Source organism: Notechis scutatus, chromosome 3 (assembly GCF_049901735.1).
Source record: "Notechis scutatus isolate UNSWTSFEM ecotype Mainland chromosome 3, rNotScu1.2, whole genome shotgun sequence".
Taxonomy (NCBI): domain Eukaryota; kingdom Metazoa; phylum Chordata; class Lepidosauria; order Squamata; family Elapidae; genus Notechis; species Notechis scutatus.
Genome location: NC_142011.1, coordinates 148,775,539 through 148,842,806, shown reverse-complemented (window position 1 = coordinate 148,842,806; position 67,268 = coordinate 148,775,539). Strand labels below are relative to the sequence as shown.

The following is a 67,268-nucleotide window of genomic DNA, read 5'->3' as shown; positions in this document are numbered from 1 at the left end:
TTACAGAGAATATCCTGCTAATGTGATGAAAAATAATGACCATAATACATGGTTGCAACTTATTTTGTTTATATGATACTGAGATAATGAGAACTCAAGAGTGTTTTAATTAAACACCTATATAATAAGAGGTTGAAGCTTCAGAGCCTAGGTACATAAAATGCTGAAAATGAATGTTAACCCTGATTCCCTTCATCATCATCATTCTGTCCACTGCTTGTCTGTCCACTACAGGATGAAGGCCTCCTCTGCACATTTCCAATACAGTACAGTCTTGAGTTTTCCTTTGCCAATTGGGCCCGCAATACTTGCTGATGTCATTGCTCCATCCTGTTACAGGTCTCTTTTGTGGATGCTTTTTATTAAGTGTATCCATTCTATGGTTGCCTTAGTCCACCTACCACCAGTTCTTCTTGCTATGCGATCAGCCCATTTCCATTTCCATTTTTTTACTCTTTTGATAGCATAGTATATTTTCATCTGGTCTTTCTATCTTGTCTTGTGATGCCGAGCGTGTATCTTTCCATGGCTCTTTGCGCCACTCATAGCTTTTGTATCAATTGTGAGGTTAGTGTCCAGATTTTGCTGGCATATGCTATTCCCTTATGTTCACTTACCTGCATGTAACCAAGTAATTCTAAACTTATGACTGGTTGATATCCAATGGAGGTTTACCAACTCCCAGTTTGTGCAGACATCTGGTAGAATTCTGCCCAACCATGACAGCAATCTGGAGAAAGAATTTGCTCTGATGTTTTGGATTTTGTTGTGGGTTTTCTTCCTATTACATAGTCATGCCTTTATATAGGCATAAAGAATAGTCCTTTTTAACAAATTAGATACCTAGTAGAAGAAAGAAAGCAGCATTTCTAGTTCCTGTTAAACCACAAGTGTTAAAATTCAGCTTGCCCTTTTTAATGTAAGCTTTCATCCTCCCTAACCCATTTAATCTTTGTGAAAAATGAAGCTCTTATTTATGTTTTCATCAGTCTGGTTTTCCTTTAAGAACAGATGTGTTTATTGATTCATTTACAGATTTTACTCCATCTTATTTTTTATAAATAACTCAAAGTGGTAAACATATAATACTTCTTCCTCCTGTTTTTGCCACAACCACCACCTTGTGATTGGGCTAGTCGCTCAGCCAGCTTTTGTTAGCAACCCATTTATTTATTGTTATTTATTTATCAAGTTTAGAGACTGCCCATCTCACTCTCAGGGCAACCCAAAGTCTTCCCCCCCCACACACACACACAGCTGTCTTGATCAAAATTGGTCTGGCTTTTTTCATTTACAGAAATGCATTTTACTGTGCCTAAAAGCCTATTCCTAGCTCAGACTATAAAGCTTTCACCTTTATCACACTCTACTCCACCCCTTCCCCTTCCTTTAACTTTACATTGGTCACTACAGGCATTTTAAGCAAAATTCCAAACTATTCCTTTTCTTTTGACACTGGTTTTAATTTTATCCACCCTTTCGACTGGCTTCCTTTATCATTTTAAAATCCAGTATTACATCATTCATGCTTATACAAACCAACTAACCTTGAATGTATTGTGTGAGTTCCATTACTCTATTTTCCATTCTAGGTGGCTAAATACAACATATGCAAATGAATTTTGTTTAATGTTGAAAGACATCTTTTATGGCCAGTACATCAATAAGGGGGGGAAAACTCCCACAACAGCTTTACTATAAAAAAACTGTCTTAAAGTTTCTGCCTTATTCTTTTAATACTTTCTCATTCATTTGTAAACATTTGTTCAGCTTTCCCCAACAGCTTGCCACACAATTTGCTAACCTTGCTAGACAACTCAATGGTGAAGAAACACCTCAGGGACCTAGCTATTTTATTTTCAATTATTGTGTCAAAGACTGTGAAGAGTAACTCTGGCACACCCACGGTTTTTGCCTCCTCATCCCTTGCCAAAATGTATATACATATACACCAGTCCTAGTAGTGCCACCTTGGCAGAATGGCTAATAAATAAGCCATTGTTGCTTTCTGCATCACTGTCATCTAATATGAAGACATGTTTAATTATACATTCCATTCCTTAGGAGTGCATTTTAATCTTTTAATGAACTCAGTGATAAATCATTTCAATCATTTTTTGCCCCAGTTAGCCAATGTATAAAGAACATTCAGTAATAATACGCTGTACTTGAAGTTAAGATTCTATCCTAGCAAAACATGATATAGTTTTATGAAGAAGTATCTGAGATTTTTTTTTATTTTTTTAAAGATCACTGCTGTGTATTACCTAGATATGACCTACAGTACCTATTACATAAAACAGATGGAATATTAAAATATTTTAAATGAAAATATTCCAATAAAGGTTATAATTGTATAAATGCTCTATAATCAAAAAAATATTTCAGTGCTCCAAAATTTTGTAATACTGGAAGGGACAATACTGAATGCTGAATATTTAAAAGAATGAAATCAAGTACTGCAGAGAATTGAAGTGAAGGAAGACAACAATTCTGGAATACCTCCCTATTATTATTGGACTACATTATCTCTGGATTTTCCAGGTTCTATGCAACTTTTCTTCTTTTAAAAATGATAGATACTGCTATGGATCCAATATCAGCCATTATGGATTCAGGAAAATTATAATGGCAGTAAAAGCGAAGGGGACAGCGTTTTGAGATCTCTCTTTCTTTAGCACTTATCAGCTTCCTCCATGCATCTTGCAAGATTCTGGAGGGGAAATCCTCAAGGAGGACTATAGATTTTATTAATATTTATTTTATCAATTGGCTTTAATGTGTATATAGTTTAAGAACTCTAGGGTGGAACATAAATATTATAAAATATAGGGTTTTAAAAATCTATAGTTAAATATTAAGAATTGAGAAATGGCTTTTGCTATAGCAGCAGCATGGTCATGAAGAAAAGTAGATGGGCAATAACAGTTTTTTATTTCATTTGGTTCTTCAGAGTTTTAAAACAAAATATTGATATGGCAATTCTTCTTTAGCTAAATACTGAATTGTTTAAAGGATTTGTTGTTTTATTGTAACATGCTTTGATAGGTTTGCACAATATCCTAGAAACGCTCTTGCAAATAAATGGAAATTGTTTAAATATACAGCAGAATTTTCCTTGAGTGTGTGGTGCACAGCAACAATAGTGATCCTGCTCAGAGGTCATATTTGAATCAGAGGTGGTATTCAGCAGGTTCTGACCAGTTCTGGAGAACCGGTTGTTAGATCTGGAGGAGTGGGCGCAAGGAACGGAGACGAGGCATCGAATAGTGACTCAACTCTTTATTAGTGACTTTATTTATTTTATTTATTTATTTGATTTGCCAATTGTTTACAAGATAATAAGTATAAGTGTATACATAGTTGTGAATACATGAAATGGGTACATATAAGAAAAATAAAAGAATAAGAGACACAATAGGACAGGGACAGTAGGCACGTTGGTGCACTTATGCACGCCCCCTACAGACCTCTTAGGAAAGGGGTGAGGTCAATAGTAGACAGTCTAAGGTTAAAGTTTTTGGGGTTTGGGGAAGAAACTACAGAGTCAGGTAGAGTATTCCAGACATTGACCACTCTATTGCTGAAGTCGTATTTCCTGCAATCAAGTTTGGTGCGGTTTACTTTGAGTTTGTATCTATTGTGTGCTCTTGTGTTGTTATGGTTGAAGCTGAAGTATTCACTGACAGGTAGGACATTGCAATGTATGATTTTATATACCATGCTTAAGTCAGACCGAAGACGGCGTAATTCAAGGTTTTCTAGTTCTAGAATTTCAAGTCTGGGGGCATAAGGTATTCTACAACGAGTAGAGGAGTGGAGAACTCTTCTTGTGAAATATTTCTGGACTTTCTCAATTGTGCTAATATCAGATACGTAATGTGGGTTCCAGACTGATGAACTGTATTCGAGTATTGGTCTAGCAAATGTTTTGTATGCTCTAGTTAGTAGTGTGATATTACCAGAGAAAAAGCTACGTAGGATTAGGTTAACAACTCTTAATGCCTTTTTGGCTATGTAGTTGCAGTGGGCTCTAGCACTTAGATCATTAGAGGTGAGTATTCCAAGGTCCTTTACAGAGCTTGGGTCATCAACAAGTTCTTGACTATTCAGCTTGTATTTTATTTTCTGATTTTTTTGCCAATATGTAAGATAGAGCATTTATTTATTTGACTTCAGAAAGAGAAAACGCTTGGGCAGCAGCAGCTCCTTTTATAGAGCTGGCTGCTGTCACAATGTCCAATGATTCAAGTTTATTTATTTATTTATTTATTTATTTATTTATTTATTTGATTTGCCAATTGTTTACAAGATAATAAGTATAAGTGTATACATAGTTGTGAATACATGAAATGGGTACATATAAGAAAAATAAAAGAATAAGAGAAACAATAGGACAGGGATGGTAGGCACGTTGGTGCGCTTTATGCACGCCCCTACAGACCTCTTAGGAAAGGGGTGAGGTCAATAGTAGACAGTCTAAGGTTAAAGTTTTTGGGGTTTGGGGAAGAAACTACAGAGTCGGGTAGAGTATTCCAGACATTGACCACTCTATTGCTGAAGTCGTATTTCCTGCAATCAAGTTTGGTGCGGTTAACTTTGAGTTTGTATCTATTGTGTGCTCTTGTGTTGTTATGGTTGAAGCTGAAGTATTCATTGACAGGTAGGACATTGCAATGTATGATTTTATATACCATGCTTAAATCAGACCGAAGCCGGCGTAATTCAAGGTTTTCTAGTTCTAGAATTTCAAGTCTGGTGGCATAAGGTATTCTACAATGAGTAGAGGAGTGAAGAACTCTTCTTGTGAAATATTTCTGGACTTTCTCAATTGTGCTAATATCAGATACGTAATGTGGGTTCCAGACTGATGAACTGTATTCGAGTATTGGTCTAGCAAATGTTTTGTATGCTCTGGTTAGTAGTGTGATATTACCAGAGAAAAAGCTACGTAGTTTGCCGCGCTGGAAGCGTCCAATCGGCGGCGACCCGCTATCAGCCAATCAGATTAGCCAGAGACGACCAATCACAATCTGCTAACTGCGGGGCAATGAGAAGTGCAGGATTACGAGCCTGCTGTGGAAGTAAAACTATTAGGATTCAAAACCAATGCGTTTGCTTAGTTCGTAACACCGGTGGCGGAAATTTTGAGTAGTTCGGAGAACTGGCAAATACCACCTCTGATTTTACAATATCCTTCCCTGCCATGCCCACCAAGCCACACCCACAGAACCAGTAGTAAAAAAAATTGAATCCCACCACTGATTTGAATAAATGTAATGGCTTTTGTGTTACATAATACAAATATGCAAAGAACACTGGTGGATCAAATCAAATATATTTTGGGTATTAAGAGACAATTTGTCAGCCATAGCTTTCTCGATATCCCTCACAAACACAATATTGAGGAATTACTGGGTTACGTAAGTGTGCAGTCTGGAGAAAGTAAATTGCTATTCAGACAAATATGCAAGGGTAACTTGATCCTACAATCTCCTCTTAAAATTGTGTCCTCAACTTACAACCACAATTGAGGCCAGAATGTATGTTGCTAAGTGAGTGTTGCCCCAATTTGTTGAGTTTTGCCCCAATTTAACACTTTTCTTGCCACATTTGCTCAGTGAATCACTGCAGTTGTTAAATTAGTAACACAGTTGTTAAATGAATCTGGTTTCCCCATTGACTTTGCTAGTCAGAAGGTTACGAAGGGGGGATGCACATGACCCTGGGACACTGCATCATAAATATGAAGCAGTTGTCAAGCATCTGAATGTAAATCACGTGTCCATGGAGATGCACAACAATCGTAAGTGCGGAAAATGGTCGTGAGTCATTTTTATCAGTGCCGTTGTAACTTCGAATGGTCACTAAACAAACAGTTGTAAGATGAGGTGTTATAATTGGTGGCCATCACACATGACAGTGCCAAGTTCCACAAATTAACAATGGGCATTTCTTCACTACTGTTGCTGTAACTATCCATCACAAGAGATCTATTGTAAAAAGTTCCAGGTTTCTCTGGATGTAATGGATGGCTCCAAGTTCTAAACCTGGAATAAGTATTATTTTTAATTACATTTTCCAAATGGTCCCTAGTAACCTCGGTTGCATTTTTATTTATTTATTTATTTATTTTATTTATTTATTTGATTTGCCAATTGTTTACAAGATAATAAGTATAAGTGTATACAAAGTTGTGAATACATGAAATGGGTACATATAAGAAAAATAAAAGAATAAGAGAAACAATAGGACAGGGACGGTAGGCACGTTGGTGCGCTTATGCCCGCCCCCTACAGACCTCTTAGGAAAGGGGTGAGGTCAATAGTAGACAGTCTAAGGTTAAAGTTTTTGGGGTTTGGGGAAGAGACTACAGAGTCGGGTAGAGTATTTTGTACCGTTCCTTTTAAAATATTAAGTCATTCCAACACTCCCTGCAAAGCTGGGCAGGTATATTTCGATTTCGGTCCCCTCCATATCAACAGTGTGGAAATGCTAGATGCTTTAGGTATCTCGGGTTTTTTTTTTTCCCCGAGAAGCATTTTGCAGAACTTTGGTAAAATGAAATTTGTTCAATTATTTCCTCTGTATGTTTTTAAACGCAGGATTTAAACCACGGTTTGAGGGGGCCGGATGTGACTGACGTCTGCAGACGAATTGTTTACTAACTTCGATAGTCAAAAAAAAACCCACTCAAAACCCATTGAGCGGCTTTTTCTTGACCGCAGCCTGGCGCGCATGCTCAAACCCGCCAGAGAAATGCCTGCTGGAACTTGTAGCTGCAGAAGAAGAAAAAAGAACTTTGCAAACATGCCTCTCATGATCCCACAATTCCGCTTGGCGAGGCGAAAAACATGAGACTCTGTTGTGCAGTCCACGCGGAGGGGCGGCCAAGTACAAGTAAGCGCGCACCTGCGTCACCGCGGAGGCCAACAAGGCATGGAAGAAGTGGGCGTGGCTCAAGCGGCTACGTCAGTGTTGGGCTCGAAACAAGAGCCTGTTCGGTGAGCTTGCTCGAAATTAGCGTCTGTCCCTTTAAGGTTGTCCGGGCGCGAGAAAAGGCTGCCTTGCGCCTGCGCATCGGAATATTGACCTCGCGCTCGTTTGGCGCTGCTCGTGACTACTTCTTGTTGTTATTTTTTTTTTTCTGAAGGTGGTAGTTGGGTGTGGGGGAGGGTAAAAGATAACGTTTTGCGTTCGATTCTTCTAATTCAACCGATAGAGGCGCCGCCGTTGCCATAGCGACCTGCCCTTCGACGGGCCCGGCCTGGGACGAAGCCCCAGTGGCCGAGGCCATGGAGGAACCCGGGGCAACCGCCTCGGTCTGTGGAGACGCTGCCGCCGCCGCCGCGGCCGTCGCCGCCGCGTCTGAAGTGACAGAAATCCTCGTTCCTGGCCCGCAGCCGCTGCGGCTGCTCGAATGGAAAGTAGCGACCGGAGCGGCAGTGAAAATCGGCTCGGTCTTGGCCGTCTGCGCGCCTATCCAGATCCCGGCGCGGCCGGGCGCGTTGTCTATCGAGCCCGGCCTGCAACGGGCGGCCGAGCGAAAGGTCAAAGCCGAGCGCCCGGGAATCGTACGAGAGCTGCGCGCCCAGCTGGGTCAAGTCATTCCGCCGGGGTAAGGAAAGGACGACGACGACGGCGAGCTGAGCGGGTGGGCCGATCCCTGAGGGCGCCGCCTCTGGTCCGCGGGGACTCGAACCCCTCAAGTTTCGGCTTTCGGGGGTGGGCGGGAGGCTTCCTGGAGAGATGGCGGCGGCTTGCGGGGCTAGAGCCGGCCCTCTCGCTCTGCTTGTCCCTCTAGCGCGGCGAAAGACGAGGTTGGGGAAAGCGCGCGAGGGGCAGGCCGTCCCTTCTCCGCCCTCTAGCGCTGCGGCGCCGGTGACAGCCGAGGCCCCGCTCCTTTTCTGCCCTCCCCGGTCGCAATCCGACGTCGCCGCCGTCGTGAGGGGAGGCTTTTGCAGGCCTGGGTTGCCGGCGGACTGACCCAGAAAAGTCTGTTTACCTGCTTCGGAGCCTACATGAGCACCTGACGCTGGGTGAAGGGCGGGGGGGGGAGAGTGCGGGATCTTGCTGGCGAGCAGCGCAAGGAAAGCCTCAGCCTGCATCTTACGAGAGGGCGCTCGATGAATCGGACTTTCTTCTTAAAACCCTCGGATTTCCCCCTCCCCTTTTAGGGGGGGAATGAGAGGAGTGACTAATTGAAATCAAAAGCCTAATGAATTCGGAAAGATGAAAGCAAAATCGAGGACCTGTTGATCAATTTTCCACGCTTTTACATTTTGGTTATGTATCCCTGAGGACTGTCAGGTTTCATTCCATTTCATTTCTGTAACTGTATTAAGGGAGATGATATAAGAAGCTTATATAGACAGACACTGGCAAATCATTTGCAGATAAGTTGAATACACATAGGTCAGAAGAGTGGATGGTTGCCATGCAACTGTGTATTTGCACTTGCTGGTGTGGTCCGGGTTTTCTTAATCCTTAATCTTTTTCATGGCAGTAGTGTGTGATCATCTCTGATGCCCTGGTAGATTTTAATAATGTTTTATGTCCATCTGATTAAATCAAAAGATGTAGAAATAATTGCACTGTCTAACTAGAGATTAGAATATGTTTCAGAGATTTTCACCTTTTAAGTGAGAAGGCATTCCTTAATGAAAAAATTATCCTCAAAAGATGCTTCCAGTGCATTTCATTAGAATATCATTAATTGTTAATATTCTTTCTTCACGAGAAATAATATTCTTCATGAGAATTGTTCATAAAACTTAGTGTATAGTTTGGAACACTGTAAAATCCAAAATGAGTATTTTTGAATTATACCTAGAAAGAAACTAGAAAATTTATAGCAAGTTTATATTTTTCTTCTTAGTATTTATCCCTCAAGTGTGGGGTCTTGTTGATCCCTTGGTTGTGACAGGAATTGACAAACCAGCTTGTCACTTAAGCCTGACATTGTGGGCTGAGAGGGAGTAATTGGTCCAAAGTCACTCAGCCAGCTTTCATACCTAACTCATTCTCATTCTCTCCTGGTTTCTAGTTTGGTGCCTTAACCACCCAGACCAAACCAGCTATCATAGTCTAGAAAGTACCGTGTTTCTCATATAATAAGACTGGGTCTTATTTTATTTTTTTGAGCCCCGAAAAAATGGCTAGGCCGTCTTTTCGGGGGTGACTTAATTCCCCCCCCCCTTGCATCTTCGGGCAGGCGGCGATGGCTTGGATGTTGACCTCGGCGTTGGTGGGGCACTTCGTATCGGGGTCAACGCAGGCAGCACCATATCCAGGAGTGCAACAAAAGTACTTCCTAATGGCAAGCCCCCCCACCATTCCCCCCCATTTCGCATGTTTTAATATAGGCCTTAATTTGGGGGGAAGGGCTTAATTTCATTTCATGCCTATAAAACATGCTGGGACTTCCTATTGGGGGAGGCCGTATTGTTGGAGAAACAGGGTAGTCCACAGGAAATATATCCCAGTAATTTTAAGGCAAGGATAAACATGTTACATATGCACTTTCCTAAGGAAGGATTAAATTATCTTGATGTTTTACATTGCATACTCATAATCAAAACTGGAATGAAAAGTATTCCTGAGTATAGACATGTCCTTAATATGGAATATAATTGCATCCAGGAGTTGCCAAATGTTATTTGATTAATTACAGCTCCTTACCTACAAACAATATAGTATAGCAACTAAAATGAATAATAATAATTTGAGTTTCTGAAATCCAAGTTGCTCCAAACAGTTGTCTCTCTCTTTTTTCTTTTTTGTACATTTAAAAGAGCAGGGAGATTACTGCAGAATGATAGCTTTCCCTATTACCTTTGCCTTCCAGAATTACATATTAAATGCTTGACTCTTGTTATTTTATGGATATGTATGGTTTCCTTCCTATTTTTAATGAAAGATATTATAGTAATTTTCTTGCTACCTATCTTACTAATAAGCTATGAAAATTATCAGGAAGCACTAGTCTTTTTACCTTTGTTTTAATTGAGAAAGGTGTTAGGTATTAACCAGAGTTAGGGATAGGTGATTATTATAAAATAGGAACAGTTACAGCAGGACTCTTGTTCAACTATGAGTTCTCCTTAAATCTTGTCTAAGTTTAATTTCATCTTATTCACCTTAATGAATTATAGTATTGGCTTTGACTGTTACACCTAGATTAAATTAAATAAAGCTGATAATTGTATTGAATGTGATTGGCATACTCTTGAATATTTACTTTCTTGCAGTTCCATTTAATGGTTTAAAGAGACTATTCAGACATTTGTTTTCAGAGTCTTAAAGTGAGGAAAGAATGGGCCTGTATTAGAAGCTCCGTCCTTTTTCCATCCTTTTTCAGCAGGAAATCTGAAGAAAAATGAAATGAAATAAAAAATGAATTCATATTGGCTTCAGTAGAAATACAACTTTCTATGCAATCCAAATTCTGAGTAAAGCAAAGTTTTAGATCATACTGACACTGTACTCATTTTTCAAACCAATACAAGTATAATTCCCTTTCACCTGAAACTATGGGAATAGGTTTTCCCCATCGTTTTCAGATTGTGTTTTTTCTATTTGTTCTAGTAAAACAATTCAAAATGTGGGCATTTTGCTTCCAGGGACATTTTTTTGTCAAAGAGTCTTTTGTATATAAATATATGAAGAGCTACATCATGAAAAAATATAAAACTGAAATATATGTTTTTACTTGGGATAATTGTGTAAACAGCTCATTAGAAGTGAAGGAAATTCAGTTTTATTCTCCCATGATATAAATGATATTGGAGCAGATGTCAGCAGTCCTTTCTACATTTGGAATTTTTCCCAGAATTTCTATAAATCATTAAAGATTTCTAATTCAACCAGTGACCACTAGATTGAGGTGATATATAAATTTGATAAATAATTAAATTCTCTCACAAGATGTAGCACAAACAATTCTCAGGATTTTGGTAGTTTAAAAAATATTTTTATTTAATGTTTGGGTGTTTTCATATTTGTAATGTAAATGTTGTATTTGCAGACCAGCCATAATTTGACATTAAAATGCTATCTATAAAGATGTCATAAAAATAAATACATTTGCCCTTAGGAGGTTGTATGCAATAAAAAATGCTGATTACAGTTTATACAAAAAGAAAACAACCCTTGAAACGTATGCTGAGGTGAGACTATGTCATTGTATAATATATCACCTATTTATTTTTCCCACTATATGGTTTGTGCCACTGTATTGTGGCAGTTTACTTAATCAGATTTATAACACTAGCTTATAAAAGAATTGTCACAGGAGGTTGTGGCAGTGTTTATTAGCGCTGTGGAATTCTCCTATATTACTTTGTTCATAGTTGTGCACAAGTAATGTTTGCTTGTTACAGGATCAGTAATGAAGTCCAGGCTGATGTATACCTTATTCCAGTATCTCTTAATCTATGTTCATGGAACATCAGTATTCAGTATTCACCAGATATTGAAGGAAATCTGTAAACTAGCCCTAAGAATCTAAGATGAGTTTTGTGGATCTTTGATCCATGTTATTTAATACCTAGTTAGCAATATCCCCTTTGAAAATACTGTAAATAAATGTTGACAGATGATTCCTTATACATCACTTTGAGCTATGGGAGGGGAAGAGATCATTAAAATAATCAAAAAGCTAGTGAAAATGTAATCAACATTTTCTTCAACATATATTTGTCACAATGGATTTTTAATAATCACTACAGCCAAGTTCAAAATAGGCTAACTAATTCTAAGACATGTTTCAAAAAAATCTTCTAAATATTGATAATCAGTAATCACATATGCAACTGCAAAATTTATAATGGACTCTATATATGGGGAAAATAAAGACTATAATAAGAATATCATTATAGAAGCTGTTCATAGCTGTTCCTCATTTACAATAGGTCATAGAGGTCCCTTATTTGAAAACTTATATTTCTTGGTGGAAAAATTAAAGAAACATTTTTTGTATAAAATAAGATGTAAACATAAATAATATACATTATGTATTTAGTGTCTTGTTTACAGAGATTATGTATAATTTACATAACCTAGTTTTGATGAAAACTGAAATTTGATAAGAATCCATTTTTTTCTTAAATCAGATTCTTTATTGCTTTTCAGAGGTGTACTGCTAAGGCTAGAAGCATGTAGCCATCCTGTTGTTATGAAAGGTTTATGTGCAGAATGTGGTCAAGATTTGACACAGTAAGTACTATTGTATACAGCTGGATTTCTCTTCACAATATAGGACTAAAATTAAGGGTTACAGATAGTTCTCGACTGATGACCACTATTGAGCCCAAAATTTCTGTTACTGAGACAATAGTTAAGCGAGTTTTGCCCCATTTTACAACCTTTCTTGCCCCGGTTGTTAAATGAATCACTGTAGTTGTTCAGTTAATAACACAATTGTTAAGTGAATCTGGTTTTCCCATTGACTTTGCTTGTCAGAAGGTTACAAAAGGATCACATGACACCAGGACATTGCAACCATCATAAATATGAATCAATTGCCAAACATATGAATTTTGATCACGTGACCATGGTGATGTGGCAACTGTCATAAATGTGAAAAATGGTCATGTCACTTTTTTCAGTGCTTTTGTAACTTTGGTCACTAAATGAACTAATAATTTGAAGATAATTTGTAGTAGAAAATTCAATGTGGATTTAAAAGTTGGTATAGTTAGTCCTCGACTTCCAACAGTTCACTTAGTTCACAAAGTTACAATGGTACTGAAAAAAGTGATTTCTGACCGTTTTTCACACTTACGACTTACAGGATCCCCATGGTTCATGTGACCAAAATTTGGATGCATGGCAACTGACTCATTTATGACAGTTGCAGTGTCCCAATGTCATGGGATCACATTTTGCAGCAATCTGACAAACAGAGTCAATGGAAAAGCCAGATTCACTTAACTTTGTTACTAATTGAACAGCTGCAGTGATTCACTTAACAACTATGGTAAGAAAGGTTGTAAAGTGGGGCAAAGTTCACTTAAGAAATATCTCAGCAACAGAAATTTTGGGCTCAATTATTGTCGTAACTTGAGAACTGCCTGTACATAAAACCATAGTATATTATGTAAAAACTAAAAATAGTCATACTATGGAATGTACATTATCATATATGAATATAACAGTATAGAACCAGATTGATCACAATACTTTTTACTGAGAGATTCTTTACCATGTCCACCCATATAAATGTAGTCATATTTCAGTATTCAATTAGTAGAAGACTGTTCTTGTCCTTCATTTTAGCACTCCCTGAAAAGTAAGCTGATCACAAAAGAATTTCATTAAAACTAAACCAGGTGTTTAGTATCCTGGTCACTTTCTCCTCAAAGAGAGGGAGAAGTATGGGCAGTTCCTCTTCCTTATTGGGGGCTAGTGAAGAGCAAATCAAATGAAATGAAGCTGGGGAAGCAGCAGTGAAATTGATGCTATTTCTCCCAGTAGCACCTCAAGTCCTCCCTGAAACCTGTGGCATATGCAGTCCAAATCTTGATCTTTAATGAGACTGTCCAAAATAGATTTTAAAAGTTGTGTGATATATAAAAAGAGCCAGAAATCCCATTTTGAAAAAGACCTTGTGTTTTTTTAACTATTGCCTACTCTTCGAATAAACCTTGAGTGCTTGAAGTAAGCTGTTTGTCAGGTTCTCAAAGTCTGATCATTTTTTTACGTTTTAAAAAAAATCTTGCCTTTATTGTTTTTATAAATAACGGAAGGTGGTGAACATTCCTAATATTCCTTCCTCCTCCTGTTTTTCCCACAACAGCCCTGTGAGGTGAATTACGCTGGGAGAGCGTGACTACCCCAAAATTACCCAACCTGATTCACAGTTTCATGTGTGTGTATTCGTTTGTGTGAGTGTGTGTGTGTGAGAGAGAGAGAGAGCGAGAGAGAGAGGATGTTACCTGGCAATTAAATAGTGTTTACTTGTGTAAACTAAGGACTACTTGACACATATATGTATGGGATGGTTGTAAAAATTCATAGCGCAGTAAGTTGGTTGGCCCTTCATCTTTTGACAGTTTATCAATTCATTTAATATTCTTTGTTCCCCTTTCCTCAATTATTAGGTTACAAAGCAAGAATGGAAAACAAAACATGCCTGTTTCCACAGCAACTGTATCAATGGTTCATAGTGTCCCAGAATTGATGGTTAGCTCTGAGGCAAGTATACTGTTCCTCCTTTGTTTTTGGGAAAAGTCCAGTGTTCAGCAATTTCATTAGAGATATATCTTCATAATGCATATGGTGTCCATCTTAGCTAGAAATCCTTTGGTGAGCTATTTAAAAAAAACAGCTTTTGATGATAGAACAGTTGCCTATTTTAAATGTCAGTATTAAATAGAAAGATGGCATAGAAATCATGTAAATTCCCAAAACAGGAAAATTGCCTTCTGCTGTATTGTCCGCTACCCATGTTTTTTTACACACACACACACACACACACACATTATTTGAAAAAATAATAATACACTAATCATATTCTGATCCTATAATTTCCAATTGTACTTGGTGGGACATAATTGTGGAACTTATCTCTGAGGTGTTACATGTATATTTTGCACATTCAGCTTAATATACTAAATTTGGAATACAGTATCCATCCCTAGCATATGTTTTCAGGAATGGGAATAAAAACACTTATGTTTAACTATATTCTGTAAAAAAAATGCATTTAAATGAAGCATTATGCATAGTATACCAGTTATTTATGCATCAATGGAATAACAAATAAGCAGAATTTAGTTGTATACTCTTTCTCACAGTACAAAACAGTTATGTAAGAAAACATTCTGTTCTACTTCTTTACATGCATCTGCTACTTATTGTGAATAAAAATAAAACCAGATTGCTAGAAAATTTCATAATTAAAATGTTAGTATAATCTATTTTGAATAAATAGGTAATTTTTAACAGGCTTGAACCTGAAACACTGCTATTCTCAGAATTCTAAGTTCCTCATTACAATTGAAAAATAAATAGAATTATGTTTATCTTCTTTTCAGCCTATGGTGTTTGCGTTTGCATTTAATATACAGTAATATATATATATATATTTATTGTAGCAAGCCGAACAGTTGGGAAGAGAAGATCAAGAAAGGCTATGCCGAAATCGGAAACTGGTGCTGATGGTAGATTTGGATCAAACATTGATTCATACCACAGAGCAACATTGTCCACAGATGTCTAACAGAGTAAAGCAACTTTATTAATTACTATTCTTTATAATAAGTATAACATCATTTTAAATAATATTTTAAAGTGAAATTGATTTGTATGGAGCAATTTTTTAAAATGACCTGGATGGATGGATGGATGTGGAGACAGACAGATAGATATGGCATATTAGTTATATATATATAGCTACAGAGAGTGTACCAAAGTTTGACCCCAAAGAAGATTTATATAAATTACATTAAATGTTCAAATAAGTTGCCATTTTCTTCTAAACACTTTCTTATTCATTTGATGCATGACTATTGAACTTAGCATAGTAGTAGAATACTATAGTTTTCTATAGTAGTGTAGTAATTTCTATTTGGTGAGGATAGCATACTGTGATTTGTCTATGGAGCCTAACTGTACCAGATCCTAATTTCTTTGGAATCTAGCCATGGTTTTCTTTTGTAGCATGCAGATTTTTCCTCATTATTCATATATGCTATCCATATATATGACATAATGTTTTAAGTTATTACCATGAATCTTTCTCTCCCTTAGGGAATATTTCATTATCAGTTAGGTCGAGGTGAACCTATGCTCCATACACGATTGCGACCTCATTGTAAAGAATTCCTAGAAAAAATTGCCAAGTTGTACGAGCTGCATGTTTTCACATTTGGGAGCCGGCTTTATGCACATACTATTGCAGGTAAGTAGTATGCTGCATATATGTATAATTGTAAGGCTATTTTCCAATGTTTCAAATCTATTAGCATCAAAACCTTTTTTATAATGCTCCTGAAACCTAAAAATATTAGTATTTCAGGTATGTACTAATTTCTAACAATCCTATACAGGTAACCCTTGCTTAATGATCCTAATTGGGACCAAAATTTCTGTCACTCAGCTATGCAGTGTTAGGCAAAACATCACATGGCTACATTACTTAGCAACAGCAATTCCAGTAGTCCAGGTTCTTATCATTAGATTAAATCCTTATACTTCTGCTCTGTTCTGCTCACCTCCACTTCAATTCCCCGCCCGTTTGAACCAGCTGTAGAACTGTTGTCTCGTGTGATTAAAATTCAGTGTTAGAATTTTAATCCTATTTTGATCCAGTATTTTTTAAATTCTCTTGACATATCTGAATTTTCTGAAAGTGTGATAAAACATAATTAAGGATGTCTATAGTTAAACAACCGGCTGTGTATTCTGTATTCCTTGTCTTTGAATTAATTCCAGCTTTATCTGAGCCTGTTCCATGATCATTCCATAAACAATAGCTAAATAGAATCCTGAATGAATAGATGAAGGTGAATATATGTTTCATTCTTTTATAGTATAATTCTTTTACACATTACTGCTCCAAAGGTATACTTATTGAGTAGATTAAGAGTGGCTACTAACAAGAATTGAGAGGAAAATATAGAATGTATCTCTAAGAATTGTGGTAATTGCTTTCATAATATACTGGTACAACTTTTCTCTTACACTGTTGTTATCCATTTATCAAGGATTGAAAGTATTTATTTCTTAGTTTGATTGAATCAGCCAATAAATTGCTTAAATAAATAAGGGTATAAAAACAAATTGTAAATTTGATGTTTTCTAGCTCAGGAATCTACAGAAGTAGGGTTATGTTGGTTTTTTTTTTCTTTTTCTTTTCCTGGTTTTCAAAGACTGATAAAATTTATCCAGCTGAAAATGCAAATATTTTTATTTGTCTGCATGTAAATATTATTGCATGGGAACATTTGTTGTATAGAACAGGTAAAACATGGAATGGGCAATTTGTGATGTTTGTCCATGTGCTGACATTTCAGCTCAGAGCTATTCTCAGATTGGGTGGAACTAAACTTTTCAGCCTATTTTTTAAATGTTTTTTAGGTTTGGGCAGGATGTGAAAGGACTGGAAACTTGCAATTTACATCTTGAAAAGCTTGAAAAATGTAAAAAAAGAATCAAGCTGATTTTTTTGTAATTGAGAATTTAATGGTATGCACCTCCAGGAACCCCATCTGAAAAAGGATTCTTATTCATACTATAAACCACTGTGATTATAGGAAAAAGGAATAGGCCATTTGTTGTTTTCTTAAACTAATATCCTGAATTAATAAGTAGAAAAAAACAATCATGTTTCTTTCTTTCCAGTCAATTTTGGTATTATTAGATATGTTTACCCTTACAAATCCCATTTAGATCAGATAAGACCTTGTGTCAAGAATTTTAAATGCTATTATTAGTTTCGGGATAATTATGTTTATGTATAAATAGTATTGACAATTGACCATAATATATTATTGTAAGCTCTGCCAATTTATTTGAAAATAATGTTTCAAAAGAAAATCAGATTATTTATATACAAATCTACCTGACCCATAATGAACAATGGGTTCACTTAACGACATGTCCTTTGTTTAATGGCCACATCATTCACTTTGTGACTGCCATATTCGCTTAATGACTGCTGCAAAAAAATAGGTTGTAAAATTGGGTCAGTCATAAGTTCTGATGCTTTACAACCATCAGAACTTATGACTGTAATTGCCAGGATCAGGTATGGTCACAAGTCGAGGACTACCTGTATGTTTTATCTGCTTATGAAGCTTTTGCCCACTTCCTTACCACTTTTTGTATCAAGCCTGTTATGTCTGTATGATTCTCTGCTAAATGTGATTGCTACTTTTTAGAATCATAATGTTATAAAGTTGAAAAAGGCGATTTGAAGTTTTGATTCATTCTCAGTGCAGAGATCCAAATTCAGCATCAGCAACAAATGGTTCCCAAACAAATCCACTGAAGAAGGAAGTCTGTTTTAATTTGGTTCCACTGTGAACTGCTGTTTTTAGTATTTTTTTTTCTAACATTCATTTGGGATCAGTAGTATAAATGCATTATTCCTAGGATGAGACATGTTTTGATTTACCTTCTGACATAGTTTCAGAAGAATGCTATTGTGCATCTCTCCAATCTTCCTTCTCTTCAGACTAATTCTATCCAGCTCATCCAGTTTTTTTAAAGGATTCAGTTATAGTTCTTCATCTTTTGTAACATTTTCCTACTTGGAATCTGTTTCAGTGAAGCCAAAACCTGGACCCAATGCTGAAGATGATTACTTTCTATGACTTGTGACCTGTGTTTATGTTGATTCATTTGCCTATTTCCTGACCTCATCACACTAATCAGTTGTTATTCTGAGATCTTTATCATAGGTTCTATTACCAAGCCAGGTATCTCCTATCCTGTTCCTGTGTATTTAATCTTTTTGCTAAGTGAAATTTTTACTTCATTAAATTTCATTCTGTTAGTTTCAACATATTTCTCTAACCTCTCAGGATTCTTTTAAATTTTATTTGCATACTATAAAAATATCTGATCTAATTTTGTGCTGTCTGCAGATTTGATAAGCATTCTTACAGCTTCTTTTACCAAAAACAAGGATTTGGGATTGAGCCCTGTCGCATCTGTCACTTTCTTCAGTTTCATGAGGAGCCATTGATGAGCACTCATTGAATCCAATTTTTGAGCCAACCAGATACCTTCTTGTCCCACCATTCAGCCCACACATAATTGCCAAAGAGAATGTCATGGGGCATTTTGTCAAATATTTTATACAAATAGTCCTCTGTTATTGATGGTAACTGGGAATTTCCATTGGTAAGTAATGTTGTCAAACTCAGTGTCACATAACTGCATCATTTAGGCATGGTAGTTACAGTATATCCAGTTAATAAATACAATGTACAAATCACATACTGTTGTTAACTGCAATTTCATGTGGTTCTCATTTGCAATTTCCTGCCAGCTTCCCTGCTGATTTTGCTTGTCAGGAGCTGTCAATAAAAGTTGCAAATGGCAATCATGTGACTGTGGAACACTGCAAAGTTGTAATCATGAGGCAACCGCCAAGCACCTGAATCACAATTTCCTGACTGGAGAGACATTGACTATAACTTCAGTCAGTAGTAAGTACCACTTGTTCAACACCATTGTAACTTTGAACAATTGTTGAACAAATGGTCACTAAGTGAGGACCACCTGGACTGAAATGAAGATACGTTGTGTCTGTATGAGATAAGGTTAATCTGACAAGACTTATCTGGCAAAGCCTTGCAGACTTTTACTAATTAATTACAGTATTTTTAAGGGGCTTAGAGATTGAGCTATTTTGGATCTGTTACGATCAGCTTTAAATCTTCCCAAGTATTTATGCCACACAGACTGGTATCCCTCACTCAACCAATCATCCTCATCCCGTTCTCATTCCTACTTCCAATTCTGGTTGTTGTTTTTTTGCTTAAAGCTTTAATTGAGGCTTTATTCTCATCAAGACAAACAAATTAGCTCTTCCACACTTACTCAAATTGTCCAGCCTCTCATAGAACTTCCTCAGTATCTGTCCTTAAGGCTGTTGATGGCAGTTAGATCAGTGTTTCAGGCCTTCAGATCTGCCGGAGTTTCCAGGAAGGATTCATGGCTATTGCTGGCACCTAGCTCCACCACTCTTATTCTCACCTGGGGCCAGCAATTTGGCCTTCTCCAAGTGAACCTTCAGTTTCCCCATTGTTCTCTCAGTCGTCAGATAAAATACAAAATATCTGGCTAATAAGATCCAACAGAACAGAATAACAGAGTTGGACTAAGTCTAAGTGGTACATAAATATTCACCAGAAGTGTTCTGAAAAAGTACAATTTCATTACTGTATGAAACTCTTCAGAAAATATGTGCTATTAGTTTTCAATAATGCTTCCTGGCTTCAGCCCTTCTCAGCTCTTGAAATTTGGGTACTCCAGGCAGCTTCTGTGAAGATTTTGGGTTGACTATTGGAAATAATTTTAAAGATATATATATATAGTGTAGTACAGCCCATTCTTTAAGTATTAGGAGGCCATCCCTAGGTCTAATGAGCCTTCCGTGCAAGTCACTTAATCAGGATGGATAATGTCTGTCAAAAAGCAATGTTGACTAAAAACATCTCTTCCAAACCATCCCTCTAACATCCATGAAATCTACAGAGTTCGTGGTTTTTGGCCAATACTACCACAGAACAAGAGTACTATCCCAGAGGTGGGCAATAAATTTTCCTAAGGGGCTACATGAGAAACTGAAACTGTTATAAAGGGCCAAATCAACGTAACCTGATTTGATATCCTCAGACTCAGTCACCTCAACTGCTCAGGTTGTTCCAGACAAAGGCTGAGTACCACACAGACACAGAAAAGTACTTTCTCTCATCAGCTGGCTGAAGGAGTGCATAGTGATTTTGCACAGAGCCAGACCTGACTTGGCGGCTTCTGCCCCCTTCAGCATGCTTATTTATATTTGATTTCTAGTTTCCGATTGACCTCACGTGAGCTGGACAGGAACAGCCAAAGGGGAGCCGGATGTGGCCAGGGGGCATAAAATGGTTGAGTCTGCTCTATCCTCTTGATTGTATGTCCCACGGAATCCTTATGGAGAAATATATACATAAGTAATATATTATTTTGGTAGACAGAAGAAAATATAGATGCCTCCCACTTTTAATAAAGGAATTAGAAAAAATTAAGAGTCATCTTCTGCAAGCTTTCTTTCTTCAGATCTTTATTCTGTTTTTTTTGTTTTGTAGCTACACTGCATTTTTCCACTGACTTCTTTTTCATTCCCTACCCCCACCCCCGGAATTGTAAAATGCAGGCATGATATTCTTCCGATTAAAATCGGGATTCCGATTTTTTGGGGAATCGCCCCCTCCTTTCCCCCCACCCCTTCTTCTCCTCCTTCCCCTCCCTCGGAGGCCCCGAGTCAGGAGTTGCTGGCGCGGCTCCGCACGGCTCCAGTCCGCGTTGCCTCAGGAAGGAAAGGCAAAAGGAAGAGCCGCGGCGGCGCTTTGCAACGGCAGCAGCGGCTCCTGGTTTTGCCTTTCCCTTCCCGAGGCAATGCGGGACTGGAGCCGCGTGGAGCTGCGCCGGCGGTAGCAACTCCTGACAGCCCCAGCCGGATACCTGAGCGTAGCCCGGGCGGTGCGAGAGGAGGCCGCTGAGCGGCAGGAAAAGGGAGCTGGGCCAGCCACAGACCAGCCTCCGTGCAACACGCCGCCGCCCGGCCCCGGCGAGGAAAGCAGCGGGCGCTCCCGGGCGCGCGGCGGGGTCTCTTTTGTCCGGCCCGATTTTTTTTCCAGAGCGGAATATCATGCCTGAAAATGTTAAATGAAAAACATGTTACGACTATGTGATGCTACAGTTATTTATTTATTTTTATTTTTATTTATGTGGCCAAGAGTATATCTCTTGGTGGCTTACAGAAAATTAAAAGTAGAGGACATTCATCCTGGGGAGAAAGAGAATACAAATAGATTACTACAAATGGCAGATTCACAGACCATCATAGCTCAGTGCTTGTGAGAAGAGTCAGGTCTTTTAGGCTCTTTAGAGAACAGGAAGGGTTAGAGTCATGTGGACTTCAGAAAAGATGCTGTTCCAAAGAGCAAGGACAGAAAATGCATACCTCCTTGATCCTATAAGGTTATGTTTTGCGATAGACAGGAGCCCAAACACAACAGTCCCATTATGTTTTATGGAATGGGCAAAAGCAGTTGGAGAAAAGCAGTTGTGCAAATATTAAAATCCTATGCCATGCTGGGCTTTAAAGTTTATTAGCATCTTAAACAGTCAACAATAACTCGCCATGGCCAACTCATAGCTAATTTGCCATGGGACAATTCACCATGACCAACTTGCCACAGGACAGCTCACCATGGGACAAGAGTTACACTAATATTGAAGAAACAGTGCAATTATAATTAATAATTAAAAGATGACAAAGGGACAAAATGAAATGTGAATGGTAAAAATTAAAATATTTTAAAAACTATTTTAAATAATTAAATTGAATTGTCCCACAGCGAGTTGTCTTGCAGCGAATTGGCTGTGTTAAGTTGTAGACCCTTTAAGATGCTAATAAACTTTAAAGCCCAGAATGGCATAGGATTTGGATATTTGCACAACTGCCTTTTTCCAACTGATTTTGCCTATTCCATAAAATATAATGGGACTGGTGTGTTCGGGCTCCTATCTATCACAAAATGTAATCTTATGTGACCTGGTATGGCTGACTTGGTAGTTGAACAGGTGCAAAAAAATCAAGTAACCTTTTACACTACAAATATCTTGGCCCAGAATCCACTGAATCTGGACAATTAATAGGTTAAAATAAACAACAACATAATAATGCATATGATACAGCTACTATGAGACATGGTGACGCAGTGGTTAGAATTCAATACTATATGCTACTTCTGCTGACTGCCAGCTGCCACCAGCTCAAAGTTGACTCAGCATTCCATCCTTCCAAGATCGCTAAAATGAGGGCTCAGATTGTTGGGGACAATACGTTTAAATACTCTTTAAACCATTTAGAGAGGGCTGTAAGGCACTTCTTTAAAGTATACAAGTAAGTGATACTGCTGTTGCTACTAAAAAGGCAAATACGATCTTGGCATGTTTTTTTTAAAAAAAAAAACACCAAATTTTATTAATTTTTAAAGACATACAAAACATAGATACACAAAAATACAAAACATAAAAGCATAAAAAATCTCTTTTCTGAAAGTTGCTTAGTCCCGGGTTATAACTCTTGGTACAGACACAAATTCAAATTCATATTCATTTTACATACCATTTCATATATTATTAACATTTTCAATTTTCTATATAACTTCTCCTCACTTTTAAATTTTCTCAGTTTTATTTTATTGATCTCCTCTCAATTCGAATCATAATATTTATTATTCTTTGTCTGTTCTATTTCCAACCATCCATTTATTTTTCTTCTTTAAAAAAGAAGAAAAACTTCTCCTGTACACTAAATGGAGTATGATGCCTTTATCTCCTTCCCCTATATTTATAATACTTAATATAAAATACATAACTTACATTGGGATTCTGTCTGGTACATTCTAAAATTTTACTATATTATCAAAAATAATACAAATCTATTCATTAATATTGATATTCATTTATATCTTAAACATCTAGCACATTACTTTTCAGTTAAATCACATACTTTTATGGGAGCACCTATTTTCCATAGTTATTCCTCCCCCACCTCACATATTATTGCTCATTATTTCATTACAATGTTCCTCCTTCTTCTACTTCAAATCTCTCATTTCACAAAAAATTTCGCTAATATACCATAATCTAATCATTAATATTAACAATCATTTATATCTTAAACATTTTATCCATTTCAATTAAATATCATGCCTTTGAGGGAACACTTATGCTTTCCAAAAATTATTACCCCCCCCCCACATCACATATCTTAAATCATATTTCATTACAGTTCTCCCTTTTTCTTAACAAAAATTTCACTAGTTTATATTAAATATTTTATCACATTTTAAATTACATATTATTTCCAATTTTCTATGGTTATTTCTAAATACAAATATAAAAATGCAATCTTATGTACCTTTCTAGAATCCCAATTTCAATAAGATTTATCCATTATCTCGAAAAAACTTTGGGTTCTTCACATCTTGCTCCCCACCATTAAGGCTTCTCATCCCTTCCTTTCTCCCTTGCTTCTTCTTCTCTTTGTCCTCTTTAACCCCTTGTCTCTCCACCTCTCTTTTCTTCTGCTTTCCCTCTTTCTGTTGTTTCCTAACATAATGTCCCTTTTTCACCTTATTCTTCTCTTTTGGGGTTGTTTTTCCAGATCTTAAAGTCTTCTTTTCCTTTTTCTCTTTCTTTTTCCCTTCTCCAACCAAAGTTATTTGTTCATCAAAGATGGCTTCTTCTTTGTCCCCATCATCCTGTTGCTCATTCTGCTTCACATAAGTATAAACCGCCATTTCTAAAAATTGAAAAAGAGTGCCAAAAACATCTTTCCCTTCTTGCTTTTCTTTTTCATATTTTTGATATACAAGTTTCAGTCCATCCACAAATGATGCCATTGTGTAGAGAAAAAGTTTTTCCAAACAACCACCCAAATGTTTTTAATCAGAAATAATTCTCAAAAGTTCCAAAATCACCAAACAATCCAAACAGGCTGTTTCTTTTAAATACCTTCTTCTTCTTCACTTTCTCTTTCTGGAGTTAAAGTTTAATCACAAAGTTCCCTTTTAAATATATATTTTTAGAAGTCTTATTGATGTTTAGTAACTCTTTAAAATTCTAGGCAATCTTCTCCTTATTTTCAAATTTTGCTCCAATTTATTTTTCCCCTCTCCCTTCCCACTCACAGCCAGAAGAGTTTTTTCCATCCGCTATCACGTTAGCAAGGAGAGTGGAACAAAAAAAAAAAAAAAACTTTCCCTTTTAGAATATTCGCAGCTTGTTACTCTCACAAGAAACAATATATACTTAGCAGCCTTCAAGGTTCCAGGTCACTTTCTTTTGCCTTGTCCCGATTGAAAGCAACTTTCACAATTCTTCAAACTTTCTCCCTCCTGCACCTGCTTGTCCGGCTGCAGATTTCTTCGTGGCAGCCATTGCTGACCGCCGTTCCTCCGCCTCGGGAAAAGGGGTTTTTTGCCGGCTGGGGAGGGGGTCTGCGACACCCCCAAACCCCTTTCCGGCTCCCCCCTGTCTTCAGCTGCCTCTACGGGGCAGCTATATCCCCCAGATCCAAACGGATCGGGGGAACCTTGGCAGTGAACGCAGCAGGGATCGCGCGGTGTCGCGAATCCCTGCCGCCACCGAAACCTTGCAAACCGGAAGTCTCGATCTTGGCATGTTTTAATGGGCATAGAGTCCACATGTTTTAATGGGCATAGAGTCCACATCAAAATATCACTATTTCATTCTACTCTGCCTGGTCCAAACCCCTCATGTAATATTGTATTCAAAAAGAACAATAACGTATTGGAACAAGTTTAAAGAAAACAGTGCAGGGTCTGAAAATCAAGCCCTATGAGAAACATTAAAAGATGTTGGTCATCTCTAGTCTTTAGAAGAGATGATTGAAGGGACATAATAGGCTTTAAAGAGTTCTTATACAGTAGATGGAGTCAGCTTATTCTCTATTATCCCAGTCAGCAGGATCAAACTAATAGTTGAAAGCTACAGGGAATTAGATTCAGGATAGGTGTCAAGAAGAGCCTCCTGATATATAGCTGTCAGTTTGTATAGCTGCCATGCAAAATGATGAGTTGTCCTTCTCCAGAGGTCTTCAAACAGGCTGGATGGTCATCTGTTAGATGCACGCACAGCTGGATTCTGCACTGAGTAAGAGGTTGGAATATACTCTTAAGGTTATTTCCAACTCTAGATTTTGTGATAATTTTTGAATTTTTTTCATAGATACATATATAGCAGATCATATTTAATTTAAGCTCTAGGTGGCAGCATTTTGCAGCTAAATGTATGATATTTAAAAAAACATATTTAACAGATGCTGTTTTAATTTTTAAAAGTACTTTTGTTCTACATTAAAATCAAATAGGACATTTTTCACTTTGACAAAAACATATTTTAAATCTGTGCCTAAAGTAATGTTTCTTAAATTTTACATATGTACCCAATGCTTAAAATTTGTCAGGAAAGAAACATTTCTGTTTTCAGTTTCATATCTTACAAAATTGTTGTAAGTAGCTATGGGAAATTATTTAATATGTGAGTACATATACAATATATTTATATAAACAGAAACTGCAGTAGTTTATTAGGAAGGTCTTCTGAAACATATTGAATTCTCTTTAATAAACGGTTAAGGTTAGGGTGTCTTCATAGTAGGATGCCATAATAATCTAAAGTGCAAAGAAGGATATATTAAGGAAATGCCTTTGTTAAAAATATGTCTATAAAAGAACAATGTACTTGTAGATCCCCATATATTACTAAATTAGTCTCCAGGTTCCTCATTATGCTGATTATGTAGAATTGTTGAAAGTTGTAATTCACCATAATTAAGAGGATGACAACTTTCCCTACTTAACGTGCCACCTACACTAAGCAATATCAATTATAATTCTAATAAAATAATTCTTCAAGCAATCACATATCTCAATCAGATGTTTATTTTGGGGTATACAATGTTTTTGTCTTTCAGAAATACAAACTAATATCTGCTGTAATTTTTTTTAATCCCAGAAGAAGGCAGTAGCAAAATATTTCAGTAAAGCTGACAAGGAGACTGGATTCAGTCACCAGGAATTGAATTCTACTTTTTTAATTATTTTTTTAAAAAAATCTAAATATATATAGGATATTGAGGGGGGATTAGATTGCTTTTTGTTTGCTTATATAATGTCTGTTTTAATATTCCAAGGCTTAGTAGTGTGTGATTTATTTATATCACAAAGAACTAACAGAACTTGATTTAAAAATTTACTTTTGCACTATATTGTGTTAGATAAGATCCAGTCCATTTTATCTATTTATCCCAACCACAGTTATTTTTGGATGCTTTGGATTATCCATATGCATTTCATTTTCATGTTACACTTTGTTGCAAAATGAAGAGAATTGTTTTTCTTGGTGTATAATCAGGGCAGGGGCTTGATAATTTTCTGGTTTTATTAGTGACTTGAGCATGGAAAGAGACATTTTACAGGGATTTTGATTTTTATGACTAGGCTGTTTCAAGTGGTTGTTCTTTCATTTACCCATTTATACATTCAGGATGTTTTCAATATAGTGGATGTTGGTCTGAACTCTTCAAAGTTTCTTTTCCATGCATAGTATTTACATATAATATACATAAAGCTATGGGAGAAGTTGTCCAGAGTTGGGAGTTTAGTGGCACTATTATGCTAATGTATAGCTTTTGCTCTCTTTTCTATCAAAACCTAAGAATTTTCTAAATGAGACCCTAAAATAGTAGATTGGATGAGGATGAACAAGTTAAGGCTTTATCCAAATTATATAGGACTGTTTCAGATAAGTCATAATGCAGATTAATAATAGAATTCAACTTGCACTGATTGGGATTATATTTATTTATTTAATATATATCCTACCTTTATTATTTCTTTAAACAACTCAAACTCAAGGCAGCTAACATACATAATACTTCTTCCTTCCTCTTTTCCCCACAACAACAACAACCCTGTGAAGTTTGGGCTCAGATTGGTCTCTAAAGTGAGACTAGAACTCATGGTCTCTCACTTTCTAGCCAGATGCTTTTACCACTATACCACACTGGCTTTCAATCAAATTGCCTCTAAAATAAACATCCACAACCTAAATGCTCTCCAGTTCTCAGCTCTTTTTTAGAAAATGTTGAGAATTGTAGTTAAAAGTATAGATAAAATGCGGATTGAGAATGGCTATTGTAAATAGCCTGAGTCATAGTTTGGATGTGCTTGTGAATTTACCTACATATGCCTAGAATATATATTACATGGATTTGCACTCTACATGAGCTACCTTTGAAAAATATTTGGTGACACTAGCTATTCCTGAATGCTGCATTGAAGACTATTGACAAGTGCCTGTTAAAAGATATATGACTGCTCTAGGTTGAGTTAAAGTCTAATTATATTCTATAAATTGCAGATTGAGACTGCACGTGTACCCACACACACGCACACACATACACACACAGAGAACACACACATTATCCTTCATTAGCTTGCCAGGATTTAGGTTATTTAGGACTTTAATCCTGCCATCTTTTAGATACATTTTTATAAGAATGAAAGAGAAACAATTTTCTGGCTGTTTCTGTATTTATAATTCTTCATAAAGGAAAGCATGACTAAACTGTCCTTTTGAGCAGATGGTTTCATGTCAAACTATATAAGAGTATATTGTTTGATTGTCGTGTTGTTCCTTTGGTTTAAATGTACTTAAGTATGCATATATTAATTCATACCAACTAGGAAATTATAATTAAGTTCCAAAAAAGATGACATTGAGAAACAAATTTCTATTTATATTTCTGTTTCAGTATGTCTTGCCTTGTCTTCATGAGGTAATAGTTGTGAGAAAGCCTGTGTATATATAAGAAAAATTTGGCTAGTTATAGGCTGTTAATTTGTCAGAATGTGTTTTTTATGTAGGTACAGATATAGAAAAATAATTGACTATGTCCGAGTTTTATTTATTGAAATGTATTTTATTTTAATATATTTATGTCCTTTTGTTTTCCAAGTTAAGTGACTTGTTTCACTTCAATAACTATTCATTTTTCTAAAGTTTATCTGGTGATGATTCTCTTTAGCTAATATTTTCAATTCGTTATGCCTAGGTACTGCAGGGGTCTCACAACAGGGATGATTCTACATGAATTTGCTGAAATTCTTAAGCAAATGCGGGTGAGTTAAGGTTGAATTTCTATCCTTAACTCTCACATTTTCTTGCTTTTGTGGGTTTTAAGTTATTACTTTAAGATGCAGTCATTTTGGCCTACATGTATCAATTCTAATAAATGACCAGTTATATGGAGGTGTTTTGCTAAAAGTTTTCTAACTTATAGAAAATTCTGTGTAGTTGCCAATAGATACTAGATCTAAGTGCATTACTTCTTGAATCACCAGTCATATTTAAACATGGAATTTAGACAATTATGGTCAAAACTTTAAAGTATTTTTTTAAATATCTGCTTTAAAAAAGCAAGTTTGTATTGATTATCTCTAGAGTATAAGTATTATATAACCAGCCAAGCTGGGTATTGCCTATCTGATATATCATTTATCAGGTGCTAAATATTTTACACTACTAGGCAAATGGCAAAACCAAGAGATGTATAAGATGATTTTTCCCAGATCAAAAATTCTGATAAAGCTTTGATAAAACTGATTTTTATATACCACAAACTAGACAACACAATTACGATTTAAAAAAAAACCCAATACTATTACAAGGAGAGCTATGCAATATTTATACACAAGTGTTAGAAGTATAACTTAAACCTGCAACTGCAAGAAATTTCTATTGAAACGTTTTCTTTATCTTGCCCACTTTGCTTAAGCATTACAGCACATCTTTAGTGCTTTGCTTAAAAGCACCAAAACATTTATCAACACTTGAGACATACTGTTGATAAATGAGAGACATTTATGAGACTTCAATCCTGAGGCTTGCAATGAAAATATAGGAGTAATCAAGATGGGGTATCTTGTTAATATTAACAAAACGATACGATGTTGAAAACCATATGTTCTAGTTTAAATTTCAAGTAAGAATTTATAAAATAGTATACCGGCTTCAAAATATTTTCTTTACTATTATTTATTCCAGAATGTTCTAATGTATTATCTCTATTTTTATATATATTTAATGTATATACCAATATACATTAATATATATATAGTAATATATTTAATGTATATACCAATTCTTCAATTAGAGACATTGAGTTAATTTGCAGCATTATTAGTACATAAATATATTTTGGAATTTAATAGGAAAACCCACATGAAAATGTATGTGTGTGTAATTTGTAATAATCTAGAAAACAAACACATAGTATACAAATCCCTGCAGAAAATGTATTAATACTGGAAAAATTAATTTCAGACTTTTTTTCCCTTTAAAAGCATTTTTGGACTCTGAAAAGAAGCTTTTTTCTCATCGAATATTGTCGAGGGATGAATGTATTGATCCATATTCAAAAACTGGCAACCTTAGGTATGTATTGTGAATAGACTGTTGTTTATGGAATAAATATACAAAATACATTGGTGGAAATAACAGATAAAAAAATTAAATATTACAAGTATTTCCTGTATTCTGAACTTACATTTCAGCTACATGCACAAGTATTTCTGTCAACTTTGACTGAAAAGAAATATTTGTAATAGCTAAATTGAATGCTGTGTTTGTATCTCTATATGTTAGAAAAATCATTTGTCCTAACCTTTATTTTGTGTATTTCTTTCTAAGTTATACTTTGGTAACAAAAATGAGTACCAATTTATATTAATTCTTAAAACATTACTATTTTGTAGAGTACATTTTGGATTTTTTGTTGTATTTTAATAATTTATGATGCTAAATATATTGTCAAACACAAGAAATCAAGGACCAAGCCTGTTCAAATGAGTATAAGTTTATTCCTTGCTACCTCTCTACAAAAACCTGAACTCTCAGTCAGGGGAGATTGGCAATAGATAAGAGTCAGTGGAATTCAAAAAGGGCTGGACTTTGAGTTCTTGTGGCCTGAGGGACTCCATACCGATGATGCACCAGACTCCTTCCTTGGGCTCAGCTGGTCATCTACATTTATCATGAGAATAATTCTGGTTTTGTTTGTTGTGTTGATTTTTTAACTCATTTATTAAAATTGAATAGTGTATAACAAAAATTATAATTGATGTATGTTCCACCTTACTAACGTCTGTGCATTTTATTTAGACTGTCAGGATCTTGCCGTTGCTTTTTCTAAACTATATTGCATGAACTTTGTTTTTTGTCAACTCTGATTTTTTCTCTTGCTGCCCCTTCTTTAGTAATTAAGCTAAAGTATCCCCTAAGCAAAATCATATCTGTTTTTATCTTCATCTGAGATGGAATTCCTTCTGTACCTACTTACTGGTTGCTTTAGGCAACAGAGGATCATACTTGACCAGTTAGTTGGTGGTAGAACTGAATGTCAGATGAACCTAAAAAAAATGACTGTTTGCTTATATGTTTCTGTCAACTTGTCATAACCTACTAGTAATTATTTTAGAGTTATCTAAAAGTAGATAATCAAAATAAATTAATTTTGTTCCCTGGTTGTAGGAACTTATTTCCTTGTGGGGATTCCATGGTTTGCATTATTGATGACAGAGAAGATGTTTGGAAATTTGCACCTAATTTGATCACTGTGAAGAAATATGTATATTTTCAGGGTATAGGTGATATTAATGCACCACCTGGCTCAAAGGAAGCTCAAATGAGAAAGAAAGGTAACTGTCCAATATACACATTAGTGTGAAACTAAGTTCTAATTTTCGATGTTTGCATCATACAAAGACAATTGTCTTTACCTTTGTTTAAGCAAACTATTAACTAATCTAAGACAGTGTTTGAAAACCAACAGAATCAAATTTTTCTATTATACATTTAGCAGATATCTATAATCACTTTTTAAAATGATTACAAGATTGCTAGAAATTGATACCGTATATACTCGAGTATAAGCCGAGTTTTTCAGCCCATTTTTTGTGCTGAAAAAATCCTCCTCGGCTTATACTCGAGTCAGATTCCCCTCTGAAAAAAAAATGGTGTGGAGCTCCGGAGCTGGGCAGGCGCTTCCCTGCTTCCGTGTTTCCTTTGCAACTTTTAAGCATGGGGGTAATCGGAAGCAGAAAAGTTCTTGCATGAGGATATATTTTTTCTTTTTTTAACTGTTTTTAGGGGGGGGGAAAGACCCACCGCCATGTGAGAAGGCTCAGACACGAAATCTATCCGCCCGAAAATAAGTGTGTGTGTGTGGGGGGGAATTTTAACAGAGGGAAGATGTAGGGAGAAGGCAAAAGCGACGGAAGATCCTTCAGGGAAACTGAGGGGAGACTCACCCTTGGTCCAGATGAGCCCCTTCCCGCCCCTAAGGAAGCAGAGGCAGCCAGCAAGGGCAGGCAAGCCCGCTTCACAGACTCTGTCCGTCCTCACTCCCACCCACCCAAAGCCACGAAGTCCCCCAATCGCGCAGCCCAGAATCGCCCTCCCCTCGGGGCAGCAATGACGGCCGGTTTTTCCCGAGACAAGAAGCTCCGCCGTGCAATGAAAGCGCCCTGGCTCTAGGCTCAGAAAACAACGCGAGCCGAGGTCGCTTCGGCTCCGCTCGGCTTCTCCAACATCCGGCACCGCCCTGTTCTATGTGCCGGGCCCGGCAAGTCCGAGCAGCCAGCGTGTGGAGCAGTGCGGCGCCGGAGATCATTGGCTGCCTCTTTCGCAGCACGGGAGGCCTCCCCCGGCTGGCCAGCTGCTCTCCTCCTCTGCCTGTTTGTTCTGTGTGACCGAGGAGGAGGAGACCGGCCGGCTGGTTGGGGGAGGCTTTCTGCGCCGAGGGAGGCGGCTGTTGGTGTCCGGCTTTGCTCCGCTTCTCCGGCGCGGCCCTGTTCTTTACTTGGGCAGCCGGGCGCCCGCAACGGGAAGGGAAAGGCAAAGCGCTTTTGCCTTTCCCTTCCCGGCTGGGGCTGTTGGGAGTTGCTGCCGCCGGTGGGGCCCCAGTCCCACCGCCTCAGGAAGGGAAAGGCAAAGCGCTTTTTGCCTTTCCCTTCCCGGCTGGGGCTGTTGGGAGTTGCTGCCGCCGGTGCGGCCCCAGTCCCGCCGCCTCGAGAAGGGAAAGGCAAAGCGCTTTTTGCCTTTCCCTTCCTGGCTGGGGCTGTTGGGAGTTGCTGCCGCCGGTGCGGCCCCAGTCCCGCGTCGCCTCGGGAAGGGAAAGGCAAAAAGCGCTTTGCCTTTCCCTTCCCGTTGCGGACGCCCGGCTGCCCAAGTAAAGAACAGGGCCGCGCCGGAGAAGCGGAGCAAAGCCGGACACCAACAGCCGCCTCCCTCGGCGCAGAAAGCCTCCCCCAACCAGCCGGCCGGTCTCCTCTTCCTCGGTCACACAGAACAAACAGGCAGAGAAGGAGGAGAGCAGCTGGCCAGCCGGGAGGCCTCCCGTGCTGCGAAAGAGGCAGCCAACGATCTCCGGCGCCGCCCTGCTCCACACGCTGGCTGCTCGGAGTTGCCGGGCCCGGCACATAGAACAGGGCGGTGCCGGATGTTGGAGAAGCCGAGCGGAGCCGAAGCGACCTCGGCTCGCGTTGTTTTCTGAGCCTAGAGCCAGGGCGCTTTCATTGCATGGTGGAGCTTCTTGTCTCGGGAAAAACCGGCCGTCGTTGCTGCCCCCTGAGGGGAGGGCGATTCTGGGCTGTGCGATTGGGGGACTTCGTGGCTTTGGGTGGGTGGGAGTGAGGACGGACAGAGTCTGTGAAGCGGGGCTTGCCTGCCCTTGCTGGCTGCCTCTGCTTCCTTAGGGGCGGGGAAGGGGGCTCATCTGGACCAAGGGTGAGTCTCCCCCTCAGTTTCCCCTGAAGGATCTTCCGTCGCTTTTGCCTTCTCCCTACATCTCCACTCAGGTGTCCGGCTGAGCCCCAGCCCGTCGGGAGTTGCTGCCGCCAGTGCGGCTCCGGTCCCGCGTTGCCTTGGGAAGGGTGGGGCAAAACCAGGAGCCGCTGAGCCTGAGCCTCCGGTGCCGCTGCTGCTGTTGCAAAGCGCTGCTGCGGCTCTTCCTTTTTGCCTTTCCCTTCCCGAGGCGACGCGGGACTGGGGCCGCGCCGGCGGTAGCGACTCCTGACTCAGGGGGCCTCCGAGGGAGGGGAAGAGAGTGACTCCTGCCTCCCGCTGTCATCATCATCTTCTTCTTTTGGGTTAGTGAATCAATTAAACCTTTCATGATAGTGAGATCGTTTCCCAAATTAATTATTTTTATTTTTGAAATTTACCAGTAGCTACTGCATTTCCCACCCTCGGCTTATACTCGAGTCAATAAGTTTTCCCAGTTTTTTTGTGTAAAATTAGGTGCCTCGGCTTATATTCGGGTCGACTTATACTCGAGTATATACGGTATGTAGAAATGGTTTTTATTGGATGGGAAGTCATCAATGCTAGTATAAGGTAACTTACACTTATCAACTATATTTTAAAAGCTGCCTCCTTTTAAGAATAATTTTGCATTGTAATTATATGTGAGCTTTTTCAACAATATTAGGATAGATTTTTAACAGAAATAAATCGATATAGGGAGAAAGAAATGAAGTATTTTTCTGTGGTATGTCCTCAGCCTGGATTCTTTTGTCCTACTACTTGCAACTTTAAAAGTAGAAGTGAGAGAAAGAAAGTTGTTCTAAAAACACATAATAACTTGTCTGTCATCTAATCTGTAACCAGCTTATTAATCTGGCTCAAGCAGATCCAAATTAGGCACCTCAACTTGAAAAGGAATTAATAACCACCATAGATGCTTCTCTGAATAGCTCATACATTGTGTTGAACTATAATTTATCCATAATTGATAGTGGTTTGTCTTGTAGACAAAAGTAAGATATAAACTGTGATTTATAAACCACAATGGTTGGATTTATATGTTGTGCTTAGCCAAATAAAAGCCCAACGAGCACAGTGCATTGTTTGAACCCAGCCAGTGACAGTAGGACTAAATGTGCTTTATTACAAATTGGACTTAATTAAAGCAGACTGGTGAATAACAGCAGATAGAGCCAGTTACACACTTCTTATGTATGCCCCCCCCCCCACTTGTGCTGTTGTATATTCATAAGCGCTCTTTACATGATGGCTGAAAAATAAGGGTGTAATGTTCTCCCTGCCTCTAATTACATGCCGAGAATGTTCTCTGCTGTTTATCTCTTATGAAAAGTAAGACAAAAGAGAGTTAGTCCAGGCTATAGGTGACATTTATGAAAATGGACATCTAAATATGTAGAAACAGAAATATACAATTATATTTTTTTCAATGAACTGTGTCATTATGCTGAAGCACATCGGCCCAGGGGCCAGATCCGGCCCGCGGGGTGATTAGATCTGGCCCGCAGGGCCACCCTGGAAATGGCGAAAGACTGGCCTGCGGTGCCTCTGCCAGCAAAAACAGAACTTGGGTGGGCTGCACACAGCCCTCTTCAGCTCTGTTTTCATTGGCAGAGGGTTACTTACAGGAGGCCATTGCAGCCGAAAACAGAGCTCAGGAGCCTGTTTTCTCTGGCAGAGGGCTTGGGCCACCACAGGCACCCCTGACACGAGTGATGTCGAGCTGACCACACCCACTCTGGCCACGCCCACTCTGGCCCTCCGAGGTAAAATACAATCCTGATGCAGCCTTCAATGAAATTGAGTTTGACACCTCTGTTCTAATAGAATTCACACTATCCAGCTGGTATACTTCAGTTAGGAAAATGATATAAATGGAATAATCTCCTTGATCTCTTTTGTACTCAGGGAGATAATACATTCTAATTGTATGAATTTTAAATAGAGATATAATCTTGTAGCTGAAGATGAAATAATGTGCTTTTCACTATTTTGTGTAGCCATAAATAATACTGTTTTTAACCCTGAATCAATTAAATCTCTGTGCAGCATCAAAATATAATTGGCTCGGCTTCTTTCCCTCCCCGTGGATAGGGGTAGGGAAGGGGGAATGTCATTAACTAATTTCCATGGGGTGTTTTTTGTATTCCTTATATGATTATTACAAAAATCATGCAGGCCCAGGTTTTTGCCTTAAATAAAGATGCAATGTATTTAATTGGATAATTTATATTCTTTGATTGACTTACTTGTGTAAGTTGAATTTGAATTTAATTCATATTGTATATTTAATTTAGCAAATCATTCCTCAAAATTAATGGATGCAGCTGATCCAGCCGCAGTAATAAAAGATTCTGAAGAAATGAAGAACACTGGAAATGTGGAAGAACAGAGCAATGGCATTAAAAAATCTACAAAAGAAGTAAATGGCAATAATTCTGTCAGCAGTGAGACTTCACCATGTGATTTGAATTCTAACAATAAAGGAACAACAGACTCTTTGTGTGATTCTGATCAGATAACAAATGTTCCTAATACAAATAATCAGATGAGCGCCAAGGAATCTTGTGTACCTTCAGATCAGGAAAACAGGAAAACAGGCAAGCAGCAGATTCAAGACAAAACAGCCAATTATTTGGACTTCGAGTTGTCTAGTGATAGTGAAAGTGATAGTGGCCTGGAAGCTAAAAAATCTTTATCTTCTTCTGCCTCTGATAGTGAAAATGAAGGGAAAAGAAGCTGGAAAAAGTCAAAGCATTCTGTGCAGGAAGAAAAGAGTGTACATCTGCAGGAAAACGATACAAATTTAGAAAAAGACGGACAGTTGAACCATTCTGGAGACTCTGTACCTTCACTTACTGTTAATACACATGCCAAAGCTTTGGATTTGGAAACACGTGAAGAAATTGAACAAGATAGCCTTTGTAGTCTAGGAAATGGTTGTGTAGACAAGAAGGAAGCTGAGACAGAGTCTCAAAACAGTGAACAATCTGGCATAACTGTAGGAGAATCTTTAGATCAAAGTATGGAAGAAGAAGAAGAAGATGACACAGATCATGATGACCATTTAATATACCTTGAAGAAATTCTTGTCAGAGTGCATACAGATTATTATTCCAAGTATGATAAATATGTCAGAAAAGAAACGGATGAACTTCCAGATATACGAAAAATAGTGCCAGAACTGAAACAAAAAGTTTTGTCAGATGTTACTATATTATTTAGTGGATTGTACCCTACAAATTTTCCTATAGAAAAAACACGGGAGCATTATCATGCTACTGCACTTGGAGCTAAGATTACAAAAAATCTTGCATTGAATGAAGATGACCCCAATAAGCCAACCCACCTTATTGCAGCCAGAGCAGGTAAATAGAAAGTAAAATTACTTTGAATTTGAAGAATGAGTCTCTCCTGGGTAGCCGTCATGCTTTTCCTTTGTTGTATTAATTAGATCCGTCAGTAAAATTGTATAGCTATGTACTTCTTTTGCACTGAGTTAAATTAAAATTATTTTTTTATTTTCATAAAACATAGTACATCTGAAACTCAATTTTGCCATCATAACTGAAGTACAACATATTCTTATTGAAGCAAATTATAAGACGAATCTCACAAAGTTACAAACGTTGAAACAATTGAAATCTGTATTGTTCATATACATTATTTTAACTCTGCTAAGTTTAGTAGGAGTTGGGTATGTGGAAAGTGTAACCAGAATTGATTTACCACAAACATTTTATTTCCCAAATACTCACATTTGGTTGCTTAAATAGGCACAGAAAAAGTCCGGCAAGCTCAGAACTGTAAAAATCTTCATATTGTAAATCCAGATTGGTTATGGTGCTGCTTGGAACGATGGGACAAAGTAGAGGAACAACTGTTTCCTTTGAAGGAGGATTACTTCAAAACACAAAGGTAACAAGTAATAATTGATTATATAGAGATTCTGTTGTTTATGTGTGACTTGCTTGTGTTTAAAAATTAATGTCCCGCCTTCAGAAAAGGTATTAGAGAAAAATCTCTAAAGCTTGTAAGGGAATGTGAGAATGACCTTGAAGAAAGGAAACAACCAGACGAAAGACGGGAGTCTCCAGTAGAAATTCAAGAAACTTAGAAAAGACTAGTCCAAATGGATAAAAGCAGTTAAAACTGGCAGTGGAAATTTTTTTATTTTCAGATTTGCAAGATTGATGTATACTTTTATTCCTCTTATGTAACCTGTAACATAACAAAGAACAAGTTGTCATAAGAAGAGGCTATGTTGGGGATGTGGACATTCTAAAAGTCATTTATTGCAAGATCAGCTGGACTTGAAGAATAGACCTTACTGAGTTGACTTATGTTCCTCAGCCTTAGCAGGAAGCTTCCCTTCAAGTGAGAGAATGGTTGGGAAATTAAGACAATGGGAGTCAAAGAACTTATGCAGCTTCTGGGAATGGATTGTTTTTAATGGAATTTCTTGTGGACATGTCAGTTACCATATGACTGGACTTAATGTTATAGTTATAAAGTTTTAGTTATAACTCTATAACTATAAAATTCTTTTTTATAAAAGCCTAGATAGTATATCGTTTATAAAAACTATAATAAAGCTATGGAGTTATAAATAATTTTATATTTCTTTGATGGTCATTAAGCAAGTCACAGTTATTAAATGAATCCAATGGTTGTGAGTCCATCTTATCCAATGGGCTTTTTGCTGAAAAATGGCAAAAACTGTTGCAAAACATGATCACATGACTATGGGATGCTGCAACCTGTCGTAAATGCGAGCTGATTGCTAAGTAGCCAAATTACAATCATAACTGTGGGGTAGAACAACAGTTGTAATTTAGAGGATAGATCTTTTTTTGAATCTATCCTGACTTCAAATGCTCATTAAGCAATTGGTTGTAAGTTGAAAACTACCTATAGTTAATAAATGAAGGATTCACTATTGAGTGGATTGAGAATTATTGTGATTAGGCTAGGCCTACAGCCATCCTATGCATACATCCTATGTATACTAATCTAATAAATAGTGGTGTGAAGAAGAAGGAAGATGAACTTTATAGAAATAAGCAAGAGCTACATATTGATCTATGGGATCAGGGAACCAGAGCACTGGGTAATATAGCAATAGCATTTAGACTTATATAGTGCCACGTAGCATTTTACAGCCCTCTCTGGGTGGTTTACAATGTAAGCATTATTTGCATGTTGTCCCAGACAATCTGGATCCTCATTTTACCAACATCAGAAGTATGGGTCAACCTTGAGCCCCATCAGGATCGAATTCCAGGCTGTGGGCAGAGTTTTGCCTGCAATACTGCACTTTAATTACTGCACCACCATTAACTATTCCTAGGGCAGTGCTTAAAGTGCAGTATTGTTCCAGCAAGCCACTGATCCCACTTAGCTCTTGGAGAGAGGTTCTGTACTTTGATTTTTGCCCAATAAACATTGGTCTTATTCCATATAAATAATAGATTTTGTTTTGATGCATTCTGATTAAAATCCAATAAATTATATTGAACTCTTACAGAAACGACTGTTGTTTTTAGTTATTCTACAAATATCAAAAACTTTGTATAAAATGAGAACATTTTATGTGCAAATTTCTGTATTGGTTATGGATGCAGTCGGCCTAATAATATGACAGTTAAAGAAGTAGTGAATACTAGCTGAGTTTCTTTTTTGTATACTTTTTGTCTTTCCTATTTTTGAATAACTTATTTGTTCGATTCAGTATCTTTTTTGAAATTAGCCATACATTATATAAGTGTGTTCTCACAGTTGGTGTTTTAAAAACCTGAGATGGAAGTGAAATAATTACCCATTTTGTTTTTATGTGGCTTTCACATTGGTTCTTATACATAGGTATACTCTCGAGATGAATTATTTTATTAAAATGCAGGTGATTTTCTTTTCATATTTTATATATCATTTTCAAAGAAGGAAACAGGAAAAGCCTATTGCTAACAGTGTTTTAAATATTTAATCTAACAGAGAAAACAGTCCTGCCATGTTTCCAGATATCCCTAGTGCTTTCCAGACTGCCCTTTTTCATCCAACTCCCATTCATCCAAAGTGTCAGCCTGGGCCTGAAGTTCGACTTTATGATCCCAATACTGGAAAACTAATTAGGAAAGGATCTCAGAATTCCAACCAGTCTCTGTATATTCAAGCACCAGCTCCACCTCTCACTTTAGCAGTCCATGGGGAGCATTCTTTATTCAGGTACATAAATATATTATTTTCCTCTTTTCTATTATATTTAACATGGAAATAAATAATTCATATTATATTTATATATTTTATTTTTTCAAGCAGCGCTTTATTAAAAAAACTGAAAAGCAGTGTAATGCCATTTTTAATATTTAATAAAGTATTTGCAATACCTTTATAAGAATTTCAAATTTCTGTACATCTTGTTTTCAGTTTAAAGTATCCAATTATGACTGTGAATCTGTTACATAGGATAATATAATTTCTTACTCTTTCCTGTAATTGCCAGAAAGGAAATTATAAAAATTGCGGAGAAATACAGATAAGCATTGTTATACTTTACAGAGTCTGATGAGTATTTGTGACATAATAGATGTTATTTTAAAGGTATGAGAGCTATGGCAACAGTTAATTAAAAACTTTGATGTACTTTGCTAAACTGACTTGTTTTATATTTTTAATTTTAGTAGCAAAACCTCACACTTCTAAACACAATTTCTATTTTAATAATATTACCTTAGAGTATGAATCAGTATCTGTCCAAATAAAATTATAAGTACACAAAGCACTTTTAAAACATACACATACTTTGAAGTCCTTTGTTCTGAACTCTCTTTTTGTTTTTATAAGTTCTTTCAGTGGTGGAAAGCTTCCTAAACTTTTATCTTGATCCTGGCAAGAGGGGAGCTGGGAGGGTATTCTAATTGATACTTCCTTTAGAATTCTTTGAACTATCACAGGAAATTCCAAATTGAGCAACATGATTAATAATACATTTTTCCATTGTACGGATTTTGAAATGCCTCTTTATATCATGCCAAAACTGGCATTTTATTCAGTTCCAATCATAACACATTTAATAAGGACGTCTGAATTTTCAGAGCCGTTCAACCACATCAGCAGCTTTTTGATGAAGAAGAAGTTCCGGCAAGTGAAAATGAGGAGCCTGGCCCATCCAGGAGGAAGCGCCAGCCAAGTATGTCTGAGACTATGCCACTTTATACTATGTGCAAGGAGGATTTAGAAAGTATGGATAAAGAGGTAAGCTAGAATAATTGTTCATTAAGTTTTAAAAAATTAGTAATGTATAAACAGGCCATCATTTTGGCTAGGTACTTCCTTTTGGACTTCCTTTTATTAACATGCCCCAGGATGAGGAAATGACAGTTAAGTTCAAAGATAACTTCTTTTGTTTCCATTTATTTAATAGGAGTAATAATATATTTATGTTTCATCCACTTTAATGAGTTACATCATTTTTTTTCATTGTCTTCTTAGCAGAACTTATTTCAAACAATGGGTATTTTGAACTTTAGAGAAGTATCTTTGCTATTGTAAATGAGGGTGTAAAAGACGTATAACAATTACTATTTTGGTAAATGAGAGCTCATGCATATCAATTATTTAATTTTTTAAAAATGAATATTATATGTAGCTGTGCATCAAATATGTGGAACACCAGCTGTAATATCTAAATACAAATTTTAGCTTCAGTAGATCAATCCTGCATACACATATTTTGTATTTATTCTAAAATTTATATTAGAGTAGTTTTAGGTAAAGTCAAGGCCACAGAATAATGTAAAGGTATGGATTCTCCAGAACCTTTTAACACTGTACAGAAAAAAGTTATAAATTAAACAGAAAAATGGTTCATTTCAGGGTTGACATAAAATATGACTCTGTGATGAAATGTGAAAACAACATATAAATGGTAGTGATGCAAACGCTGAGCTGTTTATTACCTTGGACTAATCCAAATGATTCATTCCCTATTTTTGGAAATATAAAATCCAGCTTTCTGATTCCATAGCCTTTAGGAGTACAGAAGATTTTCTTTTAGAATTTTCTTAGTTTCATATCTCAAACTTCATCAAGCGATGTAAAAAAAGTGGACATGATTCCTTCTTTAGTTTTCAAATACACATAGTTCTTTTCTATCATGTGCTAATAATCTTTGTCCCGTGTGAAGTTTTTGAGATGTTTCTTCAATTATTGGAAAAAATCACGCATAAACAAGACCATGAGTATTTTTGCTTTGTCTACCTTTGTCATAGAAAAGTTTTCATACTTTTATTTAATTAAAGCTTTAAATGAAAAAAAAATCATGTAGTGCTTTTCATTGAGATTAAATCAAATCAAACGTGCAAATGTCACATTTTGAATATCCAAATTGAAAAGACATCGTTTAAAATATGTTATTTAAATTAGTGTTTTCATTTTTTTTCCTGAATTCTTTTTCACTCCCAACTAATATTCCTTCACAGGTTGATGATATTTTAGGAGAAGGTAGTGATGACAGTGACAGTGAAAAAAAGAAAACGGAAGAAGAAAAGCAAGAACCACATAGTACTACAAAAGAGACTCTAAATATAAAAGTGGAAGAAAGACCAGTATCAACATCATCAAGTGAAAGAAGTTTGACAGGCAGTATACCCAGGTATTTATTAACATTCTCAAATGACTCCTACGCTTTGGATTTTAAACACAGAAAGCAACAAGTTAAATAGTTGCCAGTAGTTCATTAAAGCCATGGCTATTTGTCTGCCTCTGTATATTGAAAAAACAGGTAGTCATTGACTTATAACTATTTGTTTAATGACGGTGCAAAGTTACAGTGGTGCCAAAAAACTGGTCCTCACAGGTGTCACAGCATTCCCCATGGTCACAAGATAAAAATTCAGGCATTTGATAACTGGAATGTATCTGTGATACATACACTGTCCTGGAATCACATGATCATTATTTGTGCTTTGCCTAGCGGGCTTTCGACAAGCAAAATCAATGGGAGAAGCCAGGCTTGCTTAACATCCATTGTGGTGATTCATCTAACAATTGCAGCAAAAAAGGTCATAAAATTGGACATGACTCGGTTAATAACTGCCTTGCTTTGCAAAGCAAATTCTTGTCTCAGTTGTGATCGTAGGCACCTCTATATCCTTCTTAATATATTTTTGAAGGGTAAAGCTATCTGAAATATGAGCAATTCGTTAGGGAATTCCTAAAATATTTTCCTGCTTTCCCATTCTTCTGGAAATCCTGTATCCCTCTAAATGTTTATTACAAAATACCCTATAGAACAAAGGGGGGTGGTTAAACAACCAAACTTGTTTCATTAATGTTAAGACTAACCATACTTTCATGATATACTTTACTATTATAGTTTAATAATTAATGTTTTCTGATTCTTCATGACCTGATGGACGTTATTAACCATGATCTTGATTGTTTAGCATTTTCTCCAAAGACTGGTTTCTAACATTATGTTTCCAAAATATTTAAGACTTAGCTTCCTGATAAGTGTTGTTTTGTTCTCCAGTGAATTATATTTAGTCCAATCACCAGTGTGTTCTCCATCAGGGGTCTCTTTCTGGGAATGTAAATAGAATCATTGGATTGCATAAGTGTCTTCACCACTGAAAGGGATTAGTATTCTTAGCATAAGGCTACAAATTAATGTGCATAATGAGAGATTGAAGTCTGACAAAAACAGAACATTGCCTCATAAAAACATAATGTAAATTTTCCATACAACACAATTGAGGAACAGTTCCTTAAGTACTGTGTTTCTCATATAATAAGGCCGGGTCTTATTTTTTTTTGAGCCCTGAAAAAACGGCTAGGCCGTCTTTTCGGGGGTGACTTAATTCCCCCCCCCCCCTTGCATCTTCAGGCAGGCGGCGACGGCTTGGATGTTGACCTCGGCGTTGGTGGAGCACTTCATATCGGGGTCAATGCAGGCAGCACCATATCCGGGTGTGCAACAAAAGTGCTTCCTAATGGCAAGCCCCCCCATTCCCCCCATTTTGCATGTTTTAATATAGCCCTTAATTTGGGGGGGGGGCTTAATTTCATTTCATGCCTATAAAACATGCTGGTACTTCCTATTGGGGGAGGCCGTATTGTTGGAGAAACAGGGTACTATTCGTGCTGGCAGCAAGTAATACATTAAAAAGATCTTTGTCAAAAAATGGGTGAAAAAGGAAGGCACATAGGGTTATCTATCTCTTCTGTGCCAACATGCTTTCCTTGAACCTACCACTGGATGTATGTATCTATCTATTTTTATGTATTATATTTTACTTGCTAACATTTAGAGGCTTCCCAACTCCAGATGATTCAATAATGCATTTTGGAAGGGCTCAACCACCATTCTTCCCCCAGGCCTGAGAGAACAGCCAGATTTTCACTGACTTTCCAAAGGTCATCAGGGAAGAAGGGATGCTGCTGTCTTAGAGGGCAGCTGCTACAACTGAGTACATAAATGTTTTCCAACAGAACAATTTATTAACTTCATCAAATTTGCTATCAGTTCACTTTTCTTTCTATTGCTTGAAAGTTTTCATAGATCTAAGAAAGTTACAGAACACTAGCTTGTAAATTATACTGATATAATATACTGAGTATCAGGCTTCAGATTCTGAAACGTTTTATCTCTAATAAAAAATACTCTTAAATTGCTGTTGTACAACATAAACCCTATATTATATAGCAGGTATACATATATTGTCAAAAGATTAAATGAAAACCTAAAGTGTTGCAGACATTTTACAGAAATCATAGAATCAGATATTTGTTAATGTGTGTGTGTGGTGGGGGGGGGGGGAGCTGCTGGTCTCCAGAGAAGTGGCCTAAGCTTAGGTAGGGAGCCATACAAGTTAATGATACTCAGCAGAGGTGGTATTCAGGTTCGGACTGGTTCTGGCGTACTGGTAGCATAAATTTTGAATAGTTCGGAGAACTGGCAAATGCCACCTCTGGCTGTCCCTGCCCACCCGTCCCCGCCCTTTCCTGTCCTATATTCCCTTGGTTTTTAGCTCAGTTGATTCGCTCAGCAGAGCGGATTGCTGCGCCTCAGCTGAGCTAAAAAACAGCTCGCCTCACTAGCGCTGACACAGAGGGTGGTTTTTGAGTGCTGCATGTGCGCGCAAAGCGTGCTGTCAAGTAAGAAGATAGAACCGGTAGGAAAAAAGGTAGAATCCCTGTTACTCAGTAACAATAAAACTATAAATGGTCAAAATTCTGGGGCTATACTTCTAAATTTATTATGCAAACTGATGATTTTATGAATCCATCAAGTTACACATACTACATATTATATTACTAAAGCAACACGAACCTAGACTGATAAAAGTAAAGATAAAGATAAAAATTATCATATATGATGATGACTATTTCTCATATTCTGTCTCATCCCAGATCTTTAAATATTATACCAGTACATATTTTTTCAAAGTATTGCTGATAACTAACTGATGGCTAACATTGAATTTTAGTGTGCACTTCTGTTTAATAGTGTTTCTGTCTTGATGTTTCTCAACTCCTTTCTTCTATTTTTTGATAATTTTTTTTAAAAAATTTAAACAGAAAGATACAGCTAATACATACTAATATAAAGTAACACAATAAAAAGAAAGAAATCATAATGGAAAAAAAGCTAAAAGAGCAATAAAGGAAGGAAAAGAAAAATAGAAAAGAAAACATACAAAGTGGTTTCTTTACAGCAATTTTAAGTACAATTATAAATTTACACATATAAATAAAACTCTTTAATTATTTGATTCCAACAACTATCTTCTTTCATAAGTTCATTTTTTCTTTTAATGTGAAAAGTCCATAAGGAGTTTCTAATCAGCAATAAACATAGTATTTTCTCTGTCAAAGGAGACAATTTAGCCATCTCAGCAACTTACATCATCTTCACCAAATATTCCTTTATTTATTAGTACATGTGATAATCTCGCTGCAGTTATATACAGTAACAGAATTTATGATTCCCCCCCCCAACTGTATATCTATCAATTGCAAAAGAAAAACCATTATTTCTAGCTGTGTCTTCTTTAGAAAAAGTGGTCGTCACCACCTCTTCCATGATAATTTGTCTAAGTTGCCATTATTTCTTGCAAAACTTGACCTTGAAGAGGTATCAAACTCTATTCATCAGAGACAAACATGACAGCTTGTTTAGAAGTAGAGAGATCAATGAATTATCATGAGATACCAGGTAAAGCCCTGTAGATAGCAGGAATAGATACAAATTTGCCAAGTACAAAACTAATTTTATATTCACTTTCAGAGAATATTTCAGTAAAAGCAATTCTAGGAGTTCCATAAAGATAGACAAAGACTTTTTTTTTCAGGAGTTGCTTGTATTATATGAAAAGCACAATGCAAATTATCTGAAGTTTATTCAATGAAAAAATTTCAATCAATTGCCAGCTTGTGTTTCACTCCAGTGTACTATCTAATTGGCACAGCTGTTATTTGGATTAATTATATTTCCAGAAACTATAAAGTGATAGAAGATGCCAGTAGGCATGTATTAAGATAATCCTGGATGTTGACAGAAAATGTGCTATTATGAGGAGCTTGCAGAAAACCTTATATAAAATATTCTCAGAAGTCAGCAGTGCTAGAGCTCTTATTGCTCTTTAGGAAACCAGATCAGAATCAGTTTTTAATTTATATTTAGATTAACAGTTAATTCACAATAATTAAAAATCAAATTTAAATCAGTAGAGACGGATAAGTGAAATTTGAAAATAATTAATTTCCAAAACATATATTTCAAAGAGACTATTCTTTACCTTAAAACCATGGCATTAAAAATCTGGCTATATTCAGGGATTTTAGAAACTGCTGCCTTAAAAGATATTTAAAAGTCATTTTATTGAGCACTTTGGATTATAAGAAATATACAGAACTTCCTTTAACTGCCATGTCAAGGTATTTTTACTGTCAACATTATATATGAGCTCAGTAGCAATGTATAGTATTTCCATGGCTCCACCATCCTCTTTGCTTTTCTTTGCTGTGACTAAAACTGAGGTTGTGTTTTACACTGAATGTATTCTTCCTTTTTTAAAAAAAAGGAATATAGACATGTGAAAAAGTATACCCTATACAAAGTTATTTTTCTTTTTATAAACATATGTGGGTAAATCAATATGTTATCTTTATTAATATAAAGATGATGCAATTCAATAAAAAGCTATGAACTTGTAATCATTTACTTAAACTATGCCATTTCCTATTCTGGAAAATTGAAGTTCACCCTTGTTTCACCTGGGGTTGCCCCTTTGGCATCTCATTGTTATGTATAAGGTCCACTTCTGGTTGATCCTCAGTCTCATGACCATTGGTCTCATCCTGAACCACCCTACGGTAGCAGGAAGAATTCATTATAGATTCTGTGATGGCCAAGACCGAGGCCCTGATGTAGCAAAGCAGCCCCAAACTGTAACATTTTCACCTCTGTGCTTTATAGATAGTATAGTTTGACCTAGTGAAATGCTGTCCTTGGTTTTCACCAAACAGAACTTCTGGTACTCTGGCCCAATAATGCCTCATCTGTGCAGAGCACATCGTTCCAGAAATTCTTTGGCTAGGTGTTCTTGAACAAACTTTAATTTTGCTCTGGTTTAAAGGGAAACTTTTCCAGGCAGCCAAGGATTTCCCCTGGCACATTTCCAATGTATATCTATTTTATGCAGCTTATTTCTAATGGTAGACTCATGCTCTTCTGGATAGTGCAATGATTGATATCCAATCTTTTTGAATCCCTTTCCAAAATCATAGACATCTATAACCTTCTTTCTGAAAGCTTCACAGCTCTTTTGATCTAAGAATGGTGGTACCAGACATTTCCACAGCAAGAGTAAATCAAACTAAATGTTCAAGGTTTCAATCAGACAGGTTCCTTCTACCTAGAGCCTCTCTAATGAAGCAAACATTTACACCTGATCTGGTGCACCGTATTCTAAGTTGGAGTATTGAGAGTAGTGAAAAATATTGAAGTTTGTACTTAATTAAAATTAAGTTTATATTTAATTTTTCTACACACAACTTTCACATTTTTTCATTCAAATTACCCAATGGACTACAAAATGTAAATGGTGCATCATGTTCATTATATTCCCATTTATCAATATTATTAAAATAAATATTAAATTGAATTGAAAAAGTACAAGGTTTCACTGACTGATTGCCCATTTAGCAGTTCAAAGTTATGACAGTGCTGAAAAAATAAGATACCCACACTTAATGAGATTTGCAGTGTCCCACAGTCATGTGATCACCATTACGATCAGTTTTCATTGTTCTGTGCCTGACCTGTTGTTTTTCCCATCCTTGCAGAGTGGAGAGATTGGAGAGGAAAAATTACAGGAGAATAAGCACCACTACATTCCTTTTGATGTGTATTCCTCATTGTGTCCCTACATACCCTCTTGTAATCCCTTCGCCACCAATATTCAAATTCATTATAATTCAATGTAATTGGATTGTAATTGTAATCCAAACCGGTTCCAATTGTGGTCAGTAAATGAGGATTTTCTGTAAAAATACTTGTTCACATTTGTTTATTTGTAAAATTTATTGGCCACCTATCTTACTCCAGGGTAACTCTGGATGGTTTACAATCTTAAAAAGAGAAAAACTATACAAAATCTAAAAGGCGTAAATAAAAGACATCTAAATCTGTATTACATAGTAAATACAATTAGGATACATAATCTTACTTCATTATTGTTGCATTCATATTCCACCTTTTCAGCGTTCAAGGTGAAATACATCAGAATTTCCCCTTGTTTTATCCTGATAGCAATAAAATCTGTGATGAATTGGGCCATAGTTTCAAATACATCGTGGTAGTTGACTAGGGCCTTGAACCTCAGCTTTCAAGCCCAGCATCTTAAACTAATCTGCATATACATATTCGTAAATACGTAGAAATACAATGTATGTGTCTTGATACAGATTATACATGCATATAGATATGATTTAGTCAGATGTTTTTGTTGGAAAACATAATGGAAAAATTCTTAGAACAGTAAACTTAAGAGTATCATAATGCCTCTTTCTGATCCCGTGACCATGGATTTTTAGCAGAAGTATTCCAGGTGAAATGCATTTGTGATAATATGTCAAATTCTAATTGTTCTCTTTGAGGAGAAGATTAATAAGGATTTTTATCTGGTATGCACACCCGAGCCATTTAAAATTACTGTCCTTACCCAAACTATTATTTTTCTTATTAAAGTATTTTCAGGTGAATCTTGGAGAAGTAGGGGAGGGAGGTGAATGTTCCAAAACGGGGATCCAAGTATTCAGGAAATTTTAGTGCATTTTTACTTTCTTACACATTCTAACTATTGACCTTGTCTTAAAATATAAATCATATTTTGGAGACAATTTCATCAGAATTAATACTGTGTAATATTGAAATCAATGTCAAGTGCTTGGTGTTATAAAGCATAGAAAGCTTTTATACTTGTGTGGAAAAAAATTCTGATTTTAAAATGAGCATAAATGGTTTATACTGTAGCAAGAAGTTTTATGCCACAGAAGTGGTTTATTTGCTTGACTGTTTTTTGATTCTTGGAACCCTGATAAAGAGGTAAACCTCTTGTGATAAAAAAAAAAATTGGCTGCATTCAGCTGAAGTTGTTTTTCTTTCTTTTTTTGGCTTAGTTTCTCACAGAATCCTGTCAAATTCTCAGAAAACCCAAATGTTCTGTAGAACGTAGTTCGAAAAACTAGGATACAATCAGGAAAATGTTGAACAGATCAAAAACAAATACAGATACTTGCTCATACAATCATTCTACGATGGAGATGAGAAGTTCCTATACATGATAAATAAAATAAATACTTTGAGGATCTGTTATTTCCCTAATGAATTTTAAAATACCATTCAGGTTTCAAGGTACACACACTTTCATAATTAAACAGCATTGGTTTCTATTGAACGTTTTTGAACGTTTTTCAGCTCATCTTACATCAAACTACCCTATTGCTCCTAAAGCATCTCTTAAGTGGGAGTTTCCTTCTGCAAAAGGGAGAAACTGAGAGCGTTCTTGGAGGCACTTTCTCTTCTCAGCACTTTAATCTTCCTAAGCAATGCAGGCAAAAACCTATATTGGACATTATCATTTTACCTACTTCTTGTTTGGGATTTCAGGAGAAGATCTTATATTCAGCATTCATAGGCCTATTGCTGCAGTAACACAGAATCTCTCATAGCACTGGACTTAGCTTAGTTGATCAAAATTCTTATAGCTATTAGTTGGGTTTTAATTACAATTATTATCTGTGTCCGTACCTGCAGGGGTCACAAGCGAAAGCTAGCTGACGATGATGTTGCCAGTGAATCAAGTAAAGGATCGAGCAATGAAGATGAGGAGGGTAGCAGCTCAGAGGCTGATGAAATGGCGGCAGCATTAGAAGCCGAACTGAATGACTTTATGTAACTGAATTTATGCGGAAGTGAGCTTGTTATTTGAGCTTTTTGCAACCACTCAAGATTTGAATGGGCGGGTATTTCCCATCACCTCCAAAAAAAGGTGTATATTTTGCAAATCGCACAGGAGGTGTAATGCGTTATTTTGCAAGGTCTGAAATAGATGTTTTTAAGATACTTATTAAAAGAATGTATACTTTTTTTAAAATGAAAAGTATTAAAGAGGGATTCAGTGTGATATGCCAAAGACATAAGTTCTGTAAAACCTCCTTATACAATGGTGCAAAATTTTGAACTGAAAGATTTTTTTTTTTTTTTAATTGTCATGACGGCTTTGGGAACCAAGCTTCAAAAGGAAAGATCTGAGGAATGTATTGCATGATTAAGCTAAACGGATAGATGAGATGATTTCCTTCATTGTGAAATGTTAAGGAATAAAAAAGGTTTTTTTTTTTACAAGAACATTTTATATTTGTATAGGAACTGAGAAAGGCTGTATGCAAAGCTTTATGGATTCTGCACTTCATGTACCCACCGCTTGCTTCTAAGAGAAATGTAATAATTGACTTTCACGTTTTGTTACTTTATGGATTAGTTGTATTCTTTAAGATTCCATTTAAAATTTAACCTCTATAATTGCAGTTTAAACACGGGCTATTCTGTGTATTACTGTACTGCCATTTAAAAAAATCTTTTATTTTCTGCTGTATTTGAAGGGAATGGCTGCAGGCTAATTCTAGATAGTATTTTATTTCTTTGAAAGAAGAGATGTAAAGTTTTTTGTACATTCTATTTCATATTTGATCTACAAAACAGATTCTTTTCATTTAATAAAAGACATTTTATAAGCTGTGGTTTCAAGTCATGAATTGAAATGTTAATTTCCTAAGACGTATCTTTTCCAAGATTAGATATAATGAATTCTTAATTTTATTTTAAATGAAAGCATGTATGGTAGAATTTTTCTCACTCTTGCTATCTAATCTATTGAGCTAGATTATCTAATTGAACTGACTAGGAATGCTTATAAATCAGTCATACAGTTCTCAATGTGTTTGAATAGATGCTTTATTTTGAGTCATTACTTTTCAAAAAAACACGTTGAGAGGAGGGTTTTAAATTTTAATAAAACTAAAACATCAACATTAAATATCTTTCAATAATACGATTAAGAATTAATAATTTAAGTGTGCTTTCATACAAGTAGATTTACCTAAGTGGAATGTTTGTCTGTAATCCACAATCTTGCATCCTCCAGATAAATTTCAGTTGAACCTGTCTGTTATATCTCCTTGAATAATACCATTCCCTTTGTTGATGTTCTGTCCAAGAGAAAGGAAAGAAAGATCTAACATAATATAAATACTTACTATGTATTAGTGAATAGCTCTTTTTAAAGTATCTTTCTGGTTGAATAGATTGATATAAAATATGCTAATTTCTATAAAGCAAATGCATTTTGTTGGCAAGGCAACTACACATGCTGCTTAGTAGTAAAATTGACCTTGATTTTAGATGAGCTAAAATTTCTTCCTTTACTTGTAGTTAAAAAGTGGGATGTCAGCACCAATGTTATAATTACTGCATGCTGTGTCCTAAAATTTTCTTTATGAACTGATAAATGACACTATTCACTAGAAGCAAAAGAATAACAGAGTTGAAAGGGACCTTGGAGGTCTTCTAGTCCAACCCCCCGTTATAAAATGTTTGTATTTGCTTTGCCACGTAACATGTAATATATATGGAAACCTTTCTTGCTTGAATTTGCTTAAACAACTTTTTTGCAGATATACTGTTAGTTTCTCCATTGCTGCATATTTTCCATTTGTTGTTAATCAGATATTGCTGGTATTATTACATCTTTTACTTTTCATTATTTTTAAATAAGGAGAGCAGCTAAGGCTTTCAAGCGCAGAAAAGGCAGTTACTGCTACAGAGGCAGGCATTACAAGGCATCTTATCCAGGGCATTCCCAATATTACAGATACACTGATTCAAAAAATATTTAAAGCCACAAGTGTCCTGCTCCTCTCTTACGCACTCATACATACCATCATTTGTACACATTTCAATGTGCTATATAAATTCAGAAAAATCTTAAGCAATTTTAAAATTATATAGGGAAGTCAACTTTAATCCAAAGGAAAGGGGGGGAAAGTACATTTGGCAAATATGTTCCACACAAATATTTTTATCAATGCCAAGACAGTTTTAATGAAGAAGCTGTGGTTTGAAGGTCTTGTGTGTGGATTAGTTACATTGCCATAAATTTATTGTGGCAAGGTGCTACAGTTTTTGTTGGGGTTAAAAGTATAGCTACCCACATCCTAGAGCTTATGCAACTAAACTACTTACCTCAGCAAATACATTTTTTAAAAACTCTTCTGTACCTCAAGTATTATTTCAGGCTGAAAATTATCCCATTTAAAGGAACAGAAAACAATCCCTCAGAGGACACGTGATAAAAAGTAGCAAAACTAACATGGAGTTGAAATTCTTTCCAAACATGACACAAACTCTTCTCTAAAACTTTCTGTTGCTTGGGGTATCTTCAGGATTTCAACAAGACAAAGTGAACAAGGGAACAATTTAACCCCTTTTTACATATATGCACAATGCACATAAAATGGGTGGGGTTTCTGTTGCTGGCAATGCCACCTTGGCATTTTTGCCCTTCCCACTGAAGGGGCAGTTTGTATTAAAAAGTATATGTAAATCCTTAAACTTATCTGCATCATCCTTTGTAGATACAGTAAAAATAATTGTCTTATTTTATGCTCCATAGCCTATGGGTCGACGTTATGTGATTTAGAGCAGGGATTGGTACCGGTCCACGGCCCGTTGGGAACCAGGCCACGTGAGCGGTGGACAAGCATGCAAAGCTTTATTTGCGCAGGCAGGGGATTAGGTCGCACACCCAAAGCCATCCCCAGCCACTGCCGGTCCAAGAAGCCAAAAAGTTTGGGGGCCACTGGTTTAGCAATAGCACTTAGACTTACATACCGCTTGACAATGCTGTACAGCCCTCTCTAAGTGGTTTACAGAGTCAGCATATTGCCCTCAACAATCTGGCCCTTATTTTGCCCACCTCAGAAGGATGAAAGGCTGAGTCAACCTTGAGCCTGGTGAGATTTCAACTGCCAAATTGCAGGCAGGCAGCAGAAGTAGCCTGCAGTACTGCATTCTAACCACTGCGCCACCACAGCTCTTTAGAGAAAGGAAGCATGGCTATAATACCAGATGAAGACCGGAGAACACTTTAATCATGGCAATAGCATTGTTCAATATATATATATGTACTATAGCTTGTGCTTTCTTGGAAGGTTGCCAGAGATGAAGCTAGTCTAATCTGAAAAGTTTTCTTATGCTGAGATGCCATGGCTGTGGATGCTTTGGGGTGTCTGGGATACAACCAGAAAAGTAAAAAATGGTGGTTGTGATAGTGCAATTAAAGCCTCATCTGGTTTTTAATGTCCCTAACTATAACCCATTACTTAAAGGAGAAGCTCAGGAGAAAGTAGAGCAATAATTATTTGTGAATAATTAGGTGAAAATAGGTGAATGTTGAAACAACTTGCAGATGGCAACACAGCCCAGCTGATCAGCTTCTGCTGGGGCCTCTCAGGGTCCTATTGAGTGGGGCTTCATTGCATGATCACAGATCTCATCTTGACTGTTGGATGCTGTTCTGTGGACCCTTGGGTTTGTGGCAGGGAAGTACTATTAGGAAAGAAAGCTACACTCTTCCATGGTTTGGGTGGACATTCTCATATCTCCTTAAGAGGTGGACATTGGGTGGACATTCTCATATCTCATAAACCCTCAATCTGCCTAAGCACCCGCGGTGATAGAACCAGGAACAGACTGCACCATACATACAGTATGTGTCTGGAAGAGGAATTATTCTTCTGTGAGAAGTGTGTACACTCTCAGCTACCAATCAGCTGTCAAAAAATAACAATACTTGCTCCCTTAATCAGCAACCAGACTTTAGGTAACAGGTACCCACCAGCTAAAACTGTGACACATGGGAAGGTAAGTAAAGGGGACATGATATCTCTTTATATGTTAGTTTGCTTGTTTTGCTACTTGCATCTTATTTGACTTTAAAGTATAGAAAGCTGTATAGAGCCAAAATGCCACGCACATTTGCTATTTGAAGCAGATCAGTCAGATGTGAGACCAGTGCTAAGTAAGCATCAGGTCATTTCTGCAAGAAAGATAGGAAAAGGCAAAAATCGGACAAATCGGTCTGTGCCTGCCTCAACGACACATGGAACCTCCCACATTTGAAAGCTGATTGCTCATCTCTTCAGCTAAACTTGCTTTTTAGCTGCTGGATGCATTGGAGAGAAGTGACTAGGTGATTCCCTGTCTCTCATTTGCCCCATTAAATGTCAGAAAGTGAGGCTTTACTCATCCTAACCTTATCCTGCAGGGACGTGATTATATGGAAAAAAAGAAGACTTAAGTTCCCTGGAATGGAATAAAATGTATATACTGTAAAAAAAAGTTTCAATAACATTTTATGAATTACAACTTATAAGAAGCATGTTAATTCTAGACTACTGCGTGCGGAAGCACTAATTAGTCTCAGATATTTGGAACTACACATCCTATAAGTTCTGAGAGCATGCCTATGATTGGGAATTGTGGGGAATTATTTTTGCTCCAACTTCAGCAAACGGATACACATTCTCAGATGTGAAGAAACAAAACAATGTATCGTGAATATGTAAATATTACCTGTGTAAGACTGAGCGTTATATGTTGTAGAAAAAGAGAGGAAGGAGGGGGAGAGGAGGAGGAAGAAGAAAAGAAAGAGGAAAGAAGGAAGAGGGAGGGGGAAGAAGAGGAGGAAGAGGAAGATGGAAGAGGAGGAGGAGGAGCTAATCTATCCCTCCACTAAGAAGTAGTAGTTCACTAGAATTTTTAGAAAATGCAGAGCAAAATCCTTGTAAGCAATTCCTCCTCATTTTTATATTTTGGCTGTTTCTCATATTTTTACAGCCTTTAGTGCCTGTGTTATCTTGGCAAGCTTTTTCCCCCTGAACTGAAACTGTGTTTGCACTGCGGATAAGGTCGTGAAGCACTGCAAAGGCTGGTTTCCTTTAACTTTGAGCAGATGGCTCATCTTTAGAGCTACCAGTAACAGAATCTGGAACCTAAAGACATTTTCCAACCTGCCTTATTTTCTTTAACAGCCCTCCGCAATAACAAGAATCACATGCTGTTAGAAAAAGGTGATAATGGCTAATAACAGCACAAAGTTTATGCAGCCCGGCAAAAGAAAACAATCGCAGTAAGGGTCTCTGGGGCTAAGCGTGTTTAGCATGCTGTGACTGATAAAAGGAAGTTGATAGTCCTGTAGGTCCTGGTAATGTATCACCTTGGAACTAACAAGACTAGATAACGCTGAGAAGTTATTAGCCTTCTCCGTTTTTATATCAAAGGGTAGACTTGACTTTTTTCATACATTGACTTTTTTCATACATTTTTCATACATTGAAATTCATAACACATTTTGAAATATATTTTTTCAGCAAGCTATGTGATAAAGAAACACGGCAGGCCGTTCTTGAAAATTATTGTGCAGTGATTTGTTTGAGAACGGCACTTATTGAAATGTCACTTTGAAGAATACCAATTATATTTTGTTCTTTTCTCCGTAGTAGAGCTTAGCGTGGGTTTACATGTAGCAGTTATTCCTCAGCTGAAGGCCACTTATTTGACTGACTGACTTTCAGAGAACCTCTGTATTTTTGCATTTTGCAAAATTTCATGTAGAAAGATGCTTCACCACCTCACTTTATAATCAGCATAGGGGCATATCGTATGGTTGTATGGTTCCAGGAAAATATGACACAACACTGGATATAGCACCAAGCATTTCTTTGCGGTTTCCAGTGTATCTCTGAGCTTTTGCGAAATTCTAATTTAAACTTTAAGCTGAAATATATCAAATCTCTTCACAAAGAGAGCTGTAGTTTGTAAACTATGGTTTCTGTTTGGATGTATTGACTATAGTATTTAGTAAAATATCTTTAAATAAACCACAACTTATTTTTGTACAAACCTGTTTGATTCTACTGTTACTGAGTTCTGGGTAAATATCAGACCACAGTTTACAAATTTCCACTATAGTCTGCCTAGGGCAGATGATAATGATTTTTTTTTCTGTAATAGTATTCTCCTTTATCAGAAATAATTCATTATACATTCCTCTATTAGAAGTCACACACCAAATCAGCAGGTTGCAGTGTTTTCCCCTCTGGGTTTTGTGGCAACATAGCTACATCATGATCTGATTAGTTTAATTAGTCTTTTAAATGGCCTTTTTAACTGTACTTAAAATCAGGACTCAGTAAAGCATATGAATATAGGTCCAGGAATAGTTTTTCTGAAGAGTAATATTCCCTTCTAACCTTGTTCCTCTAGCCCAGGAGTTTTCAAACTTGACAGCTTTAAGACTTGTGGACTTCAACTCCCAGAATTCCTCCTCCAGTCATGTTAGCTCAGGAATTCTGGGAGTTGAAGTCCACAAGTCTTAAACTTGCCAAGTTAGAAGACCCTTGCGTCTCCTACAGTGATTAGACGTAGCTACAGTATATCAAGGAACCAGCCATTTCACAGAATGGTTGCAGCTTATGTAAACATTTGCTTGGTTTAGTTGTTTTAGTTTAGGGAGTTATCAAAAGGCTGTGATTCTGCTGGCGGCAGATCTCTTTAAATATATATTTTGATTCTCCACCCGCTCCATAGGGGTCTATCCCTCCATAGAGGAAGAGAAGAGGGGGCTAATTTCCTGAACCATGCACTCAATGCTTCCTTTTTCCCTGGCAATAAGTCATGCAGACTGTAGGAGCATTATCCCACACCAACTAGGTATAGAGGAAGTTATGCTAAACTAATGCCTTCCCCTGGAAGAGAGGTGGTGCAACAGGAATTACACCAAGCCGCTGCATCAAAGTAGGAAGTAAGGTTAGATGGTGCATAGAATGAGAAGTTTTCTGGGACAGGAAGTAGGAAACCTCTCAACCTTTTACTCTGTGTTCGGTCAAGCCACTACAACTACAGAAAAGAAAGCCAGAGCACGTGCTGGCAGCTTGAGTTTGATACTGGTGATCCTGACTTCTCCACTCAACCTAAGCCTCTGTCTCTTCCTCAGAGGAAGAGTGTAATAATTGGTTTACAAAAATATGACCAACTGATTGGATGATACCCCTGCTCATAGTTATATAAAGGAAGACAATGAGATGTTCCCAATTCCATATCCACATACAGTAATCGTCTTTGTCTGCTACACCAGGGGTCCCCAACCACCGGTCCACGGACCGGTACCGGTCCGTGGAACAAGTCCTACCGGGCCGCTGGTTTGCTGGGCGCCGCCATCTTTTTGATGAAAAAGTGCTTCCGGTGAGCTTTTCTGGGTAGAAAGCTCACCAGAAGCACTTTTTCATCAAAAAGATGGCGGCGCCAGGCTCGTGAGCTTTTCGGGTAGAAAGCCATTTCTACCTGGAAAAGCTCACGAAGCGCTGGCGCGCGCCATCTTTTTGATGAAAAGTGCGGTGAGGTCGGAAGCACTTTTCATTAAAAAATGGCGGCGCCCAGCTAATGCCGGTACCGGGCCGCGCCATAAAAAAGGTTGGGGATACCGGGCCGCGGCATAAGAAAGGTTGGGGATCACTGTGCTACAGTATATATTGATACAAAATACAGTCCTGTAGACAATAATGGTTCTGTGGAGTATTTAGCACTCCTGATTCCCTATGGCAACAACAGCAATAGCTGTGTCCTTGGTTTTTCATTCAGGGTGCTTAATAACGAAGATAGACATCGCACACAGTCCATCACAGACATAACACCACTTCTAAAAATGTAACAAAGCTGTGTGAACAAAAGAGTTAAATTAGAAAATCTGAAGGGCGGAAAAAAAAACCTAAACAACAATTTATAGGCAATCAAAAGAAAGGGTTTTTTTTTTTTACTGCTACGATCTGCATGTGAACACAGAAATGGATTTAGAACAATTAATGACCTGCTGCTGCTATGGAGCTGGACTGCTTTTATCTGTGCTAGAGACCATTTTCAAGACAAAGTAAAGTATCTGCCAGTACAGTGAAAGACAAGAATGCCTGGCGTCTATTTTGTCAAGGATGAGATTATTACTTTGCAGCAGACCTCTTTTATTAAAAAAAAAAAAACACTATTTCATCCACTTAGTTCTTTAGTTAAATATACTTACAAGGCAGTAATGAACACTGCTAATTTACAACAGCAAATATTTTAGGAGCTAATTGGGACCTACTATATGAAATATTAATTTATATGAAACATTTATAGTATAATGTGTTTACCTTCTTTTTTTGAATTTCTGCCCCCTTCTTAGCAGCAACTATCTGTATGATAATTAAATCACTCTTGCCTTTGCTCACATCTGTTTTAGATGCAAAAACCAGGATAATGGAGATTTAAAAAATAAACACCTGGTTATATGTGTGTGTGTGTGTATGTATATGTATATGTATATGTATATATGTTATGTCTCCCCTTTAATTGCAGGCGAGCAAAACAAAAAGCAGCCGTTTCAGAATTAATTCAAATCAAAAACAAACCCCCACAAGAGAACGGCTGGAGTAATTCCAAAACACAGCAATAAATCCACACTCTGTCCGGCAATCCTGGCGTAGCAGTAATTCACAAGCCTCATATCTTCACTCCATTTAGACACTTTGCTTCTGGCGAGTTCCACCAGCCCAGCCGTGTCCTTTTATCCACTTATGGATCGTGTTAATTTCCCTAATTAATTACTGGCTCGTCGCCTTCTCCCTAATTGAGATTGACGTCTGAGCCTCCTTCTGTTTCTGACGTCAAGCCATAAGTTCTCCAAATTGTCTTCTCCACTGGAAAACTCTCTCATGCCTTCCCTGTCAGTCATCCCCTGCTGCTGCTCAGATAAGGAACCAGAGGGGGTCCTGACAACTCTATTAAATCAGGTTTATCTCCCCTTGTTACATCCATCTCCTCATCCTGGCTACTATCCAAGTCACTAATCAAAGCCGGCTCATATTTTGCTGCCATATCCTCATCACTTGAACTTATATCTGCCACAGGAGCAGATTCCAAACCCGGAGCCACAACATATATGTATATGTATATGTATATGTGTATGTATATGTTATATGTATATTAACCTATATATATGAGCCAGATCTTGGGGCCCTTCTGCCACCTAAAAATTAGTGTGCCAGATGTGTTGAGAAGATGTGTTGAATTAATCTGATCAAATTTAGCAGAAGATTAAGGAGAATGCATAATGAAAAGCCCACCCTCTTGGCTTTTGCTGGGGGGAAACGATGCTACCTATGATAGCGATGCCTAAGTTGGAACAATGTACCTGAAAGAAACTATCACCTGCTTCTACGTATTCTGTCCCAAATACCATCTTAGTACATCAATTTCTTTCTCTCAATAAGTGTGACATGCATGTAGGCAACTGTAAATTAATAAAGACACTTCTGTCGCCGCTTGAGAAGAAATAGCAAAATTGCTACTGCTGTTTCTCTTCTGGGTGCTGCAATTCTTGAGTGCCAGAAACCCTAGAAATGCTCCTGTGGGTTGTATTATTATATCCCCCCACCTTTTTTTTTTTTTTTTTGACAAATAGCCTCATTACTAGGCAAAACAGAAGCTTTGCAAGCCAGTGGCCTCATTCATCCAAAGACTATCCTTCTTCATTAACAGTGTCAAGATCCCTTTCACAAAAAAGGGGTAACTAGAACACAAAAGACTAATTAGAAAGGCTGAATATTAAAAGTCAGCTATCTCTAAATATTACGATAATTTATAGCAATTTTAAATAGAAGTTTGAATTTCCTGCATTAATCTGACCCAAAGTTTTTTCTTATGTTCTTCTGATCTATGCACCAAAAATATCAGATTTGATCTGGAAACATTTGCATTGAGAGCATTACTAAGTTGCAGTTCTTCACTCCCCAAAATATTTGGATGTCACAAAGTAATCTTTAATCTTACGTCCCCTCTTTTCTTCAGAGAAGAAAGGACCAACCTTCTATCCAGCTCCCAGGTTGCCAGAAGCTTTGATCCAGCTAGTTTCTATAAAAAGAACACAGGTGCAGAAAGTGTTTGGCAAATTACTTTGTTTATGGGCCATTTAGCTGTGGCAAGGAAATGAGAAAATTTCCCCAAAGTTTTATCAGAAGCAAGAAGGGCCTTGTGGCTAGGGAGAACTCTAGTGGAAAAACAGACTACTGTAGCCTTTATAAGTGGCTCCAGGTTGGCATAATCCTCTGGATGAAATCAAAAACAGGCAGGAGCCACATAATATCCTCCACATTGGGCTTAAAAAAAACCCAGCACGACCTAATCTTTCTGCACATGGAGACAGATTTGAAAAAAGCTGCTTTTAAAACATGGCCCTTATTTTTAGAGCCAAAATTAAATATATGCTTTTATTAAGACTCACGGGGGACTTTGTTTTAAAAGCAACTAATGAAACAGCTTACCCAGAAATATATAGATTCTTTTGCAGAGCATCGTAACCCATAACCAGAGGTGGTATTCAGCAGGTTCTGACCAGTTCTGGAGAACCGGTAGCGGAAATTTTGAGTAGTTCAGAGAACCGGCAAATACCACCCTGACTGGAGATTTTACCCTGCCATGCCCACCAAGCCACACACACAGAACCAGTAGTAAAAAAATTTGAATCTCACCACTACCCATAACCGAGTTAAGTCAGCCACAGTTTGGTTTGAAGCCAATTTGACTTTATGTACTAACTTTAATTCTAATGTTTCAATTTAGAATCCTGGATCAAGTGCACATCCAGGGGTGGGATTCTACCAGTTCTCACCTATTTGCTAGAACCGGTTGTTAACATTCTAAGCAGTTCGGAGAACCGGTTGTTAGAAGAAATTACTGGTCTAATCCTGTAAGGAAGGCAGGAAGGAAACATTCTGATGTTGCTTACAGAAACTGCCTCTCCATTAACCCTTATTACATTCTTGGCAGGACTAGACTTCCTGTCTCAGGAACTTCTCTGGAGTTTTTTTCCCCTCCTTTGCTGGTACTTTGCTTGTGTGGAGTAACCATTCAAAGTTACAATGGCACTGAAAAAAGTGACTTATGACCATTTTTTACATTTACAACTGTTGCAGCATCCCCACAGTCATGAGAGGCCAGGTGAGGAGATGCATGCCTCGATGTGAGTGATATTGAGTTGGTCACGCCCAGCCAATAACATGACCACCAAGCCACACCCACCAACTTAGCCACGCCCACAGAAACGGTTGTTAAAAATTTTGAATCCCACTCCTGTGCACATCTAACATATGGCAATTGCCTTTTCTGAAATAATTTTTGAAATTTTGTGCTGCAGCTGTTTCTGCCCCCACCCCTTTAAAAGTTGTTAGCTCTTCTTAGTCATAACAATTTCTTTAAATATCTGTTATTATCTGGCGAACAGCATTGTTAGGTAGCATATATCAGACCTGAAAGGATTTCCACCTCCATAAATGTTTTGTATGAATTGAATAGCAACATTTTCAAAAAATAAATGTGACACATGCCTTCAAATATGAAACTTTCTGCAGATAATTTTATATGAAAAGCATTTTCCCCTACCCGCACTGCCTAAGCCATCTGAGAGGCAGATTAATGGCTGGAGAATGCCAAAAAATATAATCTGATGATCATTGCCCTACAGTGGATGGTCACTGCATTATTATGATCGCCATTATTCTGGGAAAACAGAATGAGAAGTCTAGTATAACATATCTGCATACCAAAGATCTACCTAATCTTTCCACTGTCCTCAAAAGGGGAAATCCAACTCTAAGCTCCGGTTAGTGGAAATCATTTTTGTAACAGACTAGAGAGGGGAATCTGCTCTCTTTGACCTGACTCATTTTAAAGAAACTGTTCAAAAGAAAAAGCAGGGAGGTAGAAAATCACATAGCAAGGCAGTTTGGTTTATTTTTACATTATGAAAGGGCTGTTAGGGATATACACCCTAGCAGAACGTGCAACGGCAGTCTAGCAGGCAGGCAGATATGTGAGAAAAAACGTTGTAGTAGCTTACACTCAGTAAGACAGATACACTGTGCAAGTTAAATAGTTTTTATTCCAGCAAGAGTTATAGCATAGTCAAAACAGTCCATATGTCATACACTAAGTTCAGTCAGTCCGGGGGTTATTCGGTTTGCAAAGTCCAGTGTCGAAAAAGAGTTCATTAAACTTACAATCAATCAGTCCAGTGATATATCTCTTTTGCAGTCAGAGATATGAAGAAAATCAAACCCCTTTTCTTCTCTAAGCAAACACGCAGTTATCACCATCAATCCATTGTCAGCATTCCAGTAAAAGCCAGGTAAAACAGTGAGCTCTCTTGCTCCCTCTTATGGTGATTTTACAACCGCACCCAAAAACTTGGTTTACAGTTTAAAGTGATACATACACTTAAACTCACTAACATAGTTTATATATTATTTTTATCCAAACTAAGTTAGGTAAACAATGTTATCCCTAACAAGGGCAATTAAAGCAAATCAGGAATATATGCTTAATGACTGTTCAAAGTTATGATGGACTCTTAAAAAGCTACTTATGATCTAGTTTTAAAGTTCCAACATTGCGTGCGCGCGCGCGCACACACACACACACACACACTCTCCACTTAACAACTGCAGTTATTTAATGACCACCATCCCAAAATTCATAAACTTTGATGATGTTCAACTTTATGACCATCACAACTTACAACCATTAATAGTCAGAGTCAGTTATGATCATAACTCAAGGAAATTGCATACGGTATTAAATGCCATGTTTTTTTTATCCCAAACTTTCACCTAGGGAGACAAACCAAGGGTCAATAAGGGAAAAGAATTTGGTAGGAAACCTGTAGCTCTATTATATTATTTAAAGGCATCCCGAAAGAGCCAACAGCTTCATATAATAACACATTCTTTTGCATTTTGCGCTCCAAAGTATGCAATCAGTGCTTTCTTTCACTATGTCATTTTTACTTCATTGCTGCTTAGAATTCTTCCTGGAAGCTGCTTTTTGAGCAACAATAGTTCAGTACTCCATGCCACAGGCTTTTTAAAATGGATTCAGGACCTAGACTGAATCACTTAAATTACATCACCGGCCAGTCACCCTCTTGTTCTCAACCCACACACAATTTCCTACAGCCCCTATGACATTAAATAGAACATAGTTGTGTTATTAACTCAGTAGTGACAGTGAAGTAGAGTTGGCCAGTCTTGTGTTAGTAATGGCTTAATGAAGAACAAACAGTTTCTAATGGCATCGCAAGCACTTAAAGAAAAGACATTTACTGGTGGTGGGAGAGAAATTATAAACCCCAGTAACCCTGCTTTATATGCTGCATATTTTTGTAAATAGTCGACTCTAACGCTCTAACCGCTTAAATAATGGTGGGTAGGGATCTTGCTGTAATAAAACCAGGAAAAGGGTGAATAGCTGGATGGGCTGGGTATTCTAGCTAGCAGTCAACCACTCCTCCGTGGTCATTAAAGAGAGGACATTAACGAGTATTGTTGAATTTCAGCAATACAAACTATTCACCCATGTCCTGACTTAATTGTGTTCTTAGTCCCCAACCAGAGTAGCAATCTCACTTTCTGTACAGCAAATGGCAATTTCTGTGTAGCAGTTTAATTATGATGCTTTCCCATTCAACATGAAAGCAGTGCTACTATGCAGAGTGCATTCAGAAATCTTGTTATAGCCTTGGTCAGCTGGACTTCTAGATAGCCTGCTCTTAAAAACTCTAAAGAGAATGAGACACATTGTGCTAATAAAAAGTTATAGTGAAGAAAAGAAATTCTGTTCAGCACTTGACAGGAAGGGGTCTAAAAGCATATTTCTCAGTTCCCCATTTCCATCTCATTTGTGCAAGACTAATTTTATATTCACCTTTTATATTCACCTCACAGCACTGACACTAGAGAATGATTGCTTGGGGAAATTATCTTTGAGTTGGTAGGAAATGAACGCTGATAATCAGATATTGATAATCTTTGTGTTTCTTTAGGCTTGGATGATGGCTTTCTCAATGAATAAAAAAAACAAGGAGCACAATGTGGTCTCTCTCTTGTCGACCTATTTTACTCTTCAATTATATAGAATGATTTATTATCACAATGTCTGGGTTCATACATTAAATGGATGCCTTAGTGCAAAGTACAGACCTAGTTTGGTGGTGATTTTACTTTATAGAGCAAGCCTATGGTCTTTTAACTAGGAGTGCACTCCATTAAGCTCCATAAGCACAAGATTGCCAAGAGGGGAAATATTCCAAGGTCAACGTTGCTGGTTATAGCAGGGATGGGTAAACTGATGCAATCCTACACTCATATAGCTGGAAAGGCTATTGACTAGCCTCCAGTTTCATGCAGGAGACTAATTTAAGGCTTCCCTGAAGAAGGTCCATCTAGCCGTTGCACAGATACATTCATTGGGAGCCTACCATTTCTGCATAATTAGTTCTACAGTCAAATAGTTCTTATTTGGGACTTCAGCTTCCAACAATGGCACCCAGCATAAGCAATGCAAGAAATTATAAATGTTTTGAGTGTTCAAATTTGTTCTGGATTGGGAGTAATGAATATGATAGCATTTGAGAAGGAAATTGTTTTGTCAAATATTTACAATTATTCAATTTATCTCTCTAAAATTATAATCCAAAAGGATCACCAAAAGCAATGCTATTGCATTCTTATTTCGGCAAACTCCCTAAGATATTGTTTTTTTCTGCTTCTGATCCTGATTGTCTTTTTTGTTTTGTTTATTCTTTCCTATTCTCAAATTCTGATAAATAGCTCATTTAAAAAATCACAGGCTTATCCGGAATGATCTTCTAATTATTAGCTTTTCTTGATGAAACATGTGCTCGTAATCTCAAATGATTAAGTAGGCAGTTATGCCTTTCTTATATAAGAATATTATTGATTTAAGCATAATGTTCAAGATGTATTTATTAGAAATATGTGTTGGTCCTTCTGCAGTATAAAATGTTAACAAGAATCCATTTTGTTAGTGCTAAACTTATTCTGTGTTAAAATTTTATAAACATCAGGTCAAAAACTCATTCAGATTTCTAAAAACAATCCTTTGATTAATTTTAGTCAAATATATTATTTTTAATGTATTTTACTGAAACTTTTATATAAAAGACACATCTAAAGAGAAAAGAAAAAAATAGAAGAGATGAAAGAAAAGAAAAATCCATAATTATGAAATATAATCATTCTAATCTTTTCTTCAATAGTTAATAAACCTATTGTCTCCTCTCCTTCTGGACTCTTCCCCAAATCCCTTCAACCCCTTTACTTAACTCTCATCTATTTCAATCCATAAAAAGTTCTAAGTATTGGCAAAATTAGCTGTTGAAATTACTTATATATTGCAATAGTGTGTAAACTTCAAACTTCTCTATGTCATTCAAAATATCAATTGTTTTGAAGTTGTGTCAAGCACCTACCACTCTTAATTATATTAAAATAATTATAATTAGTAAAATCCAGTAGAACTCCTAATTATTAAAATGTATAGGGCAGTATAAAAATATGGATATTTACTTCTTTCTCTGTTTTGGGGTGGGAGGTTATTTATTTATTTAAATGATTTATGTGGATACCCACTTTACTGAATTATGCAATCTATCAGATGGTGGAAATTATTCAGGTTCACAGTCAACAGTATAGACCAAGAGTGTCAAACTCGTGGCCCGTGGGCTGGGTGTGTCACACACTGGTCACGTCCACCCCATTTAGTGAAGGAGGGGAAAGTTGTGATATGTCACGTGACCACCTCTAGTATAGACCATTCACATGCCCCACACCTCTAATATCACTGTAAGCATTTCTTATAAATAATAAAGAGCAATAATCAATAAAGCATTGATCAATAAAGGTATTAAATGTATTCTTTCCTACAGTAGGCTAGGTATCGAATCATTTCTTAAGCATTCTTTTATTGTATTCAGCAAACAACCTTCAATTCCATATATATATGTAGTGCATTTCATAATTCAAATTTATTCATTTTGCCATATCCTTTCTCTAAATCAAAAGATGTGTAATTAATATTGTGTCTTATATCAATACATTCCTCACAGACTTGCTGAAAAACACTATTTAATTTGTATGCTTCGTGCCCATCAACTGACAATGCACATGTTCCCAGTTTTTCCAAGATCTACTTTTGCCATTAAAAACAAAATGGATTGTCCACATTCAGAAATCTCTCACCCTCCTTCTATTCTTCACCAATTCTCTAAATCTTCCTCTCTGCTTATCTCATCTGATCGAATAGACTGTAATTTACTTCCATTACCTTTTATTCAGAATGTTGTGCAATTTTTCCCGAGCTTATCCTGGTTATTTCATTTTTGCCTCCCACTAGAACATCATATTAAACTATCACCAAGTTCTGAAGTCCTGTTTTACAACACCCACAATAGTTCATGCTTTCTGATACATATGTTAATCCTTTTGTTCAGTCAAACTTAGGTCTTTACTTTCATGCATGAATTTACCAACTCTACAGGAATGGACTATGTTCACCTATGACATTTCCCCTTTTTCCAATCCCTAGAAGATACATGTAGAATAATAATACTTTAAGGATACCTGAGTATTGATGTAATTTTTAAAAAATTAAATTAATTTTTTAAAAGTTACATAAACAAGTGTATGGAATTATACATTTTCATATTTATCATTCTGTTCAATGAAGTTTTGGGGGAAGAACAACGACTGTATACAGGAGTTTTAATACATGAGATATTACTCAAACCCAAGATCATCAGACAAAGGCTATCATACTTTGGTCATGCAAGATAACTCATTTGAAAAGTCAATCATGCTGGGAGTGATCAGCAGAAAAAAGAGAAGGGGCCACCCTAGTAGCTGTTGCAGAGGTGGTATTCAGCAGGTTCTGACCAGTTCGGGAGTGGAAATTTTGAGTAGTTCGGAGAACCAGCCAATGCCACCTCTGACTGACCCTGCCCCCATCTATTCTCTGCCTCCCGAGTCCCAGCTGATCGGCTGGGTCTTCTTTTGTTGCCCTGCACAGGAGAACGGAGCTAGAAAGCAAATTATGGGGAGAGAAGGAGTGGGTGGGAATGGAGATTTTACAGTATCTTTCCCCTGCCACGCACACCAAGCCGTGCCCACAGAACCAGTAGTAAAAAAATTTGAATCCCACCACAGCTGGAAACTATAAAGGATGAGACTGAGAATGACCATGGTGGAACTAAAGGAGGCAAAGTAAAACAGAGGGGCAAGGAGAGTGCTGACCCATAGAATGGCTGATGGTCGGACATGACTAAATGGCTGACAATGCTGCTGCCACTATGAGATTTCTCTTGATGCAGTTATTGCATTGCATTTCTTTGCAATAAAATATTAAATAGAAATGAATAGTGTTGATGTTCCACAAACAATTAAGCATGGAAAAACAAAGTGAAGGAAGGCTTATAGATGAAGCCTTCCCATCTCTACTGTTAATTAAGATTGGCCCTCATAAAATATCACTTCTATCACTTGTATTGTGCCAGCATTCTTTTAGCACTCAAGATGTGGTCCAAACTTTCCCTTCTATTTCTATATGTTTCCTTCCACTGGAT

At 37.1% G+C, this 67,268-nt stretch overlaps 1 protein-coding gene across 2 annotated transcripts; it reads left to right on the top strand.

Moving 5' to 3' along the window:
- Window positions 1-7,060: 7,060 nt before the first annotated feature.
- On the top strand, window positions 7,061-50,439 carry CTDP1 (CTD phosphatase 1). 2 transcript variants are annotated; one of them, XM_026669934.2, is made up of 13 exons: window positions 7,061-7,618; window positions 12,133-12,216; window positions 14,103-14,196; window positions 15,099-15,227; window positions 15,754-15,904; window positions 29,664-29,754; window positions 30,850-31,016; window positions 35,439-36,509; window positions 36,918-37,059; window positions 39,133-39,363; window positions 40,233-40,392; window positions 41,619-41,791; window positions 49,460-50,439. In XM_026669934.2, exons 1-13 carry the CDS (start codon window positions 7,296-7,298, stop codon window positions 49,599-49,601), a joined length of 2,958 nt encoding a protein of 985 aa, XP_026525719.2. In that variant the 5' UTR covers window positions 7,061-7,295; the 3' UTR covers window positions 49,602-50,439. The 2 variants fall into 2 exon arrangements, with proteins under 2 accessions (XP_026525719.2, XP_087817570.1); XM_087961444.1 differs by lacking the exon at window positions 7,061-7,618 and adding an exon at window positions 11,074-11,168.
- Window positions 50,440-67,268: the final 16,829 nt, after the last annotated feature.

Coding starts and splice junctions, on each gene's coding strand:
- CTDP1 (XM_026669934.2), top strand. CDS start 7,296: ATGGAGGAACCCGGGGCAACCGCCTCGGTCTGTGGAGACGCTGCCGCC. Junction 12,217..14,102: donor TGTGGTCAAGATTTGACACA/GTAAGTACTATT, acceptor CTCAATTATTAG/GTTACAAAGCAAGAATGGAA. Junction 41,792..49,459: donor TTGACAGGCAGTATACCCAG/GTATTTATTAAC, acceptor CCGTACCTGCAG/GGGTCACAAGCGAAAGCTAG.